This window comes from Haemaphysalis longicornis, unplaced genomic scaffold (assembly GCF_048455015.1).
Source record: "Haemaphysalis longicornis isolate Haplotype H1 unplaced genomic scaffold, Haemaphysalis longicornis Haplotype H1 scaffold_6, whole genome shotgun sequence".
Taxonomy (NCBI): domain Eukaryota; kingdom Metazoa; phylum Arthropoda; class Arachnida; order Ixodida; family Ixodidae; genus Haemaphysalis; species Haemaphysalis longicornis.
In genome coordinates, this window is record NW_027526407.1 from 30966893 (window position 1) to 31038981 (window position 72089).

Here is a 72089-nt window from a genome sequence, read left to right on the forward strand (position 1 = left end):
ATGAACCAACCTGCAGTAGAAGGCAGAAAACGAATTGACGCGTCTGCATCGTTCCAGCTCTTCCATGCCCACTGAAGAAGTCTTGAGCCAACCCACCCTTAATAGGGTGTGGAAGGCCCAATGTCGGTGTCAATGCGAGTCTGGTCCACCACGAAGAAGGTAGTGCGCAGTCGTTGATGTGAAGATCTTACATGAGGCATCATTGGTCCGTCATCAGCTGCGTACCACACATGAGCAGGGGTCCACGCGCGCTCGTTGACGCACCGAAGAGCAAGAATGGATGATCCGTGTAATTTGGCGGTAATATCTGCAGAAGAAGGCAGAAAAAAAAATTTACGCGTCTGCATCGTTGCAATTTACAGGAAGAAAGTAATGGTGCCTTTCAGATTTACAGTAGTTTTAAAAATACATGATAGCATGACAATAGACTAGTGCACACGTCACCGCTCAGGGTATTTTGGAATGTAGAGTAATCTTATCCTAGTTCTTTACAAAGAACATTGGTTTACACGATGTTACACTTCTCTTACGATGTTACAATGTTCGTGGTACATGTTACACAATGTTACCATGGGCCTCAGAATTAATATGCAGAAACCGAAAGTAATGATCAGTAACCTCGGGACAGCACAGCGATTTCAGGTAGGTGGCGAGGCAGTGGAAGTGGTAAGCGAATATATCTACTTAAGCCAAGTTGTGACCCAGGACCCCAACCATGAGGCGGAGATAATTACAAGGATAGGAAAGGGGTGGGGTGCATTCTCAAACACTATAGCAGCCTACCATTGTATGACAGCTGCATCGTACCGGTACTCACCTACGGCGCAGAAGCTTGGAGGCTCACTAAGAGGGTTCAACTTAAATTGAGGACGGCTCCAGCGAGCACTGGAATAGAATATTATAGGTGTAACATTAAAGGACCAGAAGAGAGCGGGGTGAGTCAGAGAACAAACGCGTGTTAAGGACAGATTAGTACAAATTAAGAAGAAGAAATGGACATGGGCAGGGCATTTTTGTGCTTCTGTTCTCGTTTAATACAGACTGCTCAATTCTGAAGTGTAAAAAAATGTCATTCTGTCATCGGCTTGCCCGAAGCCACTTCGGCGCAGCTCTTACCCAATATCCGAAGCACGCAGTGGCGATAGCCAGAACACAACGGGCAAATATAAAATCAAGGTAACAAAACAGCAATTAGGACGGCATGAACAAGCAGGCTACACAGAAACCCGCGGATGCATGTGTCATATACCTCCGCTGTTTCTGTAGCTTCTACCATCGTCCCATCCTGAGAGCTGTTTCGTTTCTTCGAAATGAACCAACAAGTTCAAACACTTCCCTTGCAACAAGTGTGGAACGCCAATCAGTGGAAATTTCACACTAACTCAAATAACACCCGGGGCACTCACACCAGCATCCGGGGATGGCGTATCCGCTGACGTCGACGACTGCAGTTCCGGTTCTTCAAAGCAGCTCATTTGCGTATTTTTTTTTCCGTCGCTGAAATCTCGAAACACGGCCGTTTTCACTCTTCGCCTCCATTACAAAACAGCCGCCGCGGCCGGCAATCGAACGCGCGTTTTTGAGCTGGACAATAATTGAACTGTTCAGTGAAAGATGTTGTCTATAAACGGTTTGGTGAACATTGTATACGCAAATAAAACAGGCGAGTAGAAATTTGAAGAATACTGCTCGATAAAGTTCTTGGTTTGTAAGTTTAAGCCGGCCGTGTTCTGTCTAAAAGCGAACGTCTGGCTGCGGAGTACGCTCAGGGTATTTGTTGTGATACGTCGAGACCCGTTTAATTAGCCTCAGACTTCCTATACGCTCAAACTCCTCGTTTGCTAGCCACATTTGTTTTGCTAACAGCTCAACAATTTCACAGGGAACCTGAAAGAGGGAGAGAGAAAGAAAGAGAGAGACAGAGAGATTTAACTCTTGAGAAAAAGCGCGAAAAACGACTACACGTAGAAAAGAACACAGGATGTCTCAACATTGACAAAATGTCAATGTTGAGATCAAAGCGCTGCATAATGCTGAGCTTTCTACTCCAGGTGGTTGGTGAGTATGTAATAAAAGTTAAACCCTAAAACAAATATAATAACAAAAAGAAAGAAAGAAGTAAAACATTGGATGGAAACGCGCGCATCCCTATCCAGAAAAAAAATTAGCGGCAGACACAGCCACAAGCCGACGTCTAGTCCATAGTCTCCCACGAAACGAACAAGAGCTTTAAAGCCTTCAACCCATGTTCTTTGCTGCTGGAGGGGCCTAAGAAACCTTTCATGCTGATATCTCGCGCACGTAGGAAACTTCGCCCCGTCATTCGCGATCAGTAGAACCGTGGACAAACACAAAACACGTGTTCAATGTCCTCTAGTACGCCGCAAAGGGGACACAAGGGTGATGTCACCAGTCCCATTTTGCAAAGTTTTTGGTATAAGCCGGAAATTAGGAATGCGGCATTGTAAGATTTATGTCATATTTCTGTCGGTTTAGCGCTTTTTAACGACCGTGCAACTAAGTTCGGGATCAGCGTGTCCAACCACATCTACCTTTACTTCTGGGTTTACCTCGCGTGTTGTCTGGCTAAACCTGTCGTTTTTAGCAATTCATAACTCGCACCACATGCAGGTTTATTTTATTAGGTAAGAATCCAAATTACGTTAAGAATTCCCTGCGGATGTCAGGCAACCTGTTGCTTTGTTATCACCAGATACTTTGACGAACAACGACGAAGTCTCCCCGCATAACGACGCATGCGCCAACAGCAGCCCCGCCCCCCAAACCAGCAAATTCAGTCCATCGCTTCGCAGGCGTCTGCGTATGGCCCTTTCCATCATGAAAAAGTTAATGCCACGAACCCAGACTCCTTAGAGCAAAACGGCAAAATGCGCTCATAGAACACCGACCGCTTCACGTCTTTCTGATAACGTGTGCGGTATCCCTTCCTCATGATGATTTGAGGGTGGTGCGCAAAGACACCGCTTCTTGGTCAATTCCGCGCACTCAGCAGTTCAAGACGGACGCAGAAGTGGTCTTGATACCATTCGGGCTATACGCGACGCTGAATGCATATTGTCGTACGCATAGGTTTGGTGGAGCCCTAGTTTTCAGGTCACTTTTGTTCAGCCGAGGCCAATCTTAAGACAGTACTGCGGTCGCACGCGGGAATATGGAGCAGCAAGGCCAGGACGAGGATGCTGGTGCACCGAAGGGATCGCGAAAGCGACGTGGAACCCCCAACCAGCCGACAACAGAAGCAAAAGCTGCAAGAGAAGATGAATCCAGTGATGTGCCCTCACAGCGTCAGCGAGAAGTGGGGGCCTCAGCGTCAGTGAGCACTTCGTCTGCAAAAGTTTACGTAAGTGTTCTCCAAAAAATATATTTTCGGGTGTTTAACGCGCAGAAGGACGCTTGGGGTGTGAGGCGCGCCGCTGAATATGTATTTTCGATGCATTTTGACAAGCTATGGACCTTAAATGTTGGCTGAAATATGAGCGAATGGACGTTCTCACTTTGCACCTGCGCAAAAAAGGCCTTTTATTTGTTTAATAATAGTCAAGACAACATTTGCTCGCAGGCGGTGTCTTGAGGGCCGTCAGACGGTACAATAAGCACATTACTTAAGCAAGATTCAGCGAAGTTTCAAAGAAAAAATGCCGCGTCTGACACTACTTCACCTTAAATTAACGTAACGTATCGTAAGCTAACGAAACATAACCTAACGAACACAAAAAATCATTAAAACACCGAGAACCTAAGCCATGAGCATTATAATTAAGTCTAGAGATGTAGTAAAATATAGGAGGCAAGAAGAGGGAGCTAAGACGTCACAACGTCACGCGCTCTGGGCTGTGTCAGCCCAGGCATAAAAATTCCCCGCATTTCCCCGAGGGGAAGAATGTGAAAGTGCGAATGCACGAGTTGAATTTGCGCGGTTCGGTAATGTTCGCGAAAGAGAGATCACACACACACACACAACTACAAAGAAAGAAAGATGCATTTATTCACAGACACCTATTTGTGTTGTCGTTGTACTTGATTGCTAGAGCGGATCTCAGCTTTGCAATTTCGTGTCAGTACTCCTTTAAGCGGGTGCATTAGCCCTTCTCACGCCCGATTCCTGGCCAATCCCCCACGTGGGTATGTGCCATGTCAACGGCCAGGCAGCGTGCGCCCATCTCCCCCCGTTGCCAAGGAAGACGAGGAGATTCCTGGCCAATCCCCCACGTGCGTATGCTATGCGGACATCGCCGGTGGACGCAGGTTCAGGGTCGCTTAAGAAGTGCATTCGCACTTAACGGGCCAATCCCCCACGTGGGTATGCTATGCGGACATCGCCGGTGGACGCAGGTTCAGGGTCGCTTAAGAAGTGCATTCGCACTTAAAATTCGAATGTCGGCGGACGACACTCTAGCCATGGGTGTAGCGCTGAGCTCGAGTGTCGTCGGTTGACACTCCAGACACTGCGTTTCTTCAAGCCAAATTTAAGAGCTTCTCTAAATATTTTTCGTCATAGCTCCAGGCAGTGGATTGATTGCAGCTACGGAAAGCCTTACTTTTGTTTGCCTTTAATAAAGGAAGGCAGTGCAGGCATTCTCAGATAATGAATGGCATAATAGAACTTGTTGTTGGGCTAGTTGGTTCATGTTTACAAGTGGAAACTTGAGCGCAAAAATTCGACAAAGACACAAAGACCAGACGGGAGTAGCGCTCACTTACAACTGTGTTTATTTTGCCGAAAGCATTGAAGTATGAGTCGACGGAGCCCATTATCACGTTTTTAAAAGATCCAAAAACGCTTGCTCTTTGCCACGCAAACATACCGAAGTGTCGCTAACACAATTGTCACCCATTTTCGTGATTTGATAAGCCTCCATTAATTCTCGCGCTGTCTTATCACGGCTTGTGCCTACATTCTTAATCTCCTGAAATAAAGGGGTGCATTTGCTGTAACTACACTCACTACAGTGGGTAGGCAAGTGTGCCCCCTTTGCGTTTGTTAGTGAAAGATAATGTTCCCTTGCACGGTCATTTACGCATCTTCCCGTCTGACCGATGTACTCTTTGCCGCATGTCAGAGGAATGCGGTAGACCACTCCAACTGCGCAGTCCACGTAATGATTAGCATGCCGCTTTTGGCAAGCCTGTTTCTTGTCCCCTTGGGCGCAAGTTCGTGAACATAGCTGCGCAAACTTTTTGGGGGCAGAAAACACAACGGGTACGTTGTGCCGGGTGGCGACTTTTTTCAAATTATGAGCCACCTGGTGGATATAAGGCACCACGGCCGCCATTTTTTCTTTCGTCACTGGCTCGGTTCTGCGGTCAGTTCTGCCCTTAAGCTTCTGGAGGGTTTCAACAACTGCGACTAGTACCCTGCAAGGGAATCCGGCTTTTTCAAGCCGAGTAACCTGTACTCTAAGCTTTTGTCTGCGGAATGGATGCAAGATTTCAGGAGAGATGACTGTAAGCATGACGCCGGTATTGCCCTCTTGATGGTCTTTTTTTACACTTTTTTACAGCATTTCTTACACTTCACTGTCACAGGAAAGCGCTGGCTGCAGCTGCTATCTGTGGGCGTTCGTCCCTTTGCGGTAAAAACATTCAACGTAGTAAGAAAAAAATCTCATCGCAATTATATTTTCAAAATACGTTCAAATAAACACACAAAAGATTGTCTGATATAGTTTTAGTTATTTACAATGCGTTTGCAAGAACAGTTACGGTTTGCAAGAACAGCTACTTAACCGGAAGTACGTCACGCTGAAACGGACGCAAAAGGGGCGTTTTCAAAACGGACAGTTACGAGATACCACCCCTGTACTCTCCTTGCCCCCGCAACGCGCATGCGCGCTGTTTCAACCAGGCGCCGTTAGGATGATCTAGTAGTAGATCGCTCACCGCACTCCCGTATTCCCGTTAGGTGGGACCGCCATAGTACAGTGGTGATCTCGCTAAAGGTGAACACGGGAGCGCGTGGCCTCCGGTACCATCAGAGCAGCCTACCGTGCCCAGCGCGAAACATCACGCATGCGCTGTGCATGCCGAGCGAGACTGCTTTCAGCGTGCGCACTGCGTCATCGGAGCGTCTGCGCGTCGTCTGCTATGTTTATCGCGCGTGTAGCGGTGGAGCCATCAGCCACTGTATGAATGAGTGGAAACTAGAATCCACATGAAATATGTTTCCGTGTCAGGGGTAATTCGTTCTTTAGCCCCAATACCATGGTTTCGGCACAGCACCGAAACTCGCCCTTTTGTTTCAAACAGACTCCATCAAAAGATCACGCAGATTTTAACAGCACTTTATTTTCGCAAGTGCTTACAAAAAGTATTTTAAATGCACATGGAAGCACGCAATTCAAGGCTTCGAAGGTGGTCACACAAAGTGGGCGCAGGCACTACGACCTTCATTCAATATGCGGGAGAAAATTATCATCCTTTACCTTTTTATATTTGGGCGTTTTCATGCAAGAATCCTGTAGTCGCGGATCAAAGAAGCAAGGTACCATTAGCATACGAGACGCAACATAGCAGACGACGAGCAGACGCTCCGATAACGCGATGCGCGCGCTGAAAGCAAAATATCGCTCAGCCCGCACAGCGCATGCGTGATGGTTCGCGCTGGGCACGCTAGGCTGCTCTGATAGTACCGGCGGCCACGCGCTCCCGTGTTCACCCTTAGCGAGATCACCACTGTACCTGGCGTTATAGGGCCATACAGGCAAAACACAAGTTTCTTTATTCGAACGATTTAGTGCTTTATAGGGCCCTAGGCGCGTGTGGGGCTGCAAACGATGCTTTCTTTATTCACTGAAAAATTAAATATTTCAGGTCAAAATTTCAATTCTCCCGCTAAATCGTGCTTTCGTGACGCCGACATTGACGTATAAGAGCAGGGCTGTCAAACTAAATGTAGCCTGCTGATCAGGTTTCTACCATCTCACAGGCACTCGTTTATCTTGCTTATCGCCCACTTCCATAGCTTGCGCTGCAATACTGCTGAAATGCCAGTGTTCGCACTTGGCTTCTTTTGTTTGCACTTGCTTGTTCGCACCTGCCGAACTTTTATTGCCATTCGTTTCCTAAATCTTATCTTCGTCTTCGTCTCCTAAATAAATCTTCGTCTCCTAAAACTAATCGTTTCCTAAAACTTAAGCTATGACTCGGCAAACATGGTCTTGTAAGCGACCGTGCCGCTTGTGTCAGTTGGTCAGTGTTTCAGACAGGTCCAACGCGTCCGACGGCTGTATGTCAGCAGGCAAAGTGCCGCAACAATTGCTTCGGTGATTACGTGTTCGTTCGTAACTTAAATTGTTCACCTCACAATTGTCACTGCTAGAAGAATGTGCCCTAAATGTAAGCGCAAATAGCTAGTTCGGCAAGCTTATAAGCCCTGCATAATTTGCGTTTGCTTTTGCCGGCCTCAGCCAATCCCAAAGCGGGGGCATATGACATAATAGGTTCTGTTGCGGGAAATGAGGTAGTGGGTCGAATGGCCATTCCCTTTTTAACACGAAAGTGTTTTATTCCGGTATTCACGAAGATTTCACTCACGTCATATCCGTCAGGGAAGGGACGCAGTACAACGAAGCAAGTGACCCGTACAGGGTGCACCCCTGCATACAGGGTCTTTTTGTGGGGAAGCATCCTTTACTACTAAAATAGCACGTTATATTCAAGGTTGTTCGTTTTCGGGTTTTATGTTTTGACACGAACGTGTATTATGCCGGGATACACCAAGATTTCACGGACGTCATACCCGTCACTGAAATGACACCTGTACACCTTTGCCGAAGGGACTCGCCAGCAGGACTTCGCTCACCAAGCACACTCAAAAGACAGCCGCCTACCCGCAAATCATGCTCAGCTGCAGATTTCGCTGCACATTTCACTTTCGTGTTGTACCGATTCCTGTGACAATGGAAACGGTAAAAGTTTTTCCTAATTATGTATGTTATTTGAGCGATGTTCACGTTAAAAGTGGTGCCAGTATGATTCTAACGAGGCACTCTCTCGGATGAATCAAACGTGTTTTCTCTGCATGTCCCCTTCAAAGGCTGCTATTAGCTTGTTCAGTTATTCAATAAACTTCGACTTATAGGACACTGGGGACGAAGAAGAAATGCGCCAAGGCTTAGAACAAGAGAAAAAGGAAGAACCTGCTACTTCGGTGCCGGCCACTGCTCCCCTAGACATTGGTAAGAGAAGTAATGTTGTTTTTGCCTGTGGCAAGGGGCAGGGCAGCTATGCCGCCCTCTACCATCTCTTTTGGCATTCAGTGACAGGAAGTGCAAAACATTCGTGTCTAGGCGTACATTTGTGGCGAGTGGCACATGCAATGGTTATAGAACACGCGAACAAATGCGTTAATTCCGGTGTTTGGACATGAACTGCCTTGGCGATAGTCGTTACAAGAACTGATTCGTAAGGCCCAATATCGTATCTTTGTCTTAACGTGGGCCTAGTGTACGACGAAGATTACAGTACTGAGATTGTGCTTCCTGGTACTTGCAGGAAAATAAATTAAAGAGCCTTACAAGTAATTTCGTCGATCGTAGTCGTAGAACCACTAAGTATGGGACACCCCTTAGCATTCCCTCTGGTGGGGTGACTGCAAATGCCTTTGTGTTCAATTGCCAAACGTGTGCTTTCATTTCTGTTGGCCTTTTATATTCGTCTTTGCCCCGCCTTCCATTTTTTAAACAATTCACATATTTACCCACTGAACTTTTTTTTGTTGCCGGGTCGTCTCACATCCTTCAATTAAATTAGCCTTGCTGCAGTTCGCGGTAACTACGCAATAGATCACTTCTTCTTATAGTCCCATGGTTTTTCTTAACTGAGACGACTGTACCTTGCCCTTTTGTTACATATTTTTCTCTTTTAATGTGAATAGTGCTTTCTTTTCGGGCCACATCCCTTGGATTTTGTCAGTTATGGCTGTAGCCATTCTTGCCCACTCGGGCAGCCGTTATTCACGAATGTATTATTGTAGAAATTTATTTTTCTCCGCAATTGTGCCATCGACATTCTTTCTGAATTCTTTCTTGCGATAAATTGCTTTTTCTTTGTTTCTAATTCCTAGTGTTGTGAAGCGGACTCGTTAGATCCTAATACTCACCATTCCAGCCTTATAACCTCAAGCGAGTATAACCGTCAGATAATGAATGAAAATTGAGTTCGCAACCCTGCAAACAAAATTTAACGGCAAACAAATTGGTGTACAATCGCCATACCCATACCAAGTTCTTTTTTTTCAAGTCGGTCAGTCACTGTATCAAAGTTCCCGTAAACGTTTGTAGTGACATTCTTTCACCTGTGGTTCGTTGCACAGCCCACTGCGCTATTGCCATTTTATGGTCTTTGTAAGTGAAATTTGTCGGCAACAAGAATTTTGACCCAGCTTCTGGAGTTTGTAACGCTTTAAAAATAAGAGCTCTTAACGCGAGCTTTTCGTAATGTCATGACAGCGTTAGCCTGTAAAAGCATAGTGCGCGGTATACTTAGATGCTATTTATTTGCAGAACTGAAAGAATGCGTCACCTGGCTTCCGAAGACGATGATTACATCTGACATATTTTAGACCGTATTTAAACGTATTGGCATACAGGAACATATAAAACATGAAATACGTCTTCCGATACCGCGACAAAAATGTCAAGTGAGAAGTATGAGAACTACTACGCAAAAATACGTAGAATGTGCAGGTCTTCTAAAAATAACACTAGACAGGTTGATGCTATCGCCTAGCCAGTAACAATAGTCATTGGTTAGTGCTCATATCTCTACAGTCAGTAATATTGAGCCACCCAGTATCTTAACATACCTCAGTGTTTATACCGTTGTATAATTAACCATATGGTTCGACAACACTTAACTATTTCCATATAAAATGTGTAGCTCGTATAAGCTATCTTGTGACGTGTAGTATGCATATGTTTCGGTGCACTTCCAGAGAGTCCACAGACCTCGACGACCTCGACCAGTAAAGGGCCTAGTGCGACTTGCACTGGCACACCATCACCAGCTACAGCCGCTGATGTTCCATCTACGAGCTTCGGTGTCTACAGAGGGCACCCAAGTCGAATCGCTGCAATGACCGAATGCAGACAGCCGTCTACGGACAGTGCAACCACCACTTCGAGCACTGACAGCAGCTCCATGGCCATGACGCTCGAGTCAGATGACGAAGCGGACACGGCGGTATTACCTCAAGAGGGCTCGATCCCTGCTCACGCCATCGAAATGGGTGGCCTCAACATCGGCAATCAGAACCCGGCGTTGACCACAGAACCAGAGCGGTGAGTAGTGGGCGTTAGGTGGAAACTAAGGGGAAACCGAGGGGTGTCGTCGGGATCGCAGTCGGAGGACGTAGACATTTATTGGCCGTAAGTGCTGATGGTAGGGCACTGGCCCGGTGGAGGGCATCCATATTCCGGGATACCCAGGCTGCGTCTTGCCGTTCAGGCCCTCTTTACCAGTTCTTGCTGGTGTTAAAGGTATGGACAGAGGAGCCATCCACTGCTCAAAAGTTAGGAAGGGAATTGGGGGAGTTTGGAGTTTGTTGGCACTCCCATACCTGGTGGTACAGGGTGACGGGCATTGGACATAAATAGCGAAGGGAGGGATACTAAGTTGGGTAGATGGAATATAGGAGGGTGCCGTGGGGATAAGAATTGGTCTGCAATCGCCGAATAGTGGTGGCTTCCACGATACTCATCCACCCTGGCTTGTCACATGATTGAGCGCTTATTAAGGAGGAACTTTACGGGGAACAACTGGTATCTAAACGGCAGCATTTCATTGGGAACAGTCCGGTTTATCTTTTCAAGTAATGTGTTTCATCTGCACACCTGTTCCTCGCCTCAAGAAATGTGTGAAAATGTAGAAGCAGAACTGGAAAAGAAACTTTCCCATGATATGGGTCGTCTTGTCGTAGTGGAGTTCCGCAGCTTAGCCAAGGATAACTCACGTTCGCACCATATTCCACCCTGAACTTTTTACCTATGCAACACACGTCCTCTAAAAGCCCAGAATATTTTCACTGTTGGACACACAAAAACCACGTATACTAAAAAGAACCGCTTGTATCTATTTTAAATATGCTTGTCTACACTGCTGCAACACGAGTGAGGTGCCCTACAAACCAATCCCCATGGGATAACGTGTCCCGGCCGGCGAACTCAGGCATAAAAAGCTCCTTCATTCTTTGTTGGTTATGTATCGGTCCTTCTATTTGTATTTCAAACTTAATTAGTGGCGTTTTCTCTGATATTCAGCAGTTAAAGGGCAATATTTAACTTAATTCAATTCAATCAATTCAATTCTTTTTTCTTTTCCTTTACCCGCCGAGGTGGATCAGTGGCTAAGGCGTTCTGCTGCTTAGCACGAGGTCCCGGGTTTGATTCTCGGCCGCGGCGGCCGCTTTTATGATGGGTGCGAAAAGTAAAAACGCCAGTATGTACGAGATTTCGGCGCACGATAAAGATCCCCATGTGGTCAAAATTAATCCGGAGCTCTCCATTACGGCACGCCTCATCGCCTGCGTTGCGTCGGCGCGTTAAATCCTACAATCAATCAATCTTTGCTTTCTTTTGGTAGGAGGGAGCTGGAGGTAAAAGCTTTGGACCCGGCTTGAGAGGCTCCAGCCCGGTATACATTGGCATCAGTACCGGCGGTGCGACACTCGTCATACGTAAAACGTAATTGAAATAACCATATACAACAAAAAAACCTGCACATAACAAAAAATTTCAATATACATATCGTAAGCAGAACTGCATAGAACTGTTCTTATGATAATACATTATGTTGCTGACAAAATATCGAAGGCATATACAAATATAGGCGTATTAAACACTCTTGCTTTTAACCAAAAGATCAGGTGCTTTCTCTGCAACAAAAAAAAGGTATTGAGCATCAGAATTAAAAATCATGCTGAGGAATCCAAGAAACACACTGATGTCCAAAGAAAACTTGAGCTCAAACGGTGCTACACAGTTGATGGCAATGCAATCTAGTATGCGAGTTGGGATGGCAAGTTACATCAAAATTTTGAGTATACCCTGTTAAGCAGGACCGGCAAACTATAGGTTAGCGATTGTGTGCCATAAGTGGTTCGCGAAGTCCGTACAAACCATTTCTCTGCATGCCTTGTGGGGCGTGTTGGACGTTTTCCTGTCAATTTCGACATACATGTAATGTGGTCATTTTTATTACTGAACGATCTATACGTTATTAGTACCCGGAAGTTATATAATGAAAATACAGAAGGAATGTCATATTTTAGAAAAAGTTGGCTGGTAGACGAAGGGAAGGGTACGTTTGAAATGCACCGAATATCTCTTGCATTAGAAACGATTTCTTGCATAATAAGGATAAAATATTGACGAGCAAAGCACGTTATCTACCCACACGACGCTAATTCCGCCACTATTTTGTCTTCCTGAAATTCAGCATGTTTTGAATATTCAAAGATTCAAAGATTTTATTTCCTCAGAAGTACGAGGAGGCAGGCTGGGACTAAAGGCTACAAAGCCTGACAGAGGCCCCAGCCTTCTTTGGTACAGTACAATGATGAGGCAAAAACAAAAGCTAGAAATTCTAATGTGAGTTACCAAAATACAAGCAACATGTAGAGCACAAGACATTACAGAACAATATGGCAAAGGTACAGTGTATCGCAGATACATAAAAACAACTTTTTTACTTTCTTGTATCAAAAACGATTAAATTGTGTACCTTATGCGAATGTTCATTTTAACTGTTAAATTCTACAAAACATCACTTTTCAGGAGCAGCCAAAGGGAAACGGCTTGTTAAAGGCTTTGCCTCTACCGTTGTATCCTTGAGTTTAATCGCCTCGATCAAAAGCAACAAACGCGTTTTTCCAAAACATCCAGCGTCGAAGCCTAAGGCCATTAAAGGTAAACTTGCGGGACATTAAAAATTTCTCAAAACTTAATTTTTTTTCCCCTCTGTAACTTTTTCGTATGGTTTGGAGCTTACGCAGTCACAAAAAATAGCATGTTCTTTTACTTCTGCCCCGCAGTTCCCGCTGTCAAGACAGCGCCCTTGATAAGAAACGGAAGAAGAGGTTCGACGCCTGCAAAAAGTGCACGGAAACAGTCAAGGATATTCTAGAAACAGTCGCGTCTTGCTGTCGTGGAGAAGCGGAGAGCATCCCTGGCGCTTCCGGAGCGTCTCAACCTTCAGGATCGGCAGAACCTTCACGTGCTCAACTGTCGCCGACCCGACCTGGACCACACAAAATGGCTGCCGCTGACAAGCCTGACACAGCGCCACCTCATCCGGTGCAAATGATGGCGAACCCTTCCAGGTAATGGGGAGTGCCTTTTGGCACCCCATTCAATTATATCAACCATTTTACAATACCGTAAATCAAGGGGAGAGGGGTGGCACTACATAATTCTTAAAATAAAACCATTAAAAGCAGAACCAGCGCTAAATGCCGAATAACAAGGTCACAAACTGGAACAGCGCTATGTCGGTCAGTGCTATCGTTGTTGTTGTTGTTTATTATTGGCGCATACCCAATCAGGGGATCGGCCAAACATCAGTTGTTAATCCGAATGAGATTCAAAGAAAATTAGAAAATTAGAATTATTCAAAGAAAATTAGAAAAATTTGGAAGCTTCTCTTTTCCTTGTGTTGGAGGAATTGAGTTTGGAATTTGGTCAATATTGAAACAAAAAAAAGGAAATAAATAAATAATTAAATAAAGAAAAATAGGAAAAGGAAGAAGGAGGAGGTACAGGAGAAGAATAATAAAAAATATTCAGAAATCAATGCTTTTGGAGGGCTCAGGTGAGGAGCGAGAACAAGATACAAATTACGTTTTAAATCTTTTGGAATTTTCTATGGAGCGCAGAAGAGCAGAACAAACATCCCGGCGGCAATATCCCGTTTCTGAGGCCCCAAATGATAAAAGAGCCGGCACTGATAATACCAACCCCAGGCGATGAAGCGGCACTTCAAGGTGCTGACGTCTGAGGCTTGAAAATCGCCGACATGACAAAAGGAAATGGTCGACAGACTCTTCTTCATTACAGTAACTGCACATGGCAGTCTGCGCCAGACGAGACCTGTAGAGGTATCTGTTCAACTGGGGCACGCGACATCGAAGGCTCGTTACAATCGCCTCCAGGTCGCGTGAGGGGCACCAATCCGTATTCCAGGAGAATTTTAGATGAGAAAAATCTCGCATCGACAATAAGAGTGATTCGTGCTGCCCTTGCAGCTTCAACGATCTACGGAATCTTACGGCGGCTAATAAAGGCGTTGTCTCAATGACATCGACAACACGCCCGGAGAGTGCTACCCTTGCCAGTGAATCTTCGGTTTCATTAAAGGTGATTCCCGCATGCCCAGGGACCCAAAGAAGGTCAATTTCAGTAATATGCTATCTCTCTGTAACCTTCTTTTTCGTCGTTGGTTGGCGCTGGTAGAGTGAAAGAGTGGCGAGTTGGTACTTTATGAGGTACCAACTCGCCCCATCGTCCGTGTTAATAATAAAAAACACCTTCAATACTTCTCTCCGAATGTGTCCGCTTCGTAACGGCTATACCGTATTTATTCGACCTCAAGCACACCCCCTTTTCCCCATGATCACAATGCCCAAAGTAAGGAGGGGTACTTGGGTTTGAAAAATCTAACCCCCTCCCCCCCCCCCTCCCACCCTCCGCAGACACACAATTTCGTGGTAGTAGCAAAATGAGACAGGCGCAATAAATGCTTTATACAGTAAACCTTAAAAACGTAGGCTGACCGTGAATTCACCGCTTACGTCTAATACTCAGTATCTCTCCCCACCACCTGAGTGTGTAGCCCTGCTTGAGCCGCTACTCTTCTTCAAACATTTCTTTTAAATGACTCAAGATCAATGAAAGGCTCAATAGCAGCGAGAATGCGCTGTTGGTGGCCTGCCTAGGCCGTATTAAAACTATATCCTGAGCAAGGCCCGCTTCCTCGCAGAAAAGGAGTCCCTAGATTCGCATGCAAACCTTTTTTCGAACTGTTTTTTTTTTCTGAAAGTACGGGGGGGGGGTGCTTAAAATCGGGGTATGCTTAGAATCGCAAAATGCGTTATATTTGAAGCTCACGCACTTTTTCCTTCAAATTTACGGAGTCGCGGCTTACTGTGGTTACAACGCCAATATTGTAGGAGGTGTGACGGCTGTCAAGAAACCAAAGGGGGCGGAAGGGGCAGTTCGGCTGGCTTCGCTCAAAAATTTCTTTCTAGGCTATCGGGGAACATTTTAATGACAGGCAAAAAACTTCAAACTTTCGCTTTTGTTATGACCACCCTTAGAAGGCAATATTGGGATAGCTGGTGAAATATTCTCACGCAAATGGGAAATTTAATACATACCTACATAGAACCTTACATAATAAAAGGCTTTAAGCAAAACTGGTTTTCACGTACGGACGTTGTGAATTTTTCTCTCACTGGTGAACGTTTCAATAACAGGGGTACAAAATGCGCTCCCCAGTAGCATGCGCTGTACGGGGGTAGTTAAGATAGCGTATGATAAAGGAGGTAACCTCCCCGAATATCCTTGGAGAAACGTCGAAGTATTTCTACCTCAGTTTACTGCCTGTATTTTATGAACGCGTATCACCACCCCACATTTAGAACTAGGTACTATTTTTTATTACCCGAAGGTGTTTAAGGAGTACTGACACGAAATTTCAAAGCTGGGATAACTACGTAAAAGGCCTTGTTTTCATATGAAGATATCTTCCAGCAAGTTACAACAGTAACCGCTCAGTAGAACATATTTCAAATTCATTTCAATATTTGCGCGCACGAGACAGCTCAGAACGGATCCCCTTTCGCAATCGGCATCAGTATGACGCTATCTGCTCCTCCTGGCCCAAAACTGCCTACATGAGGGCTCCCGAGAGAAAGAGACAGATATAGAGAGACAGACATAGGGAGAGAGAGAGAGAGCGAGAGAGAGAGTAAGATAGAGTAAGAGAGAGAGACGGAGAGAGACGGAGAGACAGACACAGACAGACAGACAGACAGACAGAGAGAGAGAGAGAGAGAGAGGGAGGGAGGGAGGAACAGAGAGAGAGAGAGAGAGAGAGAGAGAGAGAGAGAGAGAGAGATCACTTTATTTTTTCAACCAAGTTGGCTAGGAACTCTTGGTGGCTCCCGGCTGAAGGCTGGCGGTGACAGTGGCGGCTCGGTCAACCAGAAGCTGCACCCCCCGGTTTCCAGCTGCCCAGCGCGTCCTGCCACTGCTCGACGCTGGAGATGGGGGAGAATGGGTTAAGTGGACAGGCCAACATGGCGTGGGTTAGTCTGTCCAGGGAGTCACAGAGGGGACAGTTGGGTTATAGTGTATATAATGTATATAGTGTATAGTGTATGTATAGTGTTGGGTAATAAGTACTGGGTGAAGGGAACTCGGAGGGATAGATCTTGTGGAGGAGGGAACGACTGGCGAGGGAGGTGGTGTGAAGGAGTCGCCAAAGGTGCTCCTCAGCGTTGGTGAGGGATGTGTAAGCAGGGGGATAGCGGTGGCGGGAGAGGCGGTAATGCTCCGTGACTTCTTGGTACGAGAGCAGTCGACCGCAGGCCGACCGAGCGCCGTGGTAGGGAGCAGGAGCGAGCCCAGCACGGCTGGTGAGTTCTCGTGCTGCTTTGTGGGCCGCCTCGTTGCCTCCCACCACTGCGTGGGCCGGGGTCCAGACGATGTCGACTGAGAAGTGTCGAACTACTACTACTGGTTCGGTTTGAAAAAGGAAAAGAAATGGACTAATTATAATTTCGAGCCCACCTGGGGGCTCACCGGCATACAACCCAGTCCGGGGGTAGGGAATATAGAAGGGGGTGAATAGGATAGGGTAGAGAAAAGGAGATAGGTAAAGAGAGAAAACAGAAAAAGTTAAGGCACCCCCGAGGAAAAGAAGGGTTGCCACAGTCACTGCGACCACCGTGCACTGAACACATCACAAACACAGGTCCTGGCGTCATGCTGCGCCCGGGAGAAGTTCTCGACGGGAGCGGTGAAGCGTAGAGGCGAGGCTGTCGTCAAAAGACGATAGCCTTTATCGACTTTTGCCAAGTAAATGCCTCCCTTCACTTTCCCGCTCACCTCTCATGATGTCTAGTACAACATGTTGTTGGGCTAGTTGGTGCAGCATTATGACAGTAGAAAAAACTGCGCGTAAAAGACAGGACCGTGACAAGTGGACAGGACAAGCGCAGACTCACAACAGTTGTGAGTCTGCGCTTGTCCTGTCTACTTGTCACGGTTCTGTCTTTTACGCGCAGTTTTTTCTACTCTCATGTTCCTCTTGCGTCGCGCTCCCAAGGTAAAGACGCCAAAAGTTTTGCTTAAATCGTTTTAAATTTCCCGCGTTCCACTGCTCCAAACCGGGTGTCTCGATGCCAACGCTGCCGTACGCCGAAGACGCGTGTGAATCGAGGCGCCCTAACCGCGTTTCCCTAAACCACGTGCGTTCCAAGCAAAACGTGGAACCTATCTAGTGGAACTTTTCGAAAATCTTGCCACTTGATTTCTTCAAATGCCGCCAGAAGCTATATGGCGCGGGCGACACCAGGTGACGGCGGAGTGATATTTTTGTCTTCAGTTGAGGTATTTAATCCCGCCAAAATCAAATATGTACGATTTTTTATAAAGGAATGCTGCAAATATCACTTCTGTATTAATTTGTTGTCTGATATATGCGCAATGTCTTGTTGTTCTTCAACAATATTGACAAGTATGAACATTACACCGGACCTAGACGGGCACATTTAGATGTGACTATATAAGACTATTGCACAGGCATTGTTTTACTTTAGCCGGGTGGCTGAATCGAGTCACGGACAGACACAGACATACAGACAGACCAAAGTTTATAGGTTTAAGTAGCCCAGGGAAGACTATCGTCTTTAAAACAAGTCCTGGCGTAATGCTGCGTCCGGTAGAAGTCCCGTTGGGAACGGTGAAGCGTAGAAGCGAGGCTGAGTTGCGCTGCGTCGTGCACGGCGGCCCGAAGTGAGGGGAGCTTGCTAGGTGAAAATCCAGGCAGATGAGCGGTTACTGGCAAGCGGGAGCCGGCGCTCGACGGCCCCACGCAACAGAGCGCGCGCCGCCCAAAACAATCACCCATGGTCGCGACGCGTGGCCGGCATAATCGCGATACCGCCCCGGAAGCGCAGGAGCGAACGAAAAACACTTCCGCAACCCACGACGACCGAGGCCAAAACTCCTGAGAAGTGGTCAACGCGCTAGCTGCGGTTGGTGCGCGCTGTTCCGCCGTGTGTACACGCCAGTTCTTTGGGACTCACGTCATGCTGCCAAGCGTGGAGACGGTGGAAAGCGCAACCGGTCTAGCCACGCAAACGATCGTCCTCACCGGAAGTGGTGCGACGAAAACGGTGACGTCACGAGCGTCCTCTGCAGTGGTGGCCATCTCGGTTTTCGTTTACTTGAAACCGAAACCGACACAAATAAGCGAGGCTGTAGATAATTATGCTGCTACCGACCGTCTAATGTGCTGCAGGCTTGGCACTAATGAAATAACAGTAATTAAATTACAGTAATTAAATTATTTTTTTCTGTAAGGAGTATTGTAATTACTTTTGAGTGCTGGTAATTCAGTTATGTAATAAATTACTTCAGGTCAGTTTTTTATGGAAATTACTCCTTACTTTCCCAGTTACTCTTGACTAAGATGTACCGTGTCCGCTTCTCTTAAGGCATAAAACGTTGATCGAGCAAAGTTTACCAAGTGCAGTTTCAATGCCCAGAGAGACTCTGGGCATTGGAACTCTACGAACGCGAAGGAAACAACGCTTCGATGAGAGCTCTGCCTGCTTTCTCGTGCCTGTTCGTTTCCTTTTTATGCGTTCCGGGAATGCCTTGGCGACAGTTAGGCGAGTTAACCAAAAGCGCGCAGGTAGTGTTCAAGGCTTCGTTACGCTGGTCACTGGTGCAAGCCGGCTGTTATGAGGCGTGTTTTTTTTTTTTTTTTCGTCCGGCTTCGATAAGCACGGAAGCACGGGAACCATTTGAGGTGTAATCAAGATATCTAACATATCAATGTATAGCGATGTAAATAGACTGTACATAAGTTGGTGTATATCAAGTATTTTTGAGATTACACTCATATACATATACAGTGCAAAGAAAGTGTGAGTTGGTAGTGTACGGGGGATGAATTTTTGTTGAAGTAATTTCAAAGCAATCTCGTTACTTTTGAAAAGTAATAGTATGTAATAGTAATGTAATGTACTGTAATGTAATGGAGAGTTTTAGGAGTCCGTCTGTTCCTTTGGTTACGTTGTTACCGGGTTAACCGGGACCCGCCTGCGCCAGCGCGCGTAGAAGGGTGAGGAGGAAGGGCGAGGAGGCGCGGACATGGCGAAGCCAGGCCAGCGGAACTAATCCCCCTACTGTGACAAATGCCCAAGTACCCAGACGGGTCCCGGTCAACACGCTAAATACGCACCGGACGGAACGGACGGACTGCCAAAACTTTCTATTGTAATATTAATGTAATGGTAATGTAACGTAATAGTAATGTAATGTAACAGCAATGTAATAGTAACAGTAATTACTTCCGGCCACCTGTAATTTCTAATGCAATTTAAGTACATTTAGGATCATTCTACGAAAGTAATCCGTAAAGTAATTTAAATTACTTTTTAGAAGTAATTTTGCCCTCTATGATGTGCTGTATAAAGCAGACTCGGTAGTAGAGAATGTGGCTTCCTCCATTTTCTTGAAGAGCAGGCCCGGCGGGAACTTGAACGAGCGGCGAAGACGAGTGAGCGCCCGGCTGCTGAGTCGCGTTCGATCTCCGAGGCACGAGTACAGTGGCTATGCACGAGGCAAAGCGGACGCTGATGATGATTGTGGTTCTGATGATGATGACGGTGGTGTCACTACAGTGCCAATCTATGATTACTGGGCTCGTAGGCACTCGTACTCACAGCGGCGAAAAAATACGAAATTTTTATGTCGGTGCTGCATAACCCCCACCCCCTACGTGTATTCGGTGCAACGTGTGCAGACGACGCCAGTCGACACGAGGCAGCTGAAACCGGTTGCGTAGGCTTATATTGGTGCTAGTTGGTGCTGCATAGCTAATGCCCTCATCCCCTTCTTCAAAGTTAAGCCTATTTTCCACACTACCTAACCACTTCTGTGTCACTGCTGTGGAAAAGTGAAAGCTTCAGGCATCGTCCGCCATGACGAAGGAACGGTTCTGGTGTGGTTTCCAAGTGTTACAAACCCGAATTTTCGGAACTCAGCCCATAAAGCTTCATGAAAAATAGCTGCCGACAGGCCCTCTTAAATTTGTGTCCAGCTATTATCCTGTTGTCTCGGTATCTTCAATGCCAAGCATTTATACGGGCGCTGGCCAATTTTATGCTCTGATGCGCCCGCCCGACTGTCGCCACACCTGATAAAATTGCTTTGTGTTTATGCCCCTAAACCTCACGTGTTGCCTTGGTCTGTTCCCACCGCCTCGGAGTCGCCATAGAGTTTCACACTAATATACACTGGAGGGAAATCTGGCGCCACTATCTACGGGCGCCGCGCTTAGGTGAGCGTTCCGTCATGTTCCGCGCAGGCACTTTCCACTTGTCCTTGGTATGGCTCACGAACAGGCTGAAAAGTTGGCTCTGGATGCAAAAAGCAATATATTTACTGTAGAAGGTTGATTGGTTCATCAAATTTGTTTTGTTGTTATAAAATTAAACCTGCAGAAAGATTAATTATGTAGAAGCTTCGTGCACGATGAACAAGAAATGTTACCCTTTTTTTGTTGATGTTGGCTTCGAGACAAAAAAGAAGCCATATTACTATCTTATCAAAGTAGGCGAGGAACGTCGCTATCAGCAATGGCGCCACCCACGGCGGCGGCCCCTCGAATTAGCGCGAGACTTCTCTCTAGTATATATTAGTATGAAACTCTATGGGTGCCGCCAAGACTTCCCTCTTGTTCTTCGCAGGCCATCCTTCCTCATGCTTCCCAGGGCCGCCTGCGCCTCTACGTCAGGTGCGACGTCAAGGCCGTCAGGCAGTGCAGGACCCAGCCGGTCACGGAGACAGCCTTCCTCAGCGTCAAGTGCAAACTTGGAACTGTACAAGCTCAGTAAATTCCTCCACGAGAAACAGCCAAACCTCTTTCCAACACCAACAGCCGCCTTCTTCTCAATCGTGCAACTTCGATCCCCCAAAGATACTCCGTCTGCTGGCTCCACCGAGGACCCTGGGGCAGAGGTTGACCTGAATGCTATCTGCACGCATACCGACCAGAACGACTGCTGGCTGCTGCGGTGTCAGCAGGAGCTGAACACGGTTCTTGTGCCGTATGGGCTGGAAATTGCGCAACTACACATGCGCACTTACACGCTTCGACATGTGGGCGAAGACCCCACCGAAGCAGTGCTGCCAGAGGATATAGATGGCTTGAACACACCGGAAACACGTAAGTTCCGCATACCAACGCTGCCATTCGGTGCATGCTGCGGCAATGCTCTCTTAATATAGAAACGTGAAAGCGCCTTTGTTTAGTTTATATCACAACACAATAGAATAATCGCACATCGCCACGCCGTGAATGATGCCGAGGGTGCGAAGCACTGGGACGCAAGTTGTGTATTGCCTGTGTGATGAGCGTCATCGTCCGTGCGTGATGATGCACTCCTAGTTTTAAATGATTTTGAGAGGCAGTAAATGCACTGTAAATGACAAGCACAACGACAATTCGCGTTCCAGTACTTCACAACCGTGGCATCATTCATGGCGTGAGATGTGATTTTATTGGCCCGTGGGATGAATTGACGCGAATTATTCGCCATTAAATGCATTATTGAATAGACAAACGTGTGCAGTGTATATATAGTGTTTTATTGACGGTATTGGTGGTACGTTGTGACGAGTTCCGGGTTGCCTTTCCCCTTCACGATCATCGCCTTGAAATCGCTGTCGTGCAGAGACAGTGGTTTTTCGAGCGGGGCTAGATTGCAGTTGGACGAGGTCGCGGGTTCGAATCCCGGCCGCGGCGGCCGCTTTTCTGATGGAGGCGAAAAGCAAAAACGCCCGTGTGTACGAGATTTCGGCGCACGATAAAGATCCCCAGGTGGTCAAAATTAATCCGGAGCCCTCCACTACGGCGCGCCTCATCGCCTGCGTTGCGTCGGCGCGTTAAACCCCAGAATCAATCAATCAATCAAGATTGCAGTTGGCAAATACGAGGTCTATGTACGTTCCCCTGATGGTCGTCGGTTGATTCCGGAACGCCCTTACACCGGAACGCATTGCACCGCAGCGCCCTCTCGTGTAGCTCTGTAGTCACTGTAGTTTCAACTGTACTTGCAACTGTACTTGCAACTGCTCTTTTTCCGCGAATTATCATCGACCGCTTATGGTTTTAGCTTTGTTTCTGCGTTTTGTACCCTTTAAAATTGGCGCTCTTTGCTACTGCAGTTTGCGGGGCTCTCCCCAGATTGCGCGCGGGTGGTATAGATGACTTGCCGCATTATGCCCGCGCACGCCAGAGAACGCACGGGTTTACGGACATCACGAAATCTTAAGGTGCTTCGCACCTAAAATTGATATGCGTATAACCAAAGATGACGGCTCATTTAGCCGAGGTAAAGCTTGGAAGTGGCAAGAATAATGGGTAATTTTCTGTTTTTGCACGGCGATAGAAACATACTTTAAGCTCATTCATGACGCTAAATGTTCATCTTGTTTTCGTTTCTCAAGTCTTCATGAGATTCCACAAAACTTGAGAACGAAAATTCGGCATCACAAGCAAATTGTTCCTTGCTCACTGGCCGTTGCCTGAAATTGTGGGGAAATTTTTGTCATGCTATCTGCAGCAAGATTGGGCTGTACATTAAGCCATCCTTCATCAGCGAAAAAAAAAAAACTAAGTTACTTGAAACAGCAGGGACGTCCATTTTAGCCCGTAAGTAAAAAAAGGGTAAAGCTTCGAAACCTTCAGAGCGGTTGCGTAAACTGCTTGAACTAAAGTTGAAAACTCTAAGTGTAAGCTATTTATTTTGTATATGCGGCCCGTTTCTGAATAGAGTAGTAGTGGTTTAACAACCACTCCATGAACGGACTCCTTGTAGAGAACGCAAAGGCGTGTTACTGATCAGAAGCGAACAACTCGCATAAAATAGACACGAAAAGAATTATCTGTGGTAGATAAAGCACTAAAACGCAAGCAACCATTCTTGAGAAACGCAAAATAACGTTTACTTGCAGTATCTGTCATATCACGTGGGTGTTCGCACAGTTGTCCTTGACAAAACGATGGCAAAAGGGGTAGCGTTTATAGCGCTGAAGCTGGAGTCTGGCAACATTTTGCTTGATTGTTACCCGGCATATATTTTGTTCCAAATAAAAACCCATTGCATATTCCCATTATTCTAGTGCACCCGCTCAGGTTACCCGCCACAATTGACTGTCTATATTTACACCCTTCTGGCCACGCTCCGAAATGGTCTTCTTTCCCAACAATTTTGTGGATCCGTCTCGCCTTCTTGAAGTATGGGTAGCAAACATGGGACCTCAAACTTGTGCATTCGAGTCATTGCGACAGCCAGACCTGTACGAAGGAAATCAAGTACTATAATTTCTTGTACGGGCTCGCCACTCTTTATCCGAGTGCCTCCTTTTTTATTCTAGAAGCAAATTACAATAAAACGCTGCTCACTATATGCGGGAGCGAAATTAGCACGGGGAAATTAAATTTTATTGACATATTTACTGTCAGCTCTGGCAGCCACATACAATCACTTACTCGAACAATTTCTCGTGTACGTTCCCGGACAAATCACATACGGACTGCGGAACGCACGGCCGAAGATACCGGTGGCGTCACCTGGCAGCAGCCCTGGAAAAGACACGCGCATGCGCAGTAGAGACGTTGGGAGCGAGGGTGCCTGTACCACTCGATATGTTGCCCTCTTGTCGCTCACATGCTTGCCTTTTCGCCATGACACAAAGGCGCGGAAAGAACTGGATGTACTCCCGCCCCGGCAAGTGCGAGTGTTGGTCATACTGAGAGCAATGTCGCACGTAATTGCTCCCAGCTGCGGCCAGTGCCTGTGCGGGAAACGCGTGCTCGCTCTCGGACGGACTACCGTTGAGTTCATCATAGTTTTTTTTTTTAATAAAGGCTGATTACAAAAATGGAGATGAACAAAAAGTTGTGCCGCATCATTTCTGATGGCACCTTATTGTTTCGCATTTATGGTGCAGCGGCTCGGTAACTGAACACACAGCTGGCCGCCAAGTTCACGCCTTCGTTTGATGCAGTCATGACTGAGTCACTTCGCAGATTCCGGGCTTGTAGGAAATAATATGCCACCAGAATTCCTCTCCACTTACATATATGAACTTCAAGCATTGTGTGGGTTCGGATACTTACTGGCTGAATTCTAGTATTCACAAAAATTAAGGAAGTCAGGCAGCTCCAACCGTTCTAACCCGCCGCGGTGGCTCAGTGGCTAAGGCGTAGTGCTGCGGAGCACTACGACGCGGGTTCGATTCCAGGCAGGGGGGCTGTTTTTCTGATAGAGGCGAGAAGGAAAAACGCCCATGTGTATGAGATTCCGGCGCACGTTGAAGATACCCAGGTGGTCAAAATTAACCCGGAGCCCTCCACTACAGCGTGGCTCATCGCCTGCGTTGCGTCGTCACGTTAAACCCTGCAATCAAGCTGTTTGGGCATGACCCAGGTGTCCATCGTTAGAAGCTCGAGTTACTGCCGCTCACGTGCAAAACTATGTCGGCGAGGTGACGCCGGCCAAGACGGGGAGCGGGCGCTCGTGTGTGCGCCGAGAACGCAGTGGCCAGAGTTATCTCGCGCCGCATTGCTAACAGTTGTTTTCAGCTCCCTTGCGGCATGACAGGAGAAGGCAACACATCCCTTGCGGCAGGAGAAGGCAACAAATCGCAGTGGGACACACACGCTCACTCCTGGCATCTCTACTGCGCATGCCGGTGCCTTGTCCAGGGCCGCTGCCAGGTGATGCCACCGGTAACTTCGGCCGTGCTTTCCGGGGTTCGTATTTGATTCGTCCATGACTGTACATCTCCAAAATCTACCATGCGGCCGAGCTCCACATGGAACAAAGCGATGGCAAGCCTGATTTTACATTGTATAAAAAAACTTCAGGTCCCTCACTTAAATAGTCGTCCAACGTTTTTTTGCTTGGGACTGTATACCATGAATAAACCAATTCCGTCCTTGCTTTAGATCTGTCCCCACACAGTGCATTCGACGCAACCAACCTGTGAGTTCTAGGTGACGTGAATATTATAACAGCTTTGTTTGGCAGATGCCAATTATGCACCAATTACGGCGCTATCAAGAGATACGCGTTTTTTTTTTTTTTGCGTGGAACATAACGAAGTGCCGTGAGGTATTCTGCGTTTCTGTGCGCTTTCTTTTTCGCAGAAAGTCAAGTCAAACGAACGGACCTTGTCACGTGGTTGCTTCGCTATCACCGCTGCATTGCCTCCTTGCGCCTTAACCTCGCGGCGGTCACACCTCTTCCGGGGGAATTTTGCGCTGGTTGGCAGCTCCACAGAGGCTACGTGGCCATTGAACTGGGGGTGAAGACCAGCAGAACTGGTGAAGAGCCAGATTGGCTCAGGGAGTATGACGAAGACGGAGGTTTTGAAGAAGGGCCCCTTGGGTTCGGGCTCTGTCAATTCCTGGAAATCGTCTCTCTGCTCACGGAACTTTCCCTCTTCGGGCTATATTTATCCCACGAATCGGACGAGCAAGGGCTGCCCAGCCTGGTGTCCGCCAACAGACGTCTACGAAAGCTGTCGTTTCAGCGGTGCCACATGGTGAACAGGTAAGCAACTTGCGCTACCAAAGTTAAAATTCGCCTAAGGGGCGAGCAGAATTGTGCCACCTTTTCAGTTTTATTGCGATTCGCAACTTCACGTTCTATTTCTGAGCCGACGGGATAAAAAGAAATGACTAACGAATTTGTGCCTACCCTAGAAGCTAACGGGCCTCACCAAATCGAAAGCCATGTTTTTAGTTCACGGCAATTTAAACCATTTGGAGAAGTATCACAAATGTCTGGCTATCTATGAATTAAGTGTGCTTGACTGATCTGCTTAAGTGTCCGCGTTTGAAATTCTGGGCTGAGTCACAGTAGTCGCGCTTGGCACTAAAGACGTACTAGCACAATGACCGGGTGCGGGTCAGACTGAAAGGATAAGCTCGCATAAATATGCAGAAAAGCAATTACATCAAACTTAAAAGGGCCATCAGTATTGAGGAAGACTAAGTTCGAAAAATGAGCACTCCCTCGCCAATAAATCTCAGCAACTTTGTCGGTGTTGCCCGAGGAATCGCGCATTACTGCAGGTCTGGAAGGTGAGCATGCCGACCGGCGTCTATCAGCTAAACTTGATCGGAACCACGCAAGATGTGTTGAGTAACGTAAAAGTAATCACAAATGTACATACCGAATGCACCCACCTGCTGTGGTAAATTAAGCTATGCGACCGTAATTTCTCTGACCTTGGCCAACTATTTAAAGGTGCTGTATTGTTCAAGAAACACTAACTAAAACGTAGTGGGGTATTTTTTGTGCCTGTGCGGACATCAGCGACTTTTACATCGGCTGTACTATGGTTCGTCCCCGCCCCCCCTCGGCATCAGCATCACCGAGGTTTCATGCAAAGTGTAAAATCCATGGGATTTTATTGTCCTTTGCTTTTGCATAATTTGCTCGAGGCCGCCGATGGCGCAGCTCACCCCTGCGGTCAAATAGCAGTAAGGGGTTGGTTGCAGTAGCATTTTCGTTGGGCACTTCATGTCGTATTCTTCGTCCTAGACAAAATACGCACTCAGGCAGTGGAAATAATGTAGGGAAAGTTCTTTACCTGTCAATATAATACAGTAGCCTTAGAAACAAACCTATCATTCCCAATTCTCCTAGGCTGTGCGTACACGGCCTACAACGGGAGAGAACGGCCGTAACGCCCGTTCTACATGGTGCGATTTTTTCCCGCGAATTCGCAAATTTTGCGCCGCTCGTGTGGCAAAGCGACCTTTTGTCGTTGCTGCAGCAAAGTGCAAATGTTTGGAACGGTCGAGTATCCCCGGCGAACGCTGCTCGTGCGGCGTGGAGGCGGTGGGGGCGCCGAATCTTGCGCCCAGTAGGAACACAGCTAGGTGAACGTCAGGGCATCACGATTTGCAGTCTTAGCAACCTGATGGCGTTGCTTGCAAAGCGCGGCGAAAGCGCATGCACACGAACACAAACTTTCGTGTCCACAAAACGATATCGCGCGCCGTTTCCAACCATTGCTTAATCGGTGTACGCGCAAGCCGCGGACATCAGAGCAGTTCGGAAGAAGTACATAAGAACCGTCCGAGGTACACCAAAATTGCTAGGCACGCACAACAAGTGAACCCATTGTTGCTTTCTGTGTTTGTCTTCTTGGCTATGTGTGCGTATATTTAAAAATAACCAGCGATTCTTAAATGAAACTGCTAATAAACTAATATTTACTTGAAAACAGTCTAGAACAAATTCCCCTGCAAGTTCAATAAAACCTATTTTTAACATCACAACAAGCTTTGCTCGTGGCAGACCCAATTCGGTCTGCCAACAATGTACCTCTGAAGTGCGAAAATCGCAACGTCAGCAGGCCATGCAGACGACATTTCCAGGCACTGCAAATTTTGCAAGTGCGAATGTTCGTTGCACCGCATTCCCAGACGAAAAACGCGCAATGTCGAACGGACTTAAGGCTTGTCTTGGTAGTAAGAAATTATGCTGTTACATCAACTACACTGCAGTGTAACGTTTACTCAGCTGCCGTCTTGGTTAACTAAGTAGCTGTTTTAATAAAATCAACAAAACGCCGCCGCTCCTAAACACTTAGACAAGCATTAAAAAACACAAACAAATCTCGTGATGCTTGTCTCGCTATCCTTAGCCTGAGACCACCCTCCACCCGTTTTTAAGAGAAAGTAACACTTTTAATTTTTCCTCTTGGTTCCCCTAACCCCGGGTCAATTAGCAGCAAGGTGCTAATAAACTGCCCAATTTTACCTTTAATACCTTTACCTTCACTTTGTAATGCCACTCCTTATGGATGTATACCGCGTGGCTTCCCGGGATTAGAATAAAATCATTACTCTTTTCTTTGGTTCCAGTTTTCGAAAGATATTATGTACACAATTGCATGGTTGTACGAGCGTGTGTTTCGTAAGAGGGGGAGTATATTCTAAAACATATTTTCCCTAAAGCCCCGTAATTTTGATGAGAGCCTATGCGAAATTCGAAATCCCATCTACGAAACACATGGCCGTGTATTTATTTTATTTATTTATTTATTTATTTAGTTAGTTAGTTATTGTACCTTACAGGTCCATTGAAGTGCATTCAGTAAAGAAGGTTAAAGAGCGCTACAAATGGTGGAGAAAAACAAGAAACAAGTGCACAATATAAAGTTAGGGTAATCATCTTACAGACGTGAATGAAACACGCCATACACGTTTCTAATAAACAATTATTACAGACGCACAGGGTTTTTGCGGCGCCTAAAGCAACAGATAATGCTCAAATACATGGGGTAAACATCCATAAACAGTAACAATATTATTCTGGCAATACATCATTACACAACTACTAAGATAAATTTCGGTGCACATTTTCGGTAAAGCTATCACGACTAAGTAGGGATGCAATACGGTCAGGAAGATCGTTCCAGCGCATGATGGCTCGAGGCAATGCTGATGAATCAAAAGCAAACGTCTTGCCAAAAATGCGCGTTAAACTGATTGTTATGAAGGCGTCGTGACGTACGTGCTGGAGCGTTAAGAGGCAGCGGGTTTGGTCTCTTGCTAACTATGTATTTATTGAGAAGGCGTAATAGCGCGCTAGTTCGGTGGGTATCTAGCGGCTGAAGCGATAACTGGTGTTTGATTTGGGCAACGCTACGGTGACGGCCAATATTTGCGTGTAATAAATCGTGCGTCTCAGTTTTGAATATATATATATATATATATATATATATATATATAGATATAGATATATATAGATATAGATATAGATAGATAGATATAGATAGATAGATATAGATAGATATAGATAGATAGATATAGATAGATAGATATAGATAGATAGATAGATATAGATAGATAGAGATAGATAGATAGATATAGATAGATAGAGATAGATATAGATAGATAGATAGATAGATATAGATAGATAGATAGATATAGATAGATAGATAGATAGATATAGATAGATAGATATAGATATATAGATATATAGATATATAGATATATAGATAGATACAGCTTGGGTCGGACATGAGGATCAAGTGAAGAATGTTCGCAGTGTGCGTGGTCTTTCTCGTAGCTTGGGTTATTATTTGCGTTAATTGAAAATTTTGAAGTGTAGCTGGGAATTGGCTGGACTCCCCAGTGGTTCCATTGAATTAATTAGACCAGTCAATAGTAGGGTAGTTAAAGTCGCCGCATATTATTAAATTTGCTGCGGGATATTTTTTTCGAATAAGATCAAGGGAACCATTAAAGTGCGTGCAAAAATCGGCATCTGGTCTTGGGGGGCGATAGCACGTTCCGATAATAGTGAGGTTTGATCGGGTTCGGCAAGCTATGTAGATTATCTCTAGGGGGCTTTGTAATTCTATTTTGAAGTGAATAATTGAATTTTTTATTCCAATTAGAACAGCCCCACCTCGGTTTAGTAAGCGGTCTCTACGGTAAAGAGCAAAACCGGGCAAGTACGGAGTAACTTCTGAGTCGGCAATATGTGATAAAAGCCATGTTTCTTTAAGAATGACGAAATCGCAATCAGCTGATTGGATTACGGCGGATAGTTCTTCGCGCTTGGGAAGAACGCTACGAATGTTGGTATAAAGAATCGAGTATGCGACGTCAGTAGTAGATATAGAGGCATTCTGCGGCGGGTTACGGAGGGGTGAATGTGGCAGATAAGGGTTCCAGATATTTTCCTTTTGCTAGCTACCCCGTTCTGTCGTCTCTTTCACCAATTTATGCACAGTGTCGTAGTAGTATGTCTTCTTTCCAATCATCAGTTTTTTGTAGCGTAATTTAATCGGTGCATTCCGTTCACGAGCGAAGCGAATTAGCTCACGACGAACGGAACGCGTTGCGAAACAGAAATCTTCAGATATGCTTATGCCTTTGAGCGTGAAGGCTTTAGATAGCACATTATCCTTAGTTTTATAAGAAGCGAAATTTACAATTATCGGACGAATTTTGCCAGCGGTGGTTCTGCCGATACGATGCGCTCTTTGAATGTCCTTCGGTTCCACTGTTATTTTCGAAGTGTCTCTGCAAATATTGGTTACAAGTTTTTGGCTGTCTGCCCAAGATTCCGACTCGCCTTCTTCTACGAGATTATCACTACAAAGGAACACCAACCTCTAAGTCACGGACTTATCTAGAAATAATTCTTTTTCATGTAATGCTATCGACGGCTCACTTATGCAGATATCGCCTCTTTTTCTAATGTGAAATGCTTCGATAACTTCCCTAGTGATCTGATTAGTGTGAACCGAAAGGATGGTGGTGTCATGAAAAAGCGGAAAGCACCCATGCTCGGAACAGTGTCTGGTGATATGTGAATCTTTCTTGTTTTTTAGTGAGTTTTTGTGCTCTAATAATCTTATATTAATGCAGCGACCGGTTTGCCCAACATATACGTCGCCACGTTAAACGGAATTTGATAGACCACCCCCGTTTTACACTCGACTAGAGGGGACCTGTGCTTAACAGAGCATTTCTTTTTAACTGCAATATCAGATTCTGCCAATTTCCTTTCGATTCGACCACAAATTTTTCTCATCTTAATGGGTGCTGAAAAAACATTTATACCAAATCTACCAGCTACATTTTTGAGCCCATGTGACAATTTATGCTTAGACTTAGAGGTTGGTGTTCCTTTGTAGTGATAATCTCGATGTGCGTCATGTTGTGAGCGCACGTGGGTTTTGGGGACATAGTATATATATGCGTGTTGCAGTTTATTAAAAAATAGTTGTGAGTACATGTAGCGTCGTCCTGTCGTCTTTCTCTCGTAGTGTCCCCGTTTTTTACGCTGTTTCGTCAAGATGATACATAACCAGTACCAACTCGCCCAAATGTTGATCCTTCTGCAGTACCTTTGGATACTGCTGAACTTGGGACACTTCCATGAGCGAAAGGCTCGCGCAAGCTCTATTTGTATTTCTGTGTGGGAAACTAATATTTCGAATTAAAACTTTAGTTGCAGTTGTGCATTACTGCATCACTTTTATCTTAGTTAAAAGGCCGAGAAGGCTGAGGCCGACTCAGCGAGCAATGGGCCGAAAGTTAGGTGTAACATTAAGGGACAAAAAGAGAGCGGAGTCGGTCAGAGAAAAAACCCGTGTTCATCACATATTAGTAGAAACTAAGAAGAAATGCACGTATGCATGGCATGTAATGCGAAGGCAAGATAACGTTGGTCATTAAGGGTAACAGTGTATCCCTAGAGAAGGCAAGCGTGGCAGGTGGCGGCAGAAAGTTAGATGGGCAGACGAGATCACAAGTTTGCGGGGATAAATTGGTCGCAGTTAGCAGATGAACGGGATAATTGGAGATTAATGGGAGAGGCCTTTGCACTGCAGTGGGCGTAGATAGGCTGGTGATGATAATGTATTACCTCAAGTGCGCCTAACGTTTTTTTTTTTCCGAACAATGCTGACACGTATGAACAATGTTGCAGATTAAGTGGTTTGGAAAAGTTTAGGCTATATAAACTCTATCCAAAATTGCTTTCTCTTTGCAGCACGGCTTAATGTAATGATAGACGCGGAATTAAATGTTCTGATTTAAGAACAAAAGGGACTATCGTTCTCAGTGTTTCAAGTACAAGAAAAATCGCGAATGGCGAACGCAAAGGACACAGGACAGACGCCTATCTTGTCCACTGTGTCCACCGTCCGTGTTTTTTGTCGCGCTTAACATATGGGAAGTACTCGCCAGACAGCCCAGCAGGTGTGCTTCTATTCGGAGAATATCATCTTTAAAAACTAATACCGCAAAAAGCGGGCTCAGACATTAGAGCAACATGGCGAGAGCAGTTGTAAAATACCCGATCTTCTATCCTTATATTTCCGGCCTTAGTTTATTGTGCAGTATTGGTTTTTCAGCGTCGGGAATTAACAAGCCGGTAACCAGGTCTTTTTTTTTTTCACTTTTAGCCTTTAGTGTACTCATTCGAGGTGCACATAATATTTTTCCGTGTTTTTTTTTTTTTCAGAAACCTGGCAGCGCTCCTCGAAGCGGTCATGAACCTACCATCCCTTGAAGAGTTCAGCCTCTCTCTGCGAAACGCGGGCCACCCAGAAAGCAGGGGCGCGGTTTTGGAGCAGCTAATCCGCAAACCCAGTCAATTGAGAAAGCTTTGTTTGGAAGTCTACGCGTTTTTTGTGCCTTTATTTGAGTCCCTCGCTGTCAACACTTCAGTGACTGATCTCCACATAAAGACGCTTGTTAATCTAGGTATATTTGGTGCTCTCCACAGGTCATGCATGGCAAACAACACTTTGAGAAGACTGACGCTAAACGTCGACTTTAGGTCCAAAGAGAGTTTTGGTGTCGGTCGGGACATGTTCGTGCAGTTCCTGAGCGAAACAGGACTAGAGTGCCTGACGTTTGAAACTCCCGCTATGACGGACGTAGCTGCGGAAACGATTGCATTTGGGCTAGAGTCAAATGGCATCCATTCAGAAAACCGTGAAGGCAAAACATTTCTTGAGAAACTTTGTATCAAGTGCTCCCCCCTGGATTTCAACCATGCACATCTGGAGCCCTTAGTTGAAGCCCTACAGTTCAACCAGAAGCTCCACTTCATTGCAGTTGGCTTAGTTCATCCCACGCCAGAAAATGAAGTGCTTTCAGTTGCAAACGACGTTTTAAGGGTAACAGAGAGGAGGATTCGTTCGGACTCTCCTGGCAATACAACATCCGGAAAAGTACTATACCCTCTGGTTAAAGCGTACTTTGCGGAAGAACTGCCGTTTTTGATAGCTGCTTTGGAACAAGGCATGTACTTCCACAAGTTCACCAATGTTTTTTTGCGTTTTCAAGGACGCGAGCCCAGCCGAGGCCGAATTGAGCACTTCCGCCGTATCCTCGCCCTTTTTTCATACTACGACACCCGCGATGAGATACAATCTCTCACTGTCAATGTTCCGTTCATGGATATTCCCCATGCTGTGGCTCTGTCTACATTGTGCAGCCTGAGTCCTTCCCTTACCGAGCTCTCTGTGAACTACGGTGACAAGTGTTCTTCCTTGTCCTCGATTCTTCTGTTCGAAGGAGTGGCACGTAGCAAATCTATTCGTAAACTCACTGTGAGTGGATTTTGCTTAGAACAGCCAGTTCCAAAATGGTTCGAGTACATGTGCAAGGAAAATACGACCCTACAAGATCTTCACATTCACGTGTACAGTTTGTCAGAAGCGGCAAACGCAGAATTTTTGAGGCTTCTGCCCATGGCGTTGAGAGAGTGCCTGCGCCCAATTTTCCGCTTTAGACTGACGCACGGTGGAGGAAAGGAGTATCTGATTTCACCGCTAGGGCTGCATATCATCGAAATAGACCAGATACTTCCAGTGCTTGTAGGAAACGAAATAGACGTGTACTTACCGGAGGTGCTCGATATTGTAAGAATGAACCAGATGCTTTTCGCCGAAGCGGTAAGGTTGCTTCTGGACATGGAGAGGTTTAGAAGGGAAAACCTAAACCAAAACCCATACCAAAACCCACGAGACCTGCGTCCGCGTTCCGACGCTCTCACTACCCAGCGGGCTAAAGCGTTCGGCTCGGCTCGGCACATGCCAGGATTCCTGGATTATGTACGCGACAGTACGGCTTGGTCTACCGAGAAGGTTGCATCTGAACTGAAACTAACCAGGGATTTGATTGCGCGCTATTTCCTCTACCTGACCAATGTGTGTCAAATGCTACAGAATGCACCAGGCACGCCAGACGATCTGCACACAATGGCGGGTTTGCCGCTAGAAGTGCGCGTTTTGATTTTTCGCATGCTTGAAATGCAGGACGTGCGTCAGCGGAGAAATGAAAGACCTGTTGGCGTGACCCACCAAGCGAACTTCCGGAAGCTGCAAAAAACAGTGACAGCCATATTTGAGAACGAAATATTTTTAGACCTCTAGCGCTCGGGACTTCACGAATCCTGATTGCGAGCTTTCTCCGAAAGGGACAATGAAGTAAAACGGTCAGAAGGCATATGCGGTCGAAATGCTCGCAGTTGCAGCGTAGAGCTTAATGTGTCCAGATGCGATTCACTTAAAGGTTGTTTTTTGCATACCTCACTGGTCAGTCCATGGCATATTTTTTTCTGACTTCCGCGCTGATAGTCTTTCATGGTGTTCTCGATGTGATTGGCCTATTGCCATCACCATATTTTACACGTATGTTATGCATGGATCAGCGTCCTCGTGCATGGTTACTTTTACATTCGGTATAGCGCATGTACTGAGGCGCTTACATTCTTTTCTGTGTTTAGCAATTTTATGCTCAGTATTTTTGATTAGTTCAAATGGTGGCCTTGTTTTACTGAATAATATATAAACGCCCTTCATTTAAATTTTGTGCAACTGTCATTGTTCCTGCAACGTTTCTTTCAATGAATACGATGTTGATGCTTATGTTTATGTCATTAGTTTTAGAAACACAAGCAGCAATAAATACTGTCAGTTTACTGCTTGCATTTCTGTTCTGCTTGCTTTTCTCTGACAATATCGCGAAATCGCGTGGATCAGCAAACAATTTCAGTCAAGGAGCACACGCCTAATGGGACAAATTTTAACGTCATTTAACTATTTAAATTTGGCGCCTATTTTTAACCGGCCTGCGTGTTAAACGGCGTATACGTTGTGGCACCACAACATTTTCTAGAGAGGCATTGCGCTGCTGAGCACGAGGTCGTGGGTTCGATTCCCGGCAGCGCCGGCCGCCTTTCTGGTGGTGGCGAAAAAGAAAAACGCCCGTCTGTACGTGATTTCAGCGCCTGTTAATGATTCCCAGGTGGTCAAAATTAATCCGGAGCCCTTGTACTGCGCGCCTCATCGCCTGCGCTGCGTCGGCGCGTTAAACCCTACAATCAATCAAAACCAATCATTTTCTAGATGTTCTCCTACTTGCATTTACTCTTTTAACACGGCACGCAAGTTGAAACTGCACGGTGTCACTGTACACGCCGACCAATGCCGGCGATGAGGCGCGCTGTAGTGGAGGACTCCGGACTAATTGTAGCCACCTGGTGATGTTTACGACCACCGACATCTCGTACACACGGGCGTTTTAGGGGTGCAGCACTTTAAGGCCGAGGCTTGTCCGCCGGCGTACGGCGTCCGTGCTCACGGCACAGCCCTGTGTAAATCAAAACATCTGTGAACAAAAGGCTCACAAAAGGCTAACAAGAACAAAATAAAAGGTTCACGAAAGGTTAGAGGGGGAGAGAGAGGGCTCCTGGAGAGCCGTGCTGCGCATGCGTGAGGAGCATTGGATTGGAATTGGTTGGATTGGATTGGTATGGATTGGAAATCGTTTTAGCAGCAGTAAGCACTTAACGAGTGATATACGGTAAGAACGGTCCACCATGCTACGCCCACTCGTCGTGATTCACTTCGTGGAGATACGTGAATTTTTTTGCTGCCCGCCTTCCTAAGAGCCGCGGCCGGGAATCTAACCCGCGCCCTCGTGCTGAGCAGCACAACGCCTTAACCACTGAGCCTCCACGGCGGACAGGAAAAAAGTTTGACGCGCGCAAACGAGTCAACCCGAACTGCTCTCGAAGTCTGTCTCCCCGACAGGAAAATAAGATTTTTTAACGCTTTTCTGAAAATAGCTTTAGTGATGCATGTCTAGGCACATTTTAGAGCAGCCCGTTTTGACACATAGCAAGTTCGGCTAGTTGCTGCAGATTACCCGCCGCGGTGGCTCAGTGGCTAAGGCGTTGCGCTGCTGAGCACGAGGTCGCGGGTTCGATTCCCGGCCGTGGCGGCCGCTTTTCTGATGGAGGCGAAAAGCAAAAACGCCCGTGTGTACGACATTTCGGCGCACGTTAAAGATCCCCAGGTGGTCAAAATTAATCCGGAGACCTCCACTACGGCGCGCCTCATCGCCCGCGTTGCGTCGGCGCGTTAAACCCCACAATCAATCAATCAATCAATAGTTGCTGCAGATTCAGATTCATAGTGAAAAACGGCTTAAGAAACGCAGGGAGAAAAAGAAGAGGTGATGACGCGCAGCGCCGACGTCTTAACCTCTTCTTTTTGTCCCGGTGCTTTTTCGCTGTTTTTCATCATGACTCTGACACACGGCTAGCAGCCGAAGACAATTTGTTTTCAGGAAGGCTCATTTTATACTGAAACGGTGACAAAAATATTGTCTCCAATCCACGCTTTGAAAGTGGTCGGAAAGCAAAGCTGTAAACGGCACCCACAACAATTGCCCACCCGACGTCACTTGAGTTCCCACACGTGGCTCTGCAAAGAGTGAAGCCGAAGACTGCCAGCCGTCCCCTGGAATTATGGGGGGAGCGCCCCGAACACGGCAGCGTCGGCCAAGGCTGGGCTAGACCGGGAACGCCCCTGCTCTAGCCGGGTCGTGCGTCGGCAGAAACAAAACGGAGGGGAGCTTCTTTCAAAGGGTCAGACAGCGGAACCTACCCATCTTGATGTGCTAGCGCGGGGCTACACCACCACGCGACACAAGCGCAGACACCCAAACGATTCGGCATGTGAGCTTAGTGCTGCCCGTTTATACCAATTTAAACTAGTTCGTTTAGTAAGGTTAGAATTACAGAAAGCTGAGGGAACTTTTAAAATCGCTATTAATCAGAACCAGTTGCTCCTTTCGCATTTTGTCTGAGCACGAGGTTGCGGGTTCGATTGCCGGCTGCGGCGGCTGCTTTTCTGATGGAGGCGAAAAGCAAAAACGCCCGTGTGCACGAGATTTCGCCGCAGGTTAAAGATCCCCAGGTGGTCAAAATTAATCCGGAGCCCTCCACTACGGCGCGCCTCATCGCCTGCGTTGCGTCGGCGCGTTAAACGCTACAATCAATCAATCATTCGCATTTTGTAACCCCTTGTAAAACACAACTGAATTGGTATCTACCAATTTAGAAAATAGAGCCCCGTAGCATTTCTAGAGCGGCCAGATGTCTCTAAATGGTCGGTACATTTTGTTGTCCCACCCTCAAACCAATCCTCTTCACGTATCTTTTCCGTACGACCACTTAATTCCGTCGGGTCCGGGTTACCTGGAAGTGCTGTCGAACAAGTTAAAGGGACACTGAAGTGAACTTGTCAAGCTCCCGGTTTTTGCTTGCACTGCGTAGACTGGCTCAAATTACCACACGTTTCATCGTATATCCTGTTGATGAGTCACTATTTTAAAAAGCGGGAAACAAAAACTACCAAGCGCGGTCTGTGGCGGCCGCAACAACTAAAGGCTGTGACGTCGGGAGTAGGTGGCACCGTGATTGCGCGATGTCCAAGGTTAGCATTCAAACAAGTTTCGGTTTCGGTTCTGTAAAACAACATGCTTGACATCCGACGGCATCGTTCGATTGGCATTCTCTATCCAGTAATTGCCGTACCGCGCTTATCCCATGTTGTACGGCTGTAAAATGCCTGAGATAAGCCTCCCAGGACAGCTTGGAATTGTAGAAATCACTAGCCCAGGCCTACACAGTGTTTGAACGCCCTCCGCGTCACCACAGACGCTCAAATCCCATGCACTTTTCCCCCATATTTGGAGCTTTCCTCACTCATGCCTGTATTGTAAAAAGCGTGTTCGCACCAGGCCAAGGGTGTGCTGATTCAGGCCTTTTCCCACTGCCCACAAGCAGTCGGTGCTTGTGGCAACAGCACGCCAACGAGAACTCGCTAGCGCGTCTTTGTCAGTCTGCGTGCGTTCTGCGAACTCGCTCGTGGTGTAGTGAACGTTACGGCCCAAAAATGGTGAACTCAGTTAAGAAAACATCGGCCGAAAACAAAAAAAAATCCACTTACAAAAAAAAGCATGTACCCTCGTGGATTGGAACTTGCGACTTGCAAAACAGTACTCTTAGCGTCTCACACCACTCGGCCACGAGCTCTTTTTTTTCTTTATTACCGTTTGTCTCAAACGAAAAACTAGGTTACAGTGATTTTATAACATTCGCCACCTTTGCGATAACACAAGTTTAAAATCTCTTCAGCGGAACAAGGTCATCAAGCATTGGTAACCATTCAGGTGGTTCACTTAGCGCTTTGTATACCTCACGCATGTTTCCCAAACTCTCAATGAAATACTCTCTGGCGGGCCGCGCATTGGGATCGGCATGCCTGTCAGCCATCCTTGCGCACCACAAGCTGTGCATGCTGATCAACATAACATGTCGAATGGCACGCCTCCTGTATCACACACAGACAGAAAACGGATCCCGAAAGGGTTTATGGGCAGGTCCTTTTTAACAGTGCGCTGTAGGATGTCCCAGTGATTTCTCGCGTCTGAGCAGTATAGAAAAATGTGTTCAATAGTTAATGTTCCAATGTATGTCTAATCCTTTCTCCTGGAGCCATGGCTTTACAGGAAGCGTGCCACTGTGGAGCTGAAAAAAGAAACTTTTAACGGAGGCGCGCATGGGACTTCTCTTTACCCTCTGGAGCACATCGCCTTCCCTTCCCACTGCATACATAGACCTGTATAGGGGAATGGGTAACATAACATCAATGAGGTCCTTATATAACTTTTTGCGTGGTACGTTGCTCAAGTACTCAATCGAAAATCTCACTCTCAATAATTTGAACGCCCATACAACTTCGCGCATGAAACCACATAGACTCGTTCGTCTACCCCAAAAGAGGACACAAATAATTCAGATATGTGATCACGAAAGCGCACTTGAATGACAGTACGTAAGAAGGGTTTATTCTGATCCCTTAACAAACAAAACCTGGACACAATCTGCTTCAGAAACAAGTGGCAGAGCCCCAAGCCTCCTTTTCGAACCACGCGGAACAGGTTCGAGCGGCTGGTCCGCTCCCAAGTCGATCCCCAAATAAAAAGCGCAAACACTCTGTGTAGCTTCTGAACAGAAACTCTCGTTATGGACAGCACCTGAAGGACATAGAACACTTTGGCTACAAGAAATAAGTTGCACACAGTAGCTCGTGCAAACATCGACAAATCCTTCCCACTCCACCTGGTTGTCTTAACTCTTGCGCGCTCTGTTTCCAGCGTCCAATATTCGGTAGGCTGTCAGTAGTTATTGAGTGGTACACCCAAGTATTTGGCCGGAGTTAACATCCACTGCATATTTTCAAAAACCTCAGGCGTGTCCTCCACTCCCCGTGCCAAAAACCTAGTGACTTCCCAGCTTATAGCACTACCCGTATGTTTACAAAACTTTCCAGCTTCTTTTACTGCCTCTCTAACACTTCCTTTGTCGCAGCACACTATGGCTATATCATCCACATATGCTAATACTTTTACTTCGCTCTCAAAGAACTTATAACCCCTTAATTTTCCACTGTCCTTAATCTTTAAACAAAATGGTTCCAAGTAGATGGCAAACAACAGAGCACTCAAAGGGCAGCCTTGCTTAACCGACGATAGAAGCTGAATACCTGGCGTAACTTGCTTATTGACAATAAGAATAGCGAAGCAATCCCGATAACACATTTTCACCCCATCCAGTATCACAGCACCCACATTCACGTACTCCAAAACACAAAACACAATTTCATATGCAACACGGTCAAGCGCTTTTTCAAGATCGAGTTGAAGTATTGCCACATGTCCATTACCCGCATCGCAACACTCTAGGACGGTTCTCATTGTATGTATATTAGTGAAAATTGTTCTTTATTTAATCCCGCAGGTTTGGTGCGGGCCAACGACGATATTCATTACTGTTTGTAATCGTTTAGCCAACACCTTCATGTATATTTTATAATCAACATTTGTGACACTAATTGGGCGGTAAGAAGTTACAGAGAGTAATTGAACAGAACCCTCGGTTTTTGGTACCAAAACAATGTGTGTCCTGCAAAACGAGGGGGGCATCCGGTTTTCTATGTATGCGTAGACCAACAATCCATGTAAAGCCGTGGCGATTTCGCTTTTGAACATGTTGTAAAAGGCAGCCCCCAAGCCATCAGGCCCGGACGATTTTCCTGCGGTTAACTCATCTACTGCCTGTTCAATTTCACTTATACTGATCGGAGCCACGAGCTCCGCCTTGACGTCATGATCAAGTTTGGTCATAAGAGGCAAGAATTCAGTTTTAAAACCCTCTTCAACGTGCAGTTTTCTGCCAAACAGATTATTATAGTAGTCGACAAACGCACCTGCTATTTGCGCTGGGTCTGTAGTGAGCTTATTTTGATGACAAATCTGCTTGATTTCTTTCTTGGCAGGAGAGCTCTTTTCGTCACTAAGGGAGCGCTTAGTAGGGGCTTCACACACCCACACATGTTCCGATCGAGCTCGAACCACTGGAGCAGCATATCTATTTTGATCTATAATCTCGAGCTTCCCTTTTACTTCCCTTATTTGTTTGTAGAAAATCCCGGGGTTGTAGCCATCGCTACTTATTAAAAACTCTAATTCACGTTTAAGCTCGCTTTCTTTCTTCCTTTCTTGTTGCCGCAAGATGCACCCTCTTTCAATAGCAAGCATTTCAACTCCGCTTTTAAACTCTTCCCATGGCTCTATGAAGGTATTCGACTTTGTCTTGAAGAGTTTTTCTAAAAGGCCATTGACACCGATTAGAAAGCAATCAACCTCAAGTAGCTTATCCTTAAACTTCCACAACTCCCAGTTAAAGCGAGAGTGTATCGTTTTACTTCCTAGGGTAAAATATAACAGACAAGGATCACTGAATAAGACGGGCATGGCTTCATATTCGCCACACATTGGTACCAATTCTGCTGACACGTATGCTCTATCTAGCCTAGCGTGACTAGCCTGCTGATGGTGCGTGTACCGAGGTGATTTACCGCAGGACATAATGGCACCAACATCTTGTAATCCATGTTCCTGAATCAGCTCATTGAGATAACGTGCGCTAGGATCAAGAATTGGTTTGTTTTTAAATCTGTCCTCAGCATAGCAAACGCAGTTAAAGTCACCCAGCAACACGATAAATCTTTCATACTTCAGGTATGGGTCAATGCGTCCGAAAAAACACCTTCGCTCATTTTCGTCGTTCAGTGCATACACACACATTACACATTAGATATGAAAAATCGCAAACGACAAATCGGCCCATTTCGCGAACAACCGTCTCCTCTACGATTCCCACCGTTTTACGAAGGAAAATTGCACATCCCCCCGAATGGCCATTGGCATGACACACACATACATTATAGCTTGCTGCAAAGCGTTGTACCATCCGGTCGGTTTGTTCTTGACTCTCAACGTTAGTCCCTTGCAGAGCTATAACATCAAGTTCGTGTTCCATGAACAGGCGACTAAGTTGATACTGTCGCCGTTTTGCAGACAGCTCTCGGACATTAAGGGTACCAATGCGTAATACTGTTTCTGTCGCAGTTGTCATTTACAAGCAAGAAAAAATGAACTTCACAGTACATACAAAATTTCCGGCCAGTGATTGAGTACAACGGAGTGCCAGTGCAATGCTGGGGAAAAAAAGGAGGGGTGGGGACGAGGAAGGGGCATGATTCACACACACAGCACATTCTCCTTCTCAACGTGGGTCGAACCGTCTTTCGTGTCGCCGCCATTGTTCCCGTCCCTGAGTCAACGTTCACGTGTGTTCTGTTGCCGCCGGGTTCGTGCTCGTCACAGTAATGGGCTTTTTGCAGTACGGCGAGCGACGCATGGGAGCCGCTTTATGATGCGGCTCATCCGGGTTGGCAGAAAGTCCGGTACTGGTCTGGTCGTCACTGTCCTCACGCTGCCGCTTCGGTAGCGTGCTGGTGCTGTCCATGTCTTCCGCTATCTCTTCCTCAGGACAGGGTACCGGGGAGACAGGTTGCACTTTTATACCCTCACAAGCACCTGTGGACGTTGCCTTCTCCTCAGATTGGACGGCAGGTTTTCCCTGCACAACACTGTTGTGCCCAGACTCCTCAGCTGTTGGTACTGTCTCCTGCCCGTGCACCGCACCAGACGCTTTTTCATCGGAAAAGCCATCCGCAGTATTGCCCGTCGCATCAGCCGCCACGGTTACCGCCCCCACGCCTCCACCGTTAGCGACTTCTTCGGCATCCAGTTCGTCCATGAGATGTTCCCAAATATCGTTGCCGCCGACGGGACCGACGACACTGGCGTAGGTTTACACACACGCACTCTCGTCGTGCCTTAAGCGACGGCACCAGCAACAGCGCGGCACTCGGCACTCTCGAAGAACATGGCCGGTGTTCTGGCACCTCAGACAGACAGGCGGCCTACCTGGGACTATGACGAGCGCAAGGTCACTGGCGACGCACAGTTGGTGGGGAAGTTCATCGATGGAGACGCCAGCTTTCAGCTTCAACGACATGGTGCGTGTCGTCGAGCTTTTCTCGGCGCAGCCCTGTGCTCGCCACTTTTCCTTCGCCACATCGGTCACTCTCCCGTAAGGAGCAAACGCTGCCCGCACTGCGTCGCCTGGAACGTTGTACAACGCCCAGTGCAACTTAAAACGAACCTCTTGATTACCTGGATCTATCACGAGGCACACCGTCGCTCCTTCACAGTGATGCTTGCTGCGGCCACCAGCTTCTTCACACCTCCTCCGTTCTTAAAGGTTACCGCCCAGCAGTGATTCATTTGGTACGCTCCAAGGCGATTACATCCGGAAGCAGGCCCAAACAAAGGAGCGCGCCTCGGAAGTCATCGACACGGTATGGCCCCTCGCTCGGGTCGGCGTGCAGAAAGACCGTATTTAAAACTGTAGAACCTGTTGGCAGTTGGGGCAGAATGACTTGGTATTCCTGGGATGCAAAAGCCTGATTCCTGTTACCGCGGCCCACCTGGGCCGCCAAAACAGCCCTTTGAACGGAGCACGACATTCTGCGTCTGCACGCTAGCGCACCCGGAAGCATAATCCCCCCACTCGGCCACAAGCCACCGCTGCGAGGTTGGATATATAAAATATATAATGTATAACCAGTTTACACTTTTATTTAGTTTTAGAATTTCAAGTACTTTAGGGGACTATTTGTTGAATAGCGCTCGTGCAGGAAGCGTCCCCGAAACTTCCACAATATCTCACGTCTAGCAATTGCATTTCCTTGACGGAAAAGCGTTCCAGATGTGCGGTCGTGCTGCTCACCGCTGTGCTTGTTCACCCAGCGCAAGAAAAGTGCTTCCTGCTCCCTAGTTTTGCACTGTACGGAAAAAGTTTCAGTTGATTTTTTTCCTTGGTAGCTATATTGACTGCGCTTACTCTTCTCCCGCCTTCAAGTGGCCATAAATTTTCCGACTAGCGTAAAGTCAGTGAAGCGTCGAATGTGCACGTGTGCAGCGCTTGTGTGGAGCGACCCGGACTCGGAGCTTGATACAGTGTAAAAACTAACAAAGTAAAGAAAGGCACATTCTTCCATTCACAAACGTGTTGTTGCTTAGTTAATACTGAGCGAGCGAATTGCGACGACCTGTCGGCGGACGGCGGACTAAACGCTGGGCTGACTGACTCGGTTCGAAGGTCGGAAAAACCGTGCAGTAGTGCAGGCAATTCCCAGCTCATCTCCTCCTGACGTCACACGAAACCACGACAGAAAATGGGCGAGGGGGCAGAGAGGAGGACAGCATTTTCGAATTAATTTTTCTACTAATTAAATTCGCGTAAACGCGCTCAGAGTGGACGAAACGCGGCCTATGGAGTCCGAAGTACAATTTCCGCTAGTAGTCCCGCAATGTATAAAAATCACTTCAGTGTCCCTTTAAGCCGTGCGAAGGAAGCGCGCTATGGACGCGAAGCTGCACCAAAACAGGCCCAAAACAGCGGTCGCTAATGCAGACGACAAAGCCGTACCGCCGACGCGCCCGCCGGTGTAAGAAGGCACCTGCGCGCGGGTAACGCTGGGTAACCGTTCCATCCGCCATCTACAGTGTGCTCCGTGATTGGAAACCGCCCTCCCCCTTCCCAGCTGCGTTGTTTCTTGTCGCGCATGCCACGAAAGAGCCGTTGTCTGGTAGAGGTACACAGCTTTTCCGTAAAACCTACAGCTAAAACCGCAAGCAATTAGGCAGAGCAACACTGAGAGAACCTGTTGGCGACGTTACGAGCGTCATGCGTTTGGCACGCAGCCTCTTTATCAGGATATTCACCTCATATCAGTAGCTGCATATCTTCACACGCTTTGCTGTGCTTAAAGGGACACTGAAGTGATATGTAAACATTGCGGGCTTACTTGCGCAAATTGTGTCCGGAGTCCCCAGGCCATGTTACGACCACTCTGGGCGCGTTTACGCGATTTTATTTAGCAGAAAAATTAATTCGAAAATGCTGTCCTCCTCTCTTTACGCTCGCCCATTTTCTGCGGCGTTTTCGTGTGACGTCGCGAGGAGCCGAGCTCGCAATTGGCTGCGCTACTGCACGGCTCCCCGGCCTTCAGACAGAGTCAGTCGGCCCAGCGTTTCGTCCGCCGGCCGCCGACGGGTCGTCGCAATTCGTTCGCTCAGTTGAAACGAAGCCAGGACACGTCTGTGAATGGAAGAATGGGCCTTTCTTTACTTGGTTAGTTTGTACACTGTATCTAGCTCCAAGTCAAGGTCGCTTCACACAAGCGCTGCACAAGCGCACATGCGATATGCTTCGCTGCCTGGTACGCCAGTAGGAAAATATAAGGCCTCTTGAAGGCGGGAAAAGAGTCAGCGAAGTCAATATAGGTACTAAGGAAATCAAATCAACTGATATTTTTACCGTACAGCGTAAAACTAGAGTGCGGGAAGCACTTTTTTGCGCTGGGCGAACAAGCACAGCGGTCAGCAGCACGACTACGCATCTGCGAACGCTTTTCCGTCTACGAAATGCAATTGCTAGACGTGAGCTATTGTGGAAACTCGGGGGACGCTTACTGCACGAGCGCAATACAACAAATAGTCACCTAAGCTGCTTGAAATGCCAAAACTAAATAAAAGTGTAAACTGGTTGTACAATATATACTCTATATTACCGATGCCAGCGGAAAGGACAATTGCAAAAATATGTAACTGAAAAGTATCATGGTGCCTTAATTCGGTCCAGAACTGAAAGATTCTTTGATAGTTATCCTTCTCGCCGGTGTCTTAGTGATGAGCGCCAATCCGCACTTGCAAAGGAGATAATTGAAATTTACTATAACGGTGTTAGGTATACTGAAGCTAAAGAAATAGTCAGTGCTTTCCACACACATTACAGCACGTTATTTGGGGGTCCAGAATTAATACTCAGCAATTAAAGTTCCATTCCCTCATTGACTTACTTCCCAGGCTTACAGAGGACGAGTGCATGATGGTGTCAGGGCCTATTACACTGGAGGAAGTTAAGGATGCTATCTCCGCGCTTAAGACTAACAAGACCCCAGGGCCAGATGGCCTTGGTGGGGAGTTCTATCAAAAGTTTTCTGGTATCCTTGCTCCAGTTCTCTTGGACGTATTTACGGCTGCCTATGATCATAATATCTTGCCGCCAACCTTTTATTCAGGACACACGGTGCTAATCCCCAAAACTGCGGATGCAGAAAAACTAAGGCATGTAGAGGGTTACCGACCAATCTCCCTCTGCAACGTTGACTACAAAATTTTTGCAAAAATTTTATCTAGGCGCCTTCAATTTGTAATCACTAGTTTAGTGGGATCCCACCAAACTTGCGGTATTCGGGGTAGGAGTATTCACACAAATATTCATATCGCTCGTTCTGTCTTGGAGTGCGTGTCCGATTCGGTAGATCAGGTGGCCCTAATACAAATTGACCTTGCAAAAGCTTTTGATCGGGTTTCTCATGATTTCTTATTCGCACTTCTGGCAGCAGTCAACTTAGGTGATGTGTTATATAAGGGCATCAAGCTGTGCTATGATCGGTGCAGTACACAGCTTATCGTCAATGGTATTCTGTCTGAGCCGATTGCGATCAAGTCGTCTGTCAGACAAGGTTGCCCCCTGTCACCATTGCTGTTTGCATTGTACCTCGAGCCTCTTTGTCTCAGCATTCAGCAGAGTCAAAGAGTAAAAGGTTTTTGCTTACAATCGTGCGAAGTTAAGGTGCTTGCTTATGCAAATGATATAGCGTATTTTTGTGCTGACAAAAGGAGTGTCCAGGAAGCCCTTACAGTGACTAAGCAGTTCTGCGATGTGTCTGGAGCGGATGTTAATATGGAAAAAACTAAGGGATTTTGGATCGGACAATGGGGAACAAAACCATCTACATTCGCTGGTATTATTTGGGATAGCGCCCCACTTCAGTACCTCGGCGTGCCGTTACATCAAATGCGGAACACAGGGCCTCATTGGTCATCAGCGCTCACGCAAGTTAAGCGCGCATCGCAGGCATGGAATGGGCGAGACCTCTCTGTGTTTGCACGTGCAAGAGTGTGTAACGTCTTCCTTGCCACAAAGCTCCTTTATGTGCTTCAAGTGCATCACTGTGCGCGAGCAAAGGTTCAGGCCCTGCATAGAGTTTTTGCAACATTTGTGTGGGGCTCTCAATGGGAACCTATGCGCAGGGACAACTTGTTTCTTCCTTTAAAGGCAGGGGGTGTTGGGCTCATGCATTTGTTTGTGCACCAACTTGTGTCTCGTTTTTTCTTCTACAAATTGGTTGATCACCCACTTTTACTGACTGTACTTCAGCAGCGCATAAGTTTCCATTTGCCTTTTTTGCTTGTATGTACGGGCGAGGTCAATACGAAGCCTCCATGGGGATTTCTCAAAGAGGTCGTGGAGTCATTTAACTTTCTTACCGCGCGGTTTTCCTTGGAATATCTGTTCAGCATGTCAAGGAAAACTATGACGAACACTCTTATTGAAAGTCTATTCCCGGTGCCTGTTTATCGCCAGCCTTACTTAGGCCACCAGAAAAGCAATGTTTTAAAACGCGTAATGAGCATGTGTATCCCGCCAAATGCAAAGACATTTTTCTTCAAGCTTCATTCTTCCACACTCCCAGTTAAGACATGGCTGCGCGAAAAAGGAATGTCTATTCCTTGGTCGGACAATTGTCGCCTCTGTAATCAACCAGAGACAATTGATCATTGTTTTGTGTTGTGCCGGGACGCTGTGTTCTTCTGGGACGTTTTGCAGCGGACACTAAAAAAGGACATCGACATCACCCCGTACACCATTCGCTTCCTGCCATTTGAAGATGTTAATCGGGTGCCATATGACGTTTTCGTTCTCCTAGGATTGTTTAGCTTGTGGAAGTGCCGTATGACTGATCGGCATGCGGAACCCCCTAGGCCGACCAAGTGCGTTTTTCGGGAACAGGCGGCGTTGGTGCGGAGCGTTTATGCTGCGCAGAGTGATCCACCAGAGTGGCTGCCTCTTTTGGATGCGTGCGTTTGCTTGCCTGAGTTTTGATCTTTGTTCGACTGTCTGTTAGTGCTTAAATTGTGTGTTAAGTGTCTCGTCTTTTGAAGTTTTCTAACATTTCCATGCATTAAAGAAAAAAAAATGCTCCGTGGCCGAGCAGTCTGGGTTGCTAGGTTTATCACCGCCAGTATTTTGCTAGTCACGAGTTCGAATCCCCGCGGGTACGTGCTTTTTTTTTTGCAAGTTAAATTTTTCGTTTTCCGCCGATGTTTTCTATATTGAGTTCACCTATTTTTGGGCCGCAACGTTCATGACTCCACGAACTAGTTCACAAAAAGCGCGCAGGCTGGCACTGGCGCGCTAGCGAGTTCTCGTTGGCGTGCTGTTGCCATAAGCACCGACTGCTTGCAGGCAGTGGGCACAGGCCAGAATGAACAGACCCTTGGCCTGGTGAGAACACGCTTTTTACGACACAGGCATGAGGGAGGCAAGCTCCAAATATGGGGGAAAAGCGCATGACATTTGGGCGTCTGCGGGTACGCGGAGGGCGTCCATGCACCGCGTAGGCCTCGGCTAGTGAATGCTACGATTCCAAGCCGTCCTGGGAGGCTTATCTTTATGCATTTTTACAGCTGACAACATGGCAGAAGCGCGGTACGATGATTACTGAGTTATTGAGAATGCCCATCTAACAACGCCACCGGTTGTGTTTTACAGAACCGAAACCGAAACCGAAACTTGTTTGGTTGCTCACCTTGGGCATCGTCCAATCACGGTGCCCGCTCCTCCCAACGTCACAGCTTTAGTTGGTGCGGCCACCGCAAACCACGCATGGTAGTTTTTCTTCTTTCGGGCTTTGTAAAATAATTACCGATTTGTCAACCGGATAAACGATGAAAAGTGTGCTAATTTGAGCCAGTCTACGCAGTGCAAGGAAAAACGGGAGATTGACAAATTCACTTCAGTGTCCCTTTAAAACCTCGCTTCCGCACCCTCCGCTATGGCTCAGTGTCTAAGGCGTCGTGCTGCTGAGCACGAGGTCGCGGGATCGATTCCCGGCCGCGACGGCCGCTTTTCTGATGGAGCTGAAAAGCAAAAACGCCCGTTTTTACGAGATTTTGGCGCACGTTAAAGATCCCTGTGACAAGTTTGTGGCGTCCCCCATCCCTGATATTCGTTGGCCGCTAAGTTCAGTGGCCCCACCAGGCTCGGTGGGCAACCTTGTGTGTGGCCGGGCAATAAACACCGCCGAGCACGGCTGCTCGGGGGTCAGTCACCGTCACCACCAGCACGCTGCATGTCGTCTCTCGGCTGGAGGGTACCCCTTCCCTCACAGGTTCACGAACGCGGGTCTAGATCGTGACACTGGCGACGAGGATGGGATACGTCGCCACTGAAGCCACTGGTCGCCATTGACACTGGCGACGAGGGAAGAAGCCCGCAGAGCGGCCGAAGCCACCGTGAACGCCGCCACCGAGAACGCCGAGACACCGCCCCCTCAAGCCAGCCGCCATTACGCCATGCCGCTGTACGGGAGGCTCGAGCCGTTCGAGGGTGAAGAGTCCGCCTGGCCGGTCTACGAGGAGCAAGTCGGCGTGTTTTTCCGGGCGAACGACACACCCGAGGCAAAACAGCGCGACATCTTCCTGGCCAGCTGCGGGACCCGCGTCTTCGCTCTCCTGCTCGACCTGCTCAATCCGGCCACGCCGCACGACAAGTCGCTGGGTGAGCTGCTCGCGACGCTACGCTCGCACTACAGCCCGGCTCCGTCGACGCTAATGGAGCGTTTTCGCTTCAATAACCGGAGCCGCCGAGACGGAGAGACGCTCGGGCAGTTCGTCGCAGCGCTGCGAGGGTTGGCGAGCGGCTGCGCCTTCGGGGAGCAGCTCGACTCGCTGCTCCGGGACCGTTTCGTCTGCGGCATCAACGACCCCGCCATGCAGACGCGACTCCTGGAGCTTCCCGACCCCTCGCTGGACGACGCCGTGAAGGCAGCGCTGGCGATGGAGGCTGCGGCAATGGACGCGGGCGAGATAGCGCGTGCGGCCGGCTCACCGTCGGCGGAGGCGGCGGTGAACAAGATGGCTGCACGGCATGGCAGGTGCAGTCGCTGCGGTGGTGACCACCCCCCCTCCCAGTGCCAGTTCCCGCAAGCGGAGTGCTTTGCGTGCGGAAGAACTGGGCACATTGCTCGGGCGTGCGGAGGGGGGACGACGGCGGACGGACGGAAGCAGCAGCCGGCGTCGAGCACAGGTTCCGCGCCAGCCCACGGCCGAGGGAGTCGGCGCAAGGGTAGGCGGCGGGGGCGTGCGGCAGCAGCTTCGGGTGCAGCGGCTAGGCTTAACGTCGTGGCCGAAGACCCGCAGATTTTCGACATGTGGCACGCGGCCACAGTGCAGCCGCCGGTGCCACCATACTACTGACCGTCGAAGTCTGCGGGCGCCCCATCTCCATGGAGCTGGACACAGGGGCCAGTGTGTCGGTCATGGCCGGGAAAGACTTCAAGCGCACCTTCCCTGGCGTGGCCGTCGAGGCGTCGGGCGTCATGCTGCGCAGCTACTCCGGACAGCTCGCCCAAGTCAAGGGTCAAGCCCAGGTCAGCGTCCGCCTTGGCGACAGGAAGGCCACCCTTCCCCTGTACCTGACCAAGGGGCCGTCACCGACGCTGCTGGGCCGGAACTGGATCCTGGCGTTGGGCGTGAGGCTGCCGGGGTACCAGGAAGCAGTGCATGCAGTGGCAGATGGCCCGAGCCTCCTGACCAAGTCGGAGGCCCTGTTCCAGCCCGAGGTGGGGACATTCACCGGCACGGCGGCAAGCATTGAGGTGCCAGAGGGAGCACTGTCCCGTCCAGCCCGACTGCATGGACGGCGTCATCGAGCAGCTGCTGCACCGGCGAGAGGCCGGCACCAACGGCGGCGGGGTGCTGGGCACCAACGGCCGCCTACTGCACCTGGTGGTGCTGGGTGCCAGGGCCAGCGCCCAGCAGGTGGCGCAGGCTATGCGGCAGGTGCTCCCGCAGGGTTTCCGGCTCGACGACAAGGTCCAGTACGCGCTGGACTTCAGGATCATCGACGGCAACGTGGGCCTGCCGCACAACTCGTTCCGCACGGAGCCCCTGCCCCACGGCTGCCTGTGCGTGTACGCCAGCCAGCCGGGGCTGGAGTACATCCGCAAGAGCCTCGAGAAGACCCTGCTGGCCAACCTGGAGCAGGAGGACCGGCTGCCCTTCCACGGCCTGTCCCTGGTCATGGTGTTTGCGGGCCAGGGGGACTTCCTGCGCGAGGAGGGCATCAACCGGGCCAAGAGCCTGCAGTGCCCCTTCGTGGACGACGGCGGCGGCCTGGACCCCGTGCAGCTGGAGCAGGCGCTGTGCGCGCTGGTGGAGAGCATCGAGTGGCGGGCGGGCCGGCTTCACATCTACCAGGCGCTGCCCGCGGCCACGGGGCCCCGGCCGGACCTGCGGCTGATGCTGTGCATGCTGTGCGGGGACCCGTACGCGCCCGAGCAGGTGCTGGCGCCCCTGCTGGCGCAGCCGGGCTGCCTGGCCACGGGCCCGCTGCACTGCCTCAGCCTGAACTCCTTCAAGGGGAGCCAGCTTCACCGACCGCTGCCAGCACAGCACCAGGGGCTGGTGCTACTCGCGCCACTGTGGCGCCACGCGCAAGTCCTTCGACACCGGGAAGGCTGACAGCTGGTGCGAGTGTGACACAGGCAGCACCCAATGCTGCAACACCTGCATCGACACCTGTGCCCAGACGGAGTGCGAGACTACGGAGACCGCCAGACCGTTACGCGCCGGGGGGACAAGTGTTGTTTTGTGTTTGCGTGGGACAAAGAAACTTGGGGGTGATGGGTGTGACAAGTGTGTGGCGCCCCCCATCCTTGATATTCGTTGGCCGCTAAGTTCAGTGGCCCCACCAGGCTCGGTGGGCAACCTTGTGTGTGGCCGGGCAATAAACACCGCCGAGCACGGCTGCTCGGGGGTCAGTCACCGTCACCACCAGCACGCTGCATGTCGTGTCTCGGCTGGAGGGTACCCCTACCCTCACAGGTTCACGAACGCGGGTCTAGATCGTGACAATCCCCAGTTGGTCAAAATTAATCGGAGCCCTTCACTACGGCGCGCCTCATCGCCTGCGTTTTGTGGGTGGTGGTGGTGGGTATGTGAGATCAGGCGGGGTTAGTCTGGCTGGATATGCCGGCAGATGCTCCGCCCAAGCCCCTCCTAATTAGTAAATGGTAGTGTAATTTCACCCCGCGTTTGCCAGTTCTGTCTCCTGAAGGAAGGCGACCGCACCAGGCCCTCCTTGAATATCCATGCTGTGGTCTTCGCTGAGCCCGTTCGTTGAGCCCGTTCGTTGTAGCAATGTTGTCTCCGATCTACTAGGTCCCTTTGTGACGCAAGGCTGGGGATAGGGATTTCCCAAAGACTTCAAATGTTCGAAGACTGCTTGCCGGAAGTCGTTGAAGTCATTGGCGGAAACTTCAACAGTCGGTGCAAATTGCAGCGCGTTCCGTGTCATCTGATCAGCGGTCTCATTGCCTTTGATGCCAACATGGGATGGAATCCATTGAAACAGCACATGAAAACCCTTGCTGCTGAGTTCTTGCACAAGCCATAAGGAACACTGACAGCCCATTTTCGTGGGGATCCCATGCTTCAAAAATTGTTGTGCTGCTTTCGAGTCAGTCATAATTATAACTTCCTGTGGCTTATAAGACTTCATATTCCTCAAAGCAGCGGCGATGGCAATGCACTCGGATTCGATGGAGGACACCACATGCCTGCGTGGCGTCAGCGCGTTAAACCCAACAATCAATCAATGGTACATGAGAAGATCAGTTCAGGGTATGTTCCCGTTCCAAAAAGACACTGACAGGACACTGACACGGACACTAAAAAGACAGGACACCGCACGGTGCGGACTAGTGTCCCGTTTCGGACGTAGGCGTGGAAGACCGTCCATAGAAGGCAGAGGGAGGGGGAAGCCATCGATAATAGCCTGTAGCGGCAAGCCACAGTGCAGCAGCAGCAGCGTGACGTAGGCCAACGAGCATGCTCACCCGCGAGGGGGCTCGCCCGCCCCTGGCATCAGTACACAGAGACCCTACTGCGTTCGGAATAAAACCGGCTTTGCTACGTGAGATGGTCCTCTCCTTCAAAGCCTCCGTGCATGCACACTACGAGCCAATATATTTGTACTGTTGCGTCGTCGACGACCCCGAAGGGCGAACCAAACAGACGTGCACTCGGATTGAAGGGTCAAGCCAAAGAGTCCCGTTACTCCGAATGACGTAACATATATATACCCTCTGGTTATACCCTTGGTGTTGGGACCACAGGAACCAAAACCGAAATTCCGGAAGCTCCAATATTAGAGCTCTGGCAATGCTTGGCCATCCCTCATGGTCGAGTCTTGAAAGTCTACGGGTCGGCGGGTGCGTTGACGTCACTGTCTATTGTAACTGGTGACTGGCGATGTGCGACGTCTGTCATCATCGCCACTGTAATTCGTGGTGATGTACCCAACGTGTAATTCGGGGTCGGTAAGTTGACGTGTAAGACATATTTGGCGTGCAGATCGAAGTTGAAAGCTTCTTCATCCCGGGAGGATTCATTTTATCATGTGTCCGTGCTAGCGCCTATTTAATTAGAGCGGCCGACAGGGTCTTATAACTGCGCATCCGCAGGGCAGCCCTCAACAATCTGAAATATTATCGAGGCTTCCAGGATGAAAAAACTGTGCACCCCTTAGTCTAGTGACGACGAGGGTTGAATGCGGAGCTCTCTCGCGAGGCATTCCTTGGGGATCGCCTGAGCTTGAACTTCGACTGCTTGAGCTTTAACTTTGACTCGCCCGCAGTTGGGACTTTTGATCACAGTGGCTTTGAGTTCGATCTTTCGCCATTTGACTTCAATCAAAGAAAGCTTCGGGTTCATGCATCGTCGTCCCTAGGTGAAGAGGTGCATGATTTTTCTGTCGAATTTTGCCCCTCCATGCACTCGTTTTCAAATCCGAACTGATTCCGACGTATGGGGATGGGTCAATCGGATAGACGTCGCTTTCAGAACGTGAGGGATCCGGGTGCTATTCCGACGGTGGGAAGCATTTTATCTTTTACTTAACCCACGATCATAATCACCATCATCATCACCACACCAGAGTAAGTTGGCTTTCCTGCAGTGCGTGTTCGACGCGACATACGCCATCAGTGAGACAAAGAAAGCTTCGCTGAAAAGACTATTGTCCATGAGATTCCCATGGCAGCAGAAGTCTCAATCGGCCAATCTCCCGGAGTGAGTACGTGTAAATAGTGAGTGGCTGCGATGTCGGACCGCGTGAGTACGACGGACGTGAGCTTCTGACGGCTACATTTTCCGTCACTGATGGATCTAACGCAGCGTGTATGGTGGGCTTGGAAGTAAGTGAAAAATAAGGTTAAACCATGCCAACACAAGAGCTGTAAGCCAGGAACTCTGTGTTGTTTAAATGGACTGGTGATGCAAATATTTACAGTTGAAACTCGATTTTACGAAACCCGATTTTACGAATTTCCCCATTTGACGAACAAATGCGGATTCCCCCCCGCAGTTGCTCATAGGCTTAGTGCTTTTACGAACTCGAAATAATGAAACCACCTTCGCCGCCAAACCCGATTTAACGAAGCAAGCCGGGAAAAAAGATGCATAGAAAAAGACGTTTTTCCAAATTTCTGGTGTCCAGAATGTCTGGCAGTGTTCTGCAAGCGCAGGAGCGGTAGCAGACTGCCTCCGCAGTTCCAAAGCAACTTTCACACTTCTACAGCCGAGGTTGCATCGGGCTCTGCAAGCCCGCAACACGAGCAGGAAGAGGCATCGCCCAGTTGGAAGAGCTTCGTCGGCGTGACGAAGTGGCCGCGGATGAGAACTTCGACTACTTCGTGAACGCCGACGCAGACCCGGGCACTGACACAACAGAAGTTCTCGACGACGAGGAGGTAGTGCAGCTTGTTTGCGGCGCACAAAAGGAGCCTGAAGATGCGAATGATCCGGACACTGCTGAAGCTCCCGTGCCCTCACCAAGACAGGTGATGGACCCCGTCGACCTTGTGAGTTGGTTTGCTTGGACACACGAGGGCGCCGAGGACGCTTTCACTTCACTGGCCAGCAACGAGAAGTGTGTGCTCCCGAAGTTCACGAAGCGCGCAGGGGAAAATCACGAGCTTTTTCACTAGGCAATAAACTTGTCGTTCTGTCGATTTTACAAAGTTCCCGATTTAACGAAATAATAAGCGGGGCCCGGTGACTTCGTTAAATCGAGGTTCAACTGTACTTTTATTTGTTTCTGAACATTCTACATTCCTTCTTAAACTTTTGTCCGTTAGAACACCAATTCCTTAACGTTCTTCCACAGTGCTTCCGCAGTCCGACTTGGCCAGTCACCCACATTGTGAGTCCGTCATTGTTATCTTGGCTCCAACCAACCAAGCAATGCCACGAATGAGTACCCGGAACCCCAGCCGTAGTCAGATATGCTTAGCTTAGGTTGGTTAGGAGACAGCCAAGGGAAGGAGTTTTACCAAAAGTAATACTAAACCTCGCTTACGCGCTGCCTAGAAAAATTTCAGGGGGGTCCGAACCCCCGAACCAACCCTCTGCCTATGTCCCCGCCTGCAACACTACTATAATGCTACCATGCCCCCAGCGCTTCGTGCAAATGGCAAGGAAGATGAGGCGAACGATGACAACACAGACGAAGATATTGCGTCTCGCTTCACACCCTGGCTTGTGTACTACGGCCGTGATTCCTTTTTGATGGACAAATGTGAATTAAGCTTCTGACGGCCTCGGCCATGCTCACTGTCCCATCTACCTGACTGCGTTGGTTGTGAGGCAGTCGCAGCCAACGGACATTGAAGGGTTTCGGGCTACATGCGGGCAAAGGGAATTTTTCCGACAGTGCCATGTTGCGAAGATCTTGGCACAGCATTTTTAAAGCGAAGCTTCCAGCGTCTCACTGATTATGCCCGTACACAAAAGCCTACAGCAGAAAAACCAACTTTCTCTGAAGATGATGATGATCGTGGGGGAAGTATAAGAAATTGAACACGCTTCGCCGCGAAGCTTGCTGACAGCTCTGTTAGACCTCCGCGGCCAAAGGTTGATATACAGCAGAAGGACGCGATGCAGGAAATCCATGAATATTTGGGTTATATTTGCTCAAATTACGCTACGTTTAGGTTAGTTTTCCGTTGTGTTAGGTTAGGTTAGGTTAACTTAGGTTGGCCTTACCCTCTGAGTTACATCTGTGGGTTCAAGTTAGGTTAGGTTGCGGTGTGACGGCAAGTTGTTGATGCGAGGGAAATACCTGTGAACAAACTCTCGAACTGCACGGCGTTTCAGTTTTTCATCATCATTATTACCATTGTCATCGTCCTCATCAGCTTATTTCCAGCCGCTCCTATCCTCCGTCACCCGCCGCGATGATTCCGTAGTAAAGGCGTTGTGCTGCTGATCCCAAAGAACACAGGTTCCCTTCCCGGCTGCGGCGGCCGCCTTTCTCATGGAGGTGAAAAGCGAAGAAGCCCGTGGGTTCGAGATCGTGGTGCGTGTTAAAGAGCCTCAGGTGGTCAAAATTGGGACGTCTCGTTGCCTGTGTAGCGTCGGCGCGTTAAACCCTGAAATCAACCAAACGAATCAATCTTATCCTGCACCATTTAAAACAAATACTTTCGTTCGAGTTTTTTCTTACCGTTGACCAGTAATTTTAGGAATCATTTCTACTTTTCATGTGGCCGGCTGAACTCAGTGTACTTTAATACCAACCAGGACCACTGTTTTTCACGAGTTTTCTCTTCGTGGGAAAGTGTACCCGAGTCCTTCCTTTTAGTTCATTTTTACCTGACTCCTGCTGTCTAGGAAGTTTCCTAAACTCCAACTTTCCGACCATAAGTTAACACCATCAGTGCGCTTTGGTTATGTATTGTTTTTAATAACAGTGCAGCGTACAGATTATCATTTCAGATTGCTCCAGATATGTCCCACGACGGTACTAATTCTGCACCTAAAATATTTGGCGTTGGGCGATAGCCCGACATTGTTTGAGGTATTCATCCTGTTACACTACTTCGATTTTTCCATTATATATGAGCCCATGACTGAGCTAGACGTAGTCGACCCATTTCGAGTGCGTATGGCTGAAAGGCAGCCAGGACGGCACGCCGATGGTAGACTGGATGGGTAGGTGGTTGAGACACTAAGGAGAAACCACCTCTTCGACTACTTTATTAGTGAAAGCATCGCACCAATTGAATGGAGAAAACACTTCCATGAAGCATGTTACTGCGGCTATTTATTCACTTCGTATCTTATCTCCATTCACTTTTTCTTTAGAAGCGCTTACCTGCTACCATTACAGTCAACCTTAAAGCAACAGTTCAGAAGTGTGTTTTCTTGGGCGAGTTGGTGATTCATAACAGAAGGGATGTGGGAAGGGGACGAAGACACTGCAAGGCTGTCCAGTCGTCTTCGTTTGTCGTCGTACCCTCCAGCGCTTTTGTTTTTCGATAAGAGTTTTTAAATATAATTTCTGTACTCATCGAATGCATGGAACACTGCGAACACTTAAACGCTAACGAAGCAAGGCGAAGTAAACTTTATTGAAACAAGCTCTTCACGGTGTACAAGTTTCCAAACCTTCAAAGAAAAAAGAAACTGGAAAGCTTACAAACCCAGGAAAAAAACCAGAGCGAAGTTCTGAAACTCGGAGTAAACCACAGACAAATCACCACGGTGAAGCAGGACGTATTAGTTGAATGAAGCCCCCCCCCCCCTTTTTTTTTTTCTCTCTTCGCAGTACCATGGCCAAGTCTTGTCGAAGGAGCAGCACGCATCCCAGGAAGAAGTTGGAGCTGCCCGCTGAAAATGCCGCGTCCTCCTTAGTCAAGCGGCAGCTGCTCGTAATCCAGAGGCATGGGCTGTGGCGATCCCGTCCTCTCACGGTCACTTCCAGAAGCAACGTTCTCCTGGTTGTTCCCGCTCGCTGTCGTAGAAGCATGGGCGGCTCCTTGTCCGTCGCCCTTATCGTCATTGAGAACCGGTTCACAGAGCTCCATGTTGGCTCGGCTGGGGCCAGCATGGTTTGTCGGCTGGTGATGGTGGTGGTAGGAGTAACGAATAGATGGGCGCCTCTGTGACTGGTTCGGCTGGTTCTGTGGTGGGCGCAGGACGCCTGCGTTTATCGTATCTCTCGTTCCAGTCAAGGTGAGTGGGGATGAGACCGCGTTGAACCGGTGCATCCTGCTGTGGGCGTTCGAGTTTCCGTCATTTCCTGCGAACATATAAAAAACCAAGAGAAAATCTTGAGCTTAGAGAGTGACGTACTTTATTTTCCGCCTAAACTAATTCATGACTGAGCAAGTGGCGGAACGAGTATGTGGTAAGCTATTGGTGAAGTATTGATAAATGAAGTATTGATCCCACTCATTTATAGCTTTAACATTCAGTTAGTAGATGGCGTAGATTCCGGGGCTGATCATTTTTCAAAAATAGTCCCAAAATTTTGCAAGGGTATCAATTGAATGCGAACTTTTTTTATCTAGAGACTCCGCTTGTGAATTTCTAGTCGAAGTACCAATTAGTCAATCGAAAATCAAATTACCTTGTGAAGCAACATTTTCACAAACGATTAGTGTTTTACAACCTGCAACAAACACCTTTCTGCTCTATATGATAGAAAGAACTGTTTAGGCACATTTAGTGGCCGCCTTTGCACGAGGAACTGTTTTTCTGGTACGTACACCCTCAAAGTGTAATGTGTGGTGACTTAATATATTGATCGCACAAAGACGCATCAACATTACTTCTCAAAAAAATTTAAATTTCTCATAAAATTTGTTTCGGGATACCTTCCATAAAATAGAACTTACAGCGGTTTTTTGAAACCATACTACCTCCGTAGAAGGCCAGATATTTAGAGCATCCAGGAATTGTGTAACGGTTAAAGCATATATGTGAACTAAACTAGGACAATTAAATGAAACTCGGCCATGATGATGGACTCGTCTTAGCGGCCAATTATAGTGCAATATTTCCTATATACCAATAACAAATAAAGACCTAGCTACAAAGCAGTTTACAGCACCTCTGTAGCGAGCAGGTGCGGTTGATTAGTCATGAGACGGGATAGATGCACAAAACTTTTGCCAGGACGTAGTGCAAGATACAAAAGGTCTTCTGCCCGAACATCCCAGACCTCCCTCCCAATCCCAACCCTACCCCTTCACAGTGGGCGGCGGCGCTGACCAGCTCCGACCCCTGCTCCCAGCTTCGGCTGGTGAATAGGGCCCGGAAGGCCGGCTACAGCCAGGGAGTCCTGGACTGAGGACACCCCTCACTGGTCCGGAGTGACTGCACTCAACGGATGGGACAAATAAAGTTTTTCCTCCTCCTCCTCCTCCTGCCTCAAGCTGAACGTACTCTTTATTAAATGCTGAGCATTTCAGTAACTCACGATGTCACCCGCGTTGACGTCCATAGTCGTAGTCCGCACCCCTCCCCCTACACTATATAAAAAAAAATACTAGCCGGCGCCTGGTTTTGATCCCTCGACCCTGCGGGCGGAACGCAATGTACATGGTGCTCTACCCACTGCGCCACAAAGCCGACACAGATTGGGAGGCTACGAACGCGCCTTACATCCTTGACTCATTCAAACTACGTCAAGAAGCTGCTGATACAACGCATTCACTACCACCAACTCCCCAAACACTAAACGTTAACGCAATACACCCACCCCCTATGCGACGCATTTACTCGAGTCCCCCTCGCGGGGAGATGGACCCAATTTTTTAGTGATTATTCAACGTATATCTTCAGCGCCAGAAGGCGTTATAGCAGGGGTTGACGGTTCGAAAAAAAGAAGTTTCCATTCACAGCAGGCAATTGTACATTTGAGAGCCCATCCCACTGAAGTACCGTTTTTAACAAAAAATTAATTCGCAAAAATTCCAGTCCTGGATCCTGAGTTTGAAGGAATGATCAATTCGATTTGACAAAAAATATGGCAACTGTAAGTACGTATCCTTGATAATTCATCCTTGAAATTCATCCTTGATAATTCATCCTCGTATCCTTGAAAAATCAAGATGACTGTGAATACTTGCAACATGACTTAAATAGGTTTTCCGAATGGTGCATGAAATGGGGTATGAGCATTAATTCGGAAAAAACTGTTTGTATGCGTTTCACAAAGAAGAAAAATGCTCATTCCTATACCTATGTCCTTAATGGAAAAGATATTACCTTTGTAAATGAGCATAAATATCTCGGTATTTTTTTCACTTCTACCCTTTCCTGGAGTCGTCAAATGAGATATGTCTGTGCTAGGGCATCACGTAGTTTAGGGTTTTTGCGGCGCAACACCAAACATTTTCCGTTAGACACAAAGGCATTGTTATACAAGACTTACATCCGCCCTATCCTCGAATACGCGTGCACAGTCTGGGACCCTTGGACGGCCACAGATACAGAGCGGTTAGAAAGGATTCAAAATTTGTCCGTTCGTTTTGTTTGCAATGATTATTCTAGCAATTTCAGTGTGTCCCGGGCAAAAAGTTCTCTGGGATGGCAATCTTTGCATGGCCGCAGACAAATGCTCCGATTGAAGCTTTTTCACAGCATATTTCACTCCAAAACTGGAATAAACCGCGACAATTACTTACAAAACCCAGATTACATCTCGTCCAGAAGGGATCATTCACTCAAAGTAAAAGAATTTTCATGCAGAACAAATTTGTTTAAAATGTCCTTTTTTCCGAGGTCTATATCGGAGTGGAATAGTCTAACTCAGGAGGAGGTGTCTTTTACGTCGAGTGAAACTTTCGCCGCATACCTGCAGATGAAGTGATTCATTTCAATTGTATGCTGTCTTTGCTCGCCGTTGTACAATCAGTTTGTGTTATTTTGGTTGTTACTGTTCCATTTTGCTTTGTACAAACCTGTACTCAGTGTTCTCTTTGATTGTATGTTTCCCCCCCACTGTAATGCCAACTTTGGCGCTGTGGGTATTGTGATAAATAAATAATTAAATAAATAAATAAATAAATTCCAGTTTTACTATTATACAACAAATATAGAAGTTATTATCGCAATTTTCTTTGACGCGATGGAAGCAGCTCCCAATTAAATTCTTGTTTCATAGCGATACAACTTTCCCGCCATTGACAGCATCCCGGGATGAAAATCGCCACACTGCTCTGTACTTTTTTCTATCTCATCGCTGAGATATACCTGCGCCAGATCCCAGACTGCGCAGGCGTATTTTAAGAGGCCGTACCCACGTCAAATACGCGCAATCTGATGCGAACATTTGTAAGCTACACTGAATACATTTTAACCCTCGCAGCTTTCTCGACAATGAAATCCACATGTACATTTCATGAACAGTCCGGGGAAAATAAAACACCTAAGTATTTGTAAAGGGTGCATTTTTCTAGCGCAAAAGGCGGACCACACGAGAAGGAAAAACACAGGACTTTGTTTTTCCTTCTCGTGTGGTCCGTCTTTTGCGCTAGTAAAATTCACCCTTTATCGTCTAACCAACTAGCCCAACTTTCTGCCCTCAAGTATTTGTACGTTGTCTTCGTGGTAATGGTGTACTGGTACACCATTTACACAATATTTATACTCTGTCTTCTTGTTCTGCTTGGAGAGGCAAAGGTTTACGCCCTTATTAAAGTTCAAAGACATTCTCCACGTTGGACACCAGTCATGAATACCCACCAAGTCGTTTTGAAGTTGGGAGTCATCCTCCTAACTCGTAATTTTTCGGTAGACTATACAATCATCGGCAAAAATCCGAATCGACAATAAAATACCAGCAGAATTATTTATAAAAATAAAAACAACGAGCGACCTAAAACTGAGCCCTGTGGCAAATCTGATGTCACGTCAACATAACTGGGCGCTTTTCTATTCAAAACAACACACTGGAGACGATGCTGTAACTAATTTTCGATTGAGATTATCACACGTACGTCTACACTAAGGGACTTAAGTTATTGTAAAAGGAGAGCATGTGAAACCGAATAAATAGCTTCGCTGGAAATCAAGAAAACAAGTCACTCTGGCCACTTTCGTCGATACTAGATGATAAATCGTGATAAAATTCAATGAGCTGCGTGGTACAGGATAGCCCTTTGAGGAATCCATGCTGATTGTCTATTAACAATTTTTGCTGTGTTATGTGTCACATTATTTCCTTACAGAAGAGGTGCGTGTCCACGACCTGTCAAGAGTGGTCGACCAGCGTTGAACCCTCTTATTCTTCCTATGGCACCAAGACTGCCAGAACAGAGGCCCTCGCTATGCATGTAGCGAATCAGAATGGGAAATGAGGGGCTCGTTGAACATAAGACAGAAATAAGAGTTAGCAGTCAAGAAAACCTCGGAAAGCAAAGGGGAGGATCTGGTAGGTCATTAAAACAGATAAAGAATTTGGAAAGAAAGAAACTGGAAAAAAAATGCCCGCCAGGTGGGATCCGAACCCACGACCTCCAGAACACCTGTCTGGTGCGATAACCACTACGCTACCGGCGGGGCGATTTTCCCCTCCACTTTCTAGGGTATTTATGTCAAGGTATTTTTGTTTCCTGTGCTTGGGGGTGGTAGCCAGTGCCATTCGGACGACTCGGGGTGAAGGGGACCTTCTTTTAAATGCAGAGCATTTCTTTAACTCACATGTAGCGTCCGCCGTCCGTCCGCAACAGCTCAGCGTGCAGGTGCGCCCTCTCCCCCACTCCTCTCCCGCATCACGCTACCCTCCTCGCTCTCAACAACAGGTTCGCACCCCTCCCCCTACACTATATCAAAAAATAAAACTTACCGGCGCCAGGTTTCGATCCCACGACCCTGCGGGCGGAACGCAACGTACATGGTGCTCTTCCCACTGCGCCACAAAACCGACACAGAATCAAAGGCTACGAACGCGCCTTATATCCTTGACTCATTCAAACGACGTCAAGAAGGTGCTGATACAACGCATTCACTACTACCAACTCCCAGTCCCCCTCGCGGGAAGATGGGCCCAATTTTCTAACTCCCGCGCCGTGACTTCGTGGGTTCGGATCCCACCTGGCGGGCATTTTTTCTCCACTTTCTTTCTTTCTTTCCAAATTCTTTATCTGTTTCAATGACCTACCAGATCCTCCCCTTTGCTTTCCGAGGTTTTCTTGACTGCCATCTCTTATTTCAATATATATATATATATATATATATATATTCTAGTGACGGGAATGTGAGCATAGAACCCACTGGAATGGCTCTCGGTGTGTGTTTTGTGAAACACATTCTAAAGCAATAAGCTCACCTTATGTCATCAGGGGGTGTCCATTCAACCTCGAAATAATCCGTAAAACATTTTCCGGGGGATGATTAGAATATCCAAATAGTCCTAGTTAGACCTTCTGTTGATGGACTCCAACTTTGCGGCCACGCCTGTCACCATTTCACCGGCCGAACTAACCCTTTGAAGCTCGTTGCGCTGATTAGCGATCGCTCAGAACATCCGTTTTGCCCCGCCCGAACCTTTATCTCGCAAGGCGGTTCGTATTGCACATGCACCCGCCGCGGTGGCTCAGTGGCTAAGGCGTTGCGCTGCTGAGCACGAGGTCGCGGGTTCGATTCCCGGCCGCGGCGGCCGCTTTTCTGATGGAGGCGAAAAGCAAAAAACGCCCGTGTGTACGAGATTTCGGCGCACGATAAAGATCCCCAGGTGGTCAAAATTAATCCGGAGACCTCCACTACGGCGCGCCTCATCGCCTGCGTTGCGTCGGCGCGTTAAACCCCACAATCAATCAATCGTATTGCACATGCGGCAGCGGTCCAGCCTACATAAGCGCCGCTCTTACCCTTTCCCGACCCGCGTTGTGTCGCCCTTTCTCAGAGCCCTCCTTCAACCCTCCTCCTGCACTACTGTTTCCCTTTCCTGGCGCCTTAACTCGGTCCCACGCTCCCCCGATCGCGTCCTTTCCTAGCACGCCTTCGAAGCCTGACGCAACTTGCACTTTTTTGGACAATTATGCGTACTTCACGACCAGTTTCTGCACCGCACGCGTTCCCAGGAGAATAGAGGTCTAAAATTTTAAACCGTTCGTATGACGGCGAATTACCGAGCGAAGCTGTTTCGGCTTCATTGCGTTGCGCACACTCACGAAACAAAGCATAATGGTCTGGCTGGAGCGCAACCCGAAACTGCTGCGCCTTGCCGGCCGGCGGAGTCCACGTGACCTGCGGCGTGAGCGATGGTATCACGATCTACACTCCCTCCACACCCCCCCCCCCCCCCCTTACACACACACCGCCTCCCCCGCGTATCCCACCAGCTGTAGCATGCGAGCGCCCCTCGCCCTTTGCAGCTCAGATCACACACCCCCAAGTGACGCCTCACTCCATCCTCCCCGTGTCTTGGCGGTTGCCTCATCACGCTGCCTGCCTTTTCAGCGGCTCAAATCAACGTCGAGATGTCTAGGGCCTACGCCGCTCCCTTCCACAAATAAAGTTTATGCTAATCTAATTGGCTCGGTCGGTTGTCCCATTATGACCTCTCTCCCTTCCCAGATTTCTGCCCGCGGGCACGCACGGTTCGTAGAGATTTCTATTCGCCAGTACCCGCCTTCGAAACCCATCGGCGCTGCAAAAAGAACCCGCTGGTGCACCAACATGGAGGATACTAAGCTGACATACCTCTAACAAAAGCATTAAGTGTAGTTAGCTCTATTTAAATACGAACGATGGTAAAAATGCACTGGTCATTCATGGTTATTTTTACGAGCTGGTAGAGCTAAACCTGAAACTCGCGAATTGGCCGTGTTATTTGGGTTAGGAGCGCGAAATGGCTGTTTGTTGCCGCTACTTGGAGACACTCATCAGCTTCCCTTGCGTTCACCATCGCCACTTCCAGAGAGGCAGTCTATCAGGTCGCTTCGCAATAACCTACAACCCACCTAGTGCAGACAGTTCGTCGGGAGACTCACCTCGAATATGCACGAGTTTTAGCAGCCGTCAAAGCTCCTTTAGCGCAGGAGGAATCTTCTCCCAAGACGAACGTGGCCCACGGCAGAGGCTGGTTGGTTGGTTGGTTGTTTGGTTCCTTAAGTCATGGCGCGTACTCACGCGGGGGATTGGCCAAGAAGTTGCCTGTAATAATTAGGCTGTGACCAGGTTTATTTTAGAGAGAAAAAAAATGAAGTACGAGAAAAATATTGAGAGTAGAAAAAGAAATCTTTGGATAGAACAGGATTGTCAGGAAAAAAACTTGCGAATGAAGGCAAAGCTATCTAGCAGGGCATCCGGCCTGTCGCCGCAACAATAGAATGAAAGGCGATCCCAGCATCTCTGTGGCAATATCCTATGACGGAAGCCCCCAGGGAAAGAATAACGGTTAAAGATAAAGAGAGATTAAGCCTATTAAACGTGTATTCAAGGTGCGTGAGTCGCATCGAGGAAAAGCTGCGGCAATTTAAAAGAAAGTGTTTTATAGTTTCGGGGGCCTTGCAGAAAGGGCATTGAGGAGATAACGCCTGACCAGCTTTGTGTAGATAAAAATTTAAAGGGGGGATTCTGCAACGACATTTTGTGATTGCGACATCACATTTACGAGATTCGCAGAATTTAGGCTTCCATAAGTGAGACAGGTGAATATAGTCGGAGCATGAACGTAGGGCATCTTGCCGATTAATTTGTAAAACTTGAAGGCGCCTGAACCTCGCCACCCCCCAAAAAAACTGTCAATTGGGCGATTCACGACGGCAGGACTCCCAAGAGCCAAAATGGCTAATTGGTCTGCTAGTTCATTGAAGATTATCTCTGCGTGACCAGGGACCCACACTAACTGGATCTCGCGAAGCTGGTAAGGAATGAATTAACAGAATGACATGAGAAGGGAATAATCTTTATTATTTGTTAGAGCAGTGCACACGGAGAGAGAATCCGAAAGGATACCCACCCCCGCAAATCTGTGCTGTAGTATATTAAGGGCTAAAATTATGGCCAATAATTCTGCCTGAAAGATCGGGGTATAGTCTGGCAGCCTGATTGAGAGGGACCAATCTAGAGACTGATAATATATTCCTACCCGAGCCTTCTCATCACTTTGCGAGGCATCTGTGGCAAAGACGACATCAGTATGAAGAGTAGCCAAGTGATCTTCAAGTAAATGATAGATTAATCGGGCTGGCAATAATTTCGCATGCGAAGGAAAAATGTTGTCTAAGCTTATGTCGACAGGCGACAAATTATCGGAATAGGGCTGGAGTAGAAAAAGATCTGCATGACGAGGCTGCAGCCATGCCTGAACGCAATCCAATTGAGGACGCTGCAATCTGGGCCACGTAAATCCTCGAAAAAGGTCAGTCCTCAAGAGGAAAATGGGTTGAGCCTCGTATAATGGAGATTCAAACAGTTTTATAAATGTTACAACGGTTAGAAATTTAAACCGATCCAGAAGTGAAGGCAACCGTGCCTCAAGGTACAATACAGAGTTAGCTACATACTTTGGCAACCCAAACATAAACGCATAGCCAATCTCTCAATACGAAATAGGGGATGGAGTTTGTACGTCGCGCAGCCAGAAAATAACACGCAACCAAATTCCAATACTGGGCGAACATAGCAACAATTAATCATTAGCAGGGCGTCTCTACGCATACCGAAATTATGATTGCATAGCCTACGCAGCACTCCCGCAGCTTTTTCACCTTTGGCAGCAGTGTGCAAAATATGAGGACACCATGTGAGGTGGTCGTCATAAATTATACCCAAATATTTACTATCCGTGGCGTGAGAGACATAATGATATAGGGTTATTGCTGGGAAATACTATAACGGCACATTTACTGACATTTAGCGAGAGGTGTAACGTGCTAAGCCAATTATCCAGGACAACCACATAGTCCTGCAGTCGCTGATACAACGCTTGGATGTCCCTATCAGCCGAGGAAAAAAGCAATATCATTGGCATACACATCGGTAGATATGCCATTCTGTATTGGGATAGAACTTAGGAGTAAGTTAAAAATAACTGGAGAAAGAACTGATCCCTGAGGAACTCCCCGAAAGTGGTGATACTGGGATGTCGATAAACCACCCTTGGAACAAAAGAATTTCCTTCCCTTTAAAAACTCACCAATCCAGGAGCGGATGTACCCTGGAATCTCACTAGATGCAAGGCGTGATATTAACGTGCTGTACTCTACGCTGTCGTAAGCCTTTGCTATATCTAGGGTTACAAGCGCACTTACATGTTTTAGTCGGCGAGCTAATTTAATGCGGCTCTCGATGTCGACATGGGCCTTCCAAATAGAATTTCCAGGTCCGATGCCAATCTGGGTGGGGATTAGAATACGATTACTGTTCATAAACCGCGTAAGCCCGCCATGCAATACCCTTTCAACCAACTTTACCACGTTGCTAGTCAACGAAATCGGCTTAATATTGCCTGGGACGAAACCCAAACTTTCGTTTTTCAACAATGGTGCTACCTTAGCGGTTTTCCATGCCGAAGGTATCCAGCTGTTTTTAACGACATGTTGACAACGTTTAGTAAATCATCAGGAGACACCTCAAGCAGAAATTTTAACGTTGCCACCGTAATGCCGTCTGATCCTGGAGCAGACTCAGACAGCTGCAAAACAATATCAGCTAATTCCGCCCTTGTCACTGGAGTGAAACCCTCATTTGAAACCCGGCACACAACAGGAGAGGACAACCCAGAAGAAAACGAGATTCCAGTTCCTGCGCAATACGTTCCAATGTTTCCATATACTCACTCGTTGACTGAACAGTTGACTTGCCGTTATCCTGATCTTGTACAACCTTTCTTGAACGAAGGAATCTATGCAAAATGCGTCTATTTTTGGAGTTTGATAGAGAGACAAACTTTTGGGTGTTATAATTTTCTTTTGCTTTAGAAACAACCCGCTTGAATATTGCAGCCGCAAACTTGTAACTAGTCCAATTGGATGGGCATTTGTTTTTAAGAACTTTCTTCCAAGCCGCTTCTCTCTGACTATACGCACGAGCACATTCCTCATTCCACCATGGACTGGAGCCGCCATCTTTTTGTGAACAAACAATAAAGTGGCATTTTTTAACAGATTCAGAAAGGATTTATAACACTTGAGCTGCCCGGAGTTCCTCGCCTCCCGATGGAATAGAGCTAAGTGCCGTCTTTAGTTCTTTTTGAACGCGATGAAAATTTATATGCCGAACTATATGTGCTCGCGGTGACGTATGAAGGCATAAAAACTCATACAATAGGGATGTGGTCACTACTTGTAGCCTGGTCCCAAGTATACCATGAAGATATATTTCCCGGGGTGGAGAAGGTAAAATCAAAAACAGAACTGGTCTGCCATCGAAAAAATGTCGCAGTTCCAGATTTAAAACAATACAAATTGTTGTCCCGCATCCAGCCGCAAAGACGCCTGCCACGGGAATCTGTGCGGAAACCCCACGATACGTGGTGAAATCCCCACAAAGAACAACTCGTTTTTCACACGCCGACACGACACCATCGAGGGAAGATGTGGAAGTTACTCCACTCGGAAAGTACGCATTCACTATAGAAAATGCAACGCAACCTGGAAGGTTGAACGTCACTGCCAGAATTTCCGATTCCACAGACATTAATTGAAATGAGAAATGGGCTTTATGGCAAAATTGAGGGGATACTAAAGTTAGCAATCCTCCTCCTTTAGTTGGACGGTCTAAACAGAACGTTCGGTAATTGCAGAGGCACCGATCTACTTCGGTCTCTCGCATCTCATCCCACGCACCACGCCGCGCTTCTTCACCCTCGTCTTTCCCTCAACCTCTGTTTGTAACAGTTAAGACCATTCGAGCCAAAGTTATTTTGATCAACCTGATGACTGAACCCTTATTTATGCTCTAAGGTTCTTTAAGTTTACCGCGGAAAGCTGGTAAAATCAACCGGCATCAGCTCCATTTTAATAATAACAACGGGTCATCGTTGGCCAATCCCAGGACTCGATCATGAAGAGAGCAGTGGAGGGTGTGTTCCCATTCGTAAAAGACTCAGGGCATTGACACTGCGCGGTCCGGTGTCATGTCTCGGACGCAGGCGTGGATGAACGTCCATAGACGGCAGATGGAGGCGGCTGCCGTCGATAATAGCCAATATCTTCACGTTGTTTACAAACAGCTCTGGAAAGGCGTGGCTATCCCTTCTTGAAACGTTTTGAAAGACCACGTGTCGTTGGGCGCGTTACGCCGCTGTCAATAGCAATCGGTAAATCAATCCTTGCAACGTTTAAATCAACGTGGGTAAGTTGCCGTCGAAGACAAATTGGACGTGTGTATAGACGGTTAGAGCTACCTAGCCTCCTCGCCCTGGGCGGATCCATTTTATCATGGGTCTGTGTTAGCGCCCATTTAATTAGAACTGCACGTGCGCAGAACACCCTAATCGCGCATGCGCAGAGCAGCCCGCTACATTCTGAGATCTTATCGGGGCTTGCAGCATGAAAAAGTCATTCACCCCTGAGTCTAATGACGATGATGGTTGAGCGCGAAGCTTTCTCGTGAGAGATTTTTTGTTGTTGCCTGAGCTTGAACTTTGACTGGCAGACGGTTTGGACTTTGACTCGTTGAGCTTTAAAGTTGCAATCATGCCCTGTCGCACAAAATCTTGTTCTCAGTCTTTCATTCCTCGAACAACATATGACTGGAACCACCTTCCTGGACCAATTGCCGCCATTGAAAACCATCCACAGTTTCGCATAACTTTAGCTAGCATTGTTAATTTAGGAACCACATAGACCTGTTATACACTACCTTTTTGCTGCATTGTATTATCTATTCTTTTGTGTCTGTAACCCCCTCCCCTCTGTAATGACTCTGGCCTTGAGGGTAAAATAAATGAAGTTAAATGAAATGAAAAGTCAGGCGTCCTGCTTGCACCGGATAAACGTAGCCTCACAGGCAACCCCCGTCAGGAGAAAGCGCTTGTGGGGTGACCCCCCGCCTTAACCGGTTGGGGACAGAATTTATGGGCAAATCTGACAGCTCTCGGGCGCTTTGAACGTTCTCTTTAAAGCCCTGTTGAACTTGGCACTACTGACGCACCCAATAAATGACAACGATTTTCGATGCCGCCTGGACGTCTGATATCCATGCGCGGCACGGAGCAACAGCGTGGGACTGCGACGTCGTCTGCTTGCCCCGCAGTGCCCAATAAATTCCCGCCAGGTGATCCCTCGATCGTTAGAAATTTGCCTACCCGGAAAAATTCTGCTCCGTACAAGTTATAGAAGCGGGGTACAGTGAACAGTGGTTGGCTGCGGATGTTAAGAAAAGTTTCCCCGATTTCCGTTTCCATCTTGCCCCTGTGGCTGTTTACCAGCGTGTTTTGGTGGTTACGCGGTCATTTTTCCAGACATTGCGAGCCGCAGGGTGTCGACAAATCCACTTTTTAAAGATAGCCGGGTCAAATGCCGCAAGCACGACTGATCCCTCTGAAGCACCAGATGAGGGTTTATGAATATTTAAAGGCCTTGGGTACTTTGTGAAGTAGGACGCAGCCGTCTCCGAACACCGTTCCAGGAACCAACGATGATGATGATCAGTCCAGAAGAAGACGAAGTGTTCCTCGAAGTGTTTGATGATGGGGGTATTTTGGAAGTGCAATAAATGAAATTTTCCCCCTCAAACCCTTCCTTGTGACGCCACAATTCCTTTTGTGCTACCGTTCTAGCATCTGCCATCAATTTCCGCAGTGTACTCCCAACTAGTACTGATCAGAGGGATGCCCTTTTTATCCTTTTTTTCTGCCCACATGATTTTATTCATCGAAACCTTTAATTGATACCCTACACACTCTGCCGGAATTTCTTTGAATTTGAACCTAATTTATGGCTTACCATGACTCTCGCATGAGGATAACGAGGAAGCATCTCTTATTTTCCCAAGTGATTACCCTCATCAAGACTTTCAATTTGATACCCTGCGATACATATGTGGTGCAGGCTGGGAACCTCTTTCCCTCTCACGGTCACCTCACCTCACCCCATACCTCGCGGCGACATCACTTTGATTTTTAACCCAATCGATGACTCACCATAACTATGTCATGATTATGACCAGGAGGAATTTGTATTTGTCTCAGTTGATTTCTTTCATTGAGACCTTCAATTTGACACCCCACACGCCCTAGTGCACATCACTTTGAATGCTAACCATATCTATGACTCACCATAAATGTGTCACGAGTATAACCAGTGTTAAGGTCGAGCTCCTCATTTAACTAGTGAAAGCCGCCAGTGGCCCATGTATCGGCGTCGCCTCCACTTGTAGCTGTCATGCCACGTTTCTTTCACACAACCGCAGGGACTGTGAAGTTGGGGGCAGGTGAGTGCATGCTTTGTGTTCCTTCCTTTTGTGTGGCAAAGGACGGGGGTGCTTAGCCCGAGTATCTCTGTTGCGTTGGTATGCGGTCGTTCTTTGACGAGCTGACGGGAGGCGAAATGATGCCGTCTCTTAAGGCCGAACCGCATGGAGCGTTTTTTCACGCGATTCGCGCGCGTCGGCGTTGCGCGTGCGGTTTTTCGACGCCCGCGTCGACGATTCCGCGCCCGCGGCAGCATCTGCCTTGGCTAGATTTTGACGCGCATCGCGCGCGGAAGTGGGAGGAGCCTGGCGACTTGCGCCAATGTGGAGGCGCGCGCCTCATGGCGGCGGTTTCGAAGCGCTCGAGACCGCCGGCTGGCTCCGGGGGGATGTTTAGGCTTACCACCCCAGCAGATATTAAATGGGCGCTTTCACTAGCGGCGCGGATGATGTTTTATAGTACCGTTTTCATCCACAGTATCCTTTAACGCACAAGCAACTTCGTGCGTGCCTTGAGCGGCATTTTAGAGAGCGCTTAGAAGCGGTCGCTCGAGCAACCGACACCACTTCGCTGCCGAAGCCGCCGCCATGTTGCCGCCGCCGGCCGCGGCGCGTGCAGCGCGCGGGTGGCTCGGCGGCAGCGTCAGCGCGCCTGTGGCGTGGGCGGCGCGTTTTCGCGAGCAGAAACGCTCCATGCGGTTCACGCTTTAGTATCGAAAAGGCGCGCGGAGTAGACTTTGACAATTTGCGAAGCCGGCGTAGGTGCTGCTCGTTTATGGATCGTTCGCCTAGAAAATGAACGCCTGGGCTTGGAGCAGCTCTTCCCGGGAGTAAGACGGTGGGCAGCGGCGTCCCTTAGTCTGGGAGGGGACTCTCATTGTGCCGGCGAGCGCGCGCGGACAAATGCGGGGCGCCAAGGCGAGTACACTGTAAGATGTGAGCCGCGCTAAGACCGCTCTAAGCATTCGGCTTTGGCTTTTGAGCAGATTCCGCCCGCTCAACGTAATGGTTGACCACTCCACGCGGTCAGTGACTTTGGGTAGCAGATGTCTTGCCTTTGTTTGTTGGTTGCAATAACGCACACGGGAAACGTACTAGAAGTTGCATGAGAGAGAGTGTTGGGTCATGTGACCGCAGGTGGGGACATGTTTAGGATT

At 47.9% G+C, this 72089-nt stretch overlaps 1 protein-coding gene across 1 annotated transcript; it reads left to right on the plus strand.

Moving 5' to 3' along the window:
* Positions 1 to 2832: 2832 nt before the first annotated feature.
* On the plus strand, positions 2833 to 34795 carry LOC144142429 (uncharacterized). The gene is made up of 7 exons (XM_077673934.1): positions 2833 to 3361; positions 8102 to 8198; positions 9956 to 10301; positions 13052 to 13339; positions 21002 to 21480; positions 25471 to 25876; positions 32327 to 34795. Exons 1-7 carry the CDS (start codon positions 3173 to 3175, stop codon positions 34245 to 34247), a joined length of 3726 nt encoding a protein of 1241 aa, XP_077530060.1. The 5' UTR covers positions 2833 to 3172; the 3' UTR covers positions 34248 to 34795.
* Positions 34796 to 72089: the final 37294 nt, after the last annotated feature.

Bases quoted from the DNA above. Each gene is read 5' to 3' on its own strand.
- LOC144142429 (XM_077673934.1), top strand. From the start codon at position 3,173: ATGGAGCAGCAAGGCCAGGACGAGGATGCTGGTGCACCGAAGGGATCG. The intron at 10,302-13,051 runs GTGAGTAGTGGG...TCTGCCCCGCAG, and splicing joins TTGACCACAGAACCAGAGCG to TTCCCGCTGTCAAGACAGCG. The intron at 13,340-21,001 runs GTAATGGGGAGT...TGTTCTTCGCAG, and splicing joins ATGATGGCGAACCCTTCCAG to GCCATCCTTCCTCATGCTTC.